The sequence below is a fragment of the Cynocephalus volans genome, chromosome 2, assembly GCF_027409185.1.
Source record: "Cynocephalus volans isolate mCynVol1 chromosome 2, mCynVol1.pri, whole genome shotgun sequence".
Taxonomy (NCBI): Eukaryota; Metazoa; Chordata; class Mammalia; order Dermoptera; family Cynocephalidae; genus Cynocephalus; species Cynocephalus volans.
This window is the reverse complement of record NC_084461.1, coordinates 221,505,337-221,577,425: the sequence shown is the minus strand read 5'-3', so window position 1 is coordinate 221,577,425 and position 72,089 is coordinate 221,505,337. Positions and strand designations below refer to the sequence as shown.

The following is a 72,089-nucleotide window of genomic DNA, read 5'->3' as shown; positions in this document are numbered from 1 at the left end:
AAGATCTCATCTCAATGCTCTGCACAAGCTTGAAGTGAAGGCTAAAGCAGAATTGTCAATGGCCTGTTTGAGTGCTGAAGCTGTGCCCCAATGTGCATACAGAGTACCTGGACAAAGACTGGGAGACTTATTGATTCTAGGCATTTAAGGGAATCTGGTCAATCAGGTGACTAACCTAACTGGGCAGAGATTTCAGTGGCCACACATGACAAAGAATATAGGCTTTATAGAATTAGTTTAGAAAAGTCACCAACAAACATAATAACAAAACAGTAACAATGGACAAGGAGAGGGTGGAGACTCTGATGTCCAGAGTTGCCACATTATATTATTTAAAATGTCTAGTTTTCAACAAAAATTATGAGTCAAAGAAACAAGAAATTATGGTTTATATAAAGGAAAAAACGCAATAGATATAAATTGTTCCTGAGGAAATGTAGATATTGGACTTACTTGACAAAGACTTTAAGTCATCTATTTTAAATATGTTCAAAGAACTAAAATTAACCATACCCAAAGAACTAAAAGAAAGCATGTGAACAATTTCTCACCATATAGACAATATCAATAAAGAAAAAAGTAAAAATGAAACAAAAGAACTTCTGGAGTTGAAAAGTACGATAACCGAAATAAGAAATTCACTAGAAGAGAACAAGAGCAGATTTAAGCTGGCAGGAGAAAGAATCAATGAATTTTATTGAAGACAGGTTAATTGAGATCATCCAGTCTGAGGAACAGAAAGGGGAAAAAATGATGAAAACTCAAAAGAGCCTCAGAGACCTGTGGGACATTATCAAGTGTAGCAACATATGCATAATGGGAGTCCCAGAAAGAGAAAAGAGGAACAGAAACAATAGCTGAAGAAATCATAGCCAAAATCTTCCCAAATTTGATGAAAGATGTGAATCTACACATCCAAAAAGTTAAACAAACTCCAAGTAGGATAAACTCAAAAAGATGCACTTCTACACACATCATAACCAAACTGTCAAAAGACAAATACAGAATCCTAAAAGCAGCAGGGCAAAAGCAATTCATCATGTACACTGGATCTCCAGTAAGATTAATAGATTATTTTGCATCAGAAATCATGGAGGCCAGAAGGCAGTAGAATGACATATATAAAGAGCTGAAGGATAGTCAAGCAAAACTATCTTTTAAATATTAAGGAGAAATTAAGACATTGCCAGATAAACAAAAACAGAAAATTCACTGCTACCAAACAATAAGTTCAGCTTTACAAAAAATACTAAAGGGAGTTCTTCAGGCTGAAATGAAAAGACACTGGACAGAAACATAAATCTACATGAAGAAATACAGAGCACTGATAAAGGTAACCATATATGTAAATGAAAGACAGTATAAATGCATTTTTTTGGTCTGTAACTCTTTTTTTTCAGCTACCTGATTTAAAAGATACTGTATAAAGAAAAAAATACAACTTTGTGTTGATGGGCACATGATACATAAAGATTTAATCAGTATGACAATGAATGCAGAAAAGAAGAGGGAGAGAAGAGAGTTATACGAATACAGAAGCAAAGTTTTTGTATGCTATTGAAATTAAGTTGGCATAGTCCAAACTTGATTATTAAAAATTAAGATGTTAATTGTAAATCTCAGGGCAACCATCAGGAAAAAAACTCAAGTAAATATAGCAAAAGAAATAACAAGGGAATTAAAACAGTCCACTAAAAATATCTATTAAACACAAAATAAGGCAGCAATAAAGGAACAGAGGAACAAAAAAGACAGAGGACATAGAACACAAATAAGAAAATGGCAGACATAAATCCTACTCTATCATTAATTACTTTAAAAGTAAATGAATTAAGCACTTCAGTTAAAAGGCAAAGACAACGAATAAAAGAATGAAAACATGGGGCTGGTTGGTTATCTCAGTTGGTTAGAGCATGGTGTTACAACATCAAGGTCAAAGGTTCAGTTCCCCATACTGGCCAGCTGCCAAAAATAAATAAATAAACAAACAAACAAACAAACAAATACATAAAGGATAAAGGTGAATTGTTTTACATTAAGAGACTTAAGAGACAAATAAGCATAATGCATGGCCCTTGATTAGATCCTGACTTTGAAAAACTGACTATTAAAAAAAAAAATCCAAGTATATGCTGTCTAATAAAGACACACTTTAGATTCAAGGACACAAATAGAAAGCAAAGGAATAGAAAAATTAATACCATGCAAACAGCCACCAAAAGAGAGCTGGAGAGGCTGTATCAATATCAAGACAAAATGGACATTAATACAAAAACTTTTAATACAGGCAAAGGTACACTATGGTGATAAAAGGGCCAGTCAATAAAAATATAACAATTATATATATGCCTGACAGCTCCCCAAAAGAAAATTCAACAATAACAGTCAAGAACTTCAATACCCCACTTTCGATAATGAGCAGAACACTAGAAGATCAATGGAAGATTAACAAGTAAATAGAAGGTTTGAACAACACTATAAACTAACTAGACTTCACAGACATCTATACAACACTCCACCCAACAATAGCAGAATACACATTCTTTCTTCTCAAGTGAACATGAAACATGTTCCTGCATAGACCATATGCTAGGTCACAAAACAAGCCTAAAGGATTTAAAAGGATTTAAATAATAAAAAGTATGTTCTCCAACCACAATGAAACTAAATTAGAAACCAAGAGAAAGAAATAAGAAAAATTCATCAGTATCTAAACACTGAAAACCCCTAAATAATGAGTCAAAGAAGATCTCACAAGGGAATTTAGGAAACATCTTGCAATAAATGAAAACAAACACATAACTCAGCAAAATTAAGGATAAGCAGCTAAAGAAGTGCTCAGAGGGAAATTTATAGCTATAACAGATATATTAAAAAAGATAACAGATCTCAAATTAATAGCCTAATCTTCCATCTTAAGAAGTTTAGAAAAAGAACAGACTAAACCAAAAGCAAGCAGAATAAAATAATGAAGATTAGAGTGGAAATACATAAAATAGAGAATAGAACAATAATAGAGAAAGATAGCTGGCTTTTTACAAAAATGAACAAGCTGATTCTAAAATTCATATGAAAATGCAAGGGATCGAGAATAGGTAAAATAATCTTAAAAAGAAGGAACAGAGCTGGAGGACTCATACTTCCTGATTTTGAACTTATTACAAAGCTATAGTTATTAAGACTGTGTGGTACTGGCATGAGGACAGATATATAGATCAATGGAACAAAATTAAAAGTGCAGAAATGAAACTACATAATTTTGGTCAACTGATTTCTGACAAGAGTGTCAGGCAATTCGATGTGGAAAGAAAAGTCTTTTTTATACACGGTGTTGGGATAACAAGAGGCAAAAGAAAGGAGTTGGACTCCTCCCTCAAAATATGAGAGTATTTCAAAAAGTTCATAGAAAGATTTGTATTATCTTTTAATTCTACTTTTCCATGAATTTAAATCTTCATGATTTAGGGTTAGGTAAATGGTTTCTCAGATATGACACCTAAAGCACGAGCAAGCAAAGAAAAAGTAGATAAACTGGACATCAACAAAATTAAAATTTTTGTGTCTCAAAAGATACTATGAAGAAAGTGAAAAGACAACCCACAGAATGGGAGAAAGTATTTGTTAATCATGTATCTGACAAGGGCCTAGTATCCTTATAAAGAACTCTTACAAAAGTCAACAACAAAAAGACAAATAACCCAATTAAAAAGTGGGCAAAGGACCTGAATAGAGATTTCTCAAAAGAAGATTAAACTAATGGCCAATTAGCACATGTAAAGATGTTTAACAGCATTAGTCATTGGGGAAAATCAAACCAAAACCACAATGAGATCCCATTTCATGCCCACTAGAAAAGCTACAATCACAAAGATGGACACTTCACAAGTGCTGGTGAGATGTAGAGAAATTAGAATCCTTATACACTGTTGGTTGGAATGCAAGCTGGTGCAGCCACTTTAGCAAACAGTTTGCTAGTTTGTCAAAAAGTTAAATTTAGAATTACTGCATGACCCAGCAACTCTACTCTCAGGTATATACCCAGAGAATTGAAACCATATGTTCATGCAAAGACTTGTACACAAATGAATAGGAGTATTATTCATAATGGCCATAAGGTGGAAACAACCCAAATGTCCATCAACTGATAATGGATAAACCAAATTTGGTATCTGGAATACAGTGTAGCCATAAAAAGGAATAAAGTATTGATACATGCTACAATAAGACTAAACCTTGAAAATATTATGCTAAGTAAAAGAAGCCATACACAAAATGCCACAGATTATATGATTCCATTTATATGTGAAAAATCTAGAACAGGCAAATCTATACAGACAAAAAGCCAATTAGTGGTTGCCTAGTGGAGTGACTGCTAATGGGTATGGGGTTTCTTTTGGGGGCGATGAAAATGTTGTGGAATTAGATAGGGATGATGGTTGGACAACTATATGAATATACTAAAAACCACTTTAAAAAGGTGAATTTTGTGGTATGTAAATTCTATCTCTTTTTTAAAATTTTATTTAAAAATCTTTTAAAAATAAAACAGTGAGGAATCTCCCTATGTAGTAATTTGGAAAGATCTCCCTATGTATTTCTACACCTTTCTTACACAAAAAGATAGAAGCACACAATATACCTTGTTCTTTACCTTAATTTTTACATGTAACAATATATACTGGAAATCTTTCTAAATATATATATAGGTAGATAGATAGATAGATAGATATGTATGCATATAAACAAATGTAGACATATATTCATACATTTATATAAAAATACATAAGGGGTAGAAATATATATTTATGTGTACACACAGATATATATAGGTAGGTAGGTAGATATAAAATTTTATTTACTATCTGCATTAAAAAATTTTAAAAATTCACATGCAAAAAATTTGTTCCCGGGGCCAGCCCATGGCTCACTCGGGAGAGTGTGGTGCTGATAACGCCAAGGCCATGGGTTCGGATCCCATATAGGGATGGCCGGTTAGCTCACTGGCTGAGCATGGTGCTAACAAAAAATTTGTTCCCTATAATTAGAAGGGGAGATTGTGGTGATAGGGACAAGCATGGGACTGAGAATTCACATTGTGTATCATTTATATTCTTTATATTGCATTGATATTTGAAATGTAAATGAAATAAATTATCCAATCCATATACATACAGAGAAATAGAAAAAAAAAGCATGATAGCTGGGTATAGAGTAATGGCTGGCACCACTATAGTGAGTGTAGTGCAGATGCTCTCCTCACAGAGTATTTAGAGAATGCTGTCTCTATCTGAAAACGTCAGCCCTAGATCCACAAACTGAAAGTTTAGGCTTTCAGATATTTGACCTGCCAGAACATTAGTTTTTCCTTTTCTAATCAGCAGCCTCTATATTAAAGTACAATTTAATAATTGATAAAAATGGAAATAAAAAATTAACATTAATTACAGACTAAAGATTTTGAAAGCCATAAGTGTTTTAAACACACTAATGCAAATAAATTTGAAAACTTAAAAGAAAAATGTACAATTTTTAAAATAAATGTGCATCCAAAATAGAACCATGGAGTTACTAGAAAACTAGGGGGGGGGGAAGTTATAAAGCATCTAAGATTAAATTAGTAATTAAAATCTAATGTTAAGGAATGTAGGAAAAACATGGGGCATAATGGACATTCAAAACTTAAAAAAATAAAAATTCTCTTAGCAAGTAAGGTGTAGGAAGGAGCTTACCTAAGAGGATAATGAATATGTACCATGTCTACTGAGAGCTTTCCAGTGTTTGCTAACACTTCCTGAGTTATCTCTGAAAATCAAGCACAAGGTAAGGATGTTGGTAAGACCAGAAAAAAGGGGTAAGAAAGGACAAGATGAAACTAAAGAAGAAAGAATTAAGGACTAATGGAATAAAATAGAATGCCCAGAAACAGATGTATGCAGACACAGCAATATATCCAATAACAGCTGTGGCATTAGAAATCAGAGGGGAAAAACATTAACAGCTGGGGTTGCTGCAACTGGCTTCATGTGGAAAAGGTAAAACTAGATTCCTACTATCTACAATGAGTTCCAGATTGATTTGAGACAAATGTTTTTCTAAAAAAAGTATTAACATTAATTAAACAAAAATAAAGAAAATTATCACTATATTGGGTTTAGGGAAGAATTTTAAAATAAGATCTAAAAGAAAAAAATCAAATGGAAAGATCAGCCTACATAAAAACATAGTACTCTTATAAAGCCAGAGGTACTATAGAAGTAACGTCAAGGGACAGACTTGGAGAAAATGTCCACGACAAATATAAAAGACAAAGAAAGAATTACTGTCCAAAATATATAAAGGATTGTTAAAAATTCATAATGGTAGAAAAATATGATTAAAAATAAGGTCATTCACTGAAAAGCCCATAAACTTATGATGTCCAAGCTCATTAGTAATCTAGAAATGCAAATTAAAATGACGGGTTTTTCTTAAAAGTTAGATTGGCAAGAAGTCTGAAGTCTGACAACATCACATGTTGGCACGGCAGCAGGGTGGTGGCAGCCTCACACACAGTGCCACAGGCAGGGTGGTGGCAGCCTCACGCACAGTGCCACAGGCAGGGTGGTGGCAGCTTCACGCACAGTGCCACAGGCAGGGTGGTGGCAGTCTCACACACAGTGCCACAGTGTGCTGAAGGAAATATTCATGCAGAACGGTCTATATGCATTCAGGGCCTTCTTCTGGATATTATGGGTCTTATCTCTGGACCAGCAAGAGTAGATGGTTTTAGTCCAATGTTTTTAGTCCCCTGAAAGACTCTTCTCTTTGGATTCTCCTTTGCTGTAAGAAAGGTCAGAGGCAAATCCACAGCTCAACTTGGATAACTCTGGGATGTCATAGCACCTGCTAATTTGTAGTTTCCCTTATGTGGATTTTTATCTGTTTCTATTTTTATATTTTAATTTCTGTTACTTTACAAATCTCACAAAGTCGATTGTAAAACAAAGTGGGAATAAAAATCTCACCTGTCGCTCTCAGAAAATGGAAGAGAACTGTAAAGTACATCTGGGGAAGGAAAGAGAATGAGCTCCTGTGCAACTCCCCCTGCCATGCAGAGACTCCCCTGCCTAGAAAGCTTCCCACAGCAGATGCACACAAGGCCCCTGAGGGGACAATGGCCCTTTAACCCTAAGAAGGGTGGGACAGACCCTGTGGAGGAGCACCCACATGACTCTGACAGGTCACCAAGAGCTTAGACACACAATTTTTCATTGGATGTAAACATTTCCTACTAAGTCATAAATAATTTATATTCCCCTCCCATTGACTAAAAAACAAATTTAAAACAACAGAGGGCCAATTAAGCAAATTAGAATACATAAAAGACAGTACCTTCATTAAAACTAACACTATAAAAAAATGCCCTTGCTGTATTGTTTCTCAGTGTTGCTAATGATAGTATTTGCCCCCTGAGTTAGAAAAGCCTTATTGACATTCCCAGAAAAGGGATGAGGTAGTTTCACTGTTTAACAGTTGCAGTTTCTCAAAAGGATTGTTTAATTAAAAAACTTGATGTGACAACTGTTAAGAGTGGACAGCAACGAGTTCTATTCTGAGAATACCACTAATAAATTCTGACTAAACAAGATACTTATCTTCTAGGCCCATTTTTTCACCCCTCTTTATAGAACAGTGTTACTTGATTCTATAACATCAGACTAGAAGGAGCAATGCTGCGTCGCTCCAGACTGCGTAGACAGTGAGTGGACAGTGAAGAGAAGGGGCTGATGATAGCAGAGGGACGATCTCCCTTTGGCGACTGGCGAGTCCTTCCCCTGGACTGTGTCCTCACAGCCTCCAGGGAAGCGCCCCCACCCATGCTGCCTGTCCCCAGCTCCTGCTGCCAGCCGCATCTCAGTCCTGAAAGCTGACCCACCACCAGACAGCGCTGTTGTTTCTGGATGTGCTGATGTCCGAGCTTGCTCCTTCTTACAGGAGAACCAAGAATTACTTCCAGGCAGCCCTAGGACATGCTCTTTCCCGGGCCGCTTCTGCTTCTGCTCTGAGGCTCTGATGAGAAGTCTCAGATCAGAGGGGTGACCTTCCAGATGGATTCTTGGGGACTGCTTCTCACCTCAAGAGCTGCTTTGTTCTAAGCAAGCTGAGACCTGGACCGAAGGTACAAAGTAAATTTAGTTGGAACCTTCAATCTGATCTTCATGGAACATACTTTCCCTGAAAATCAAGGGCTGGGCTATCCACAAAAGCAAAGGCCTCCAAGGAGGATGGCTGAACGCCAGACCTGGCTCATAAACTTCAACTGAGCGGCCTGACCCAGGGGCTCAGAAGAGTAGTCAAGAATCGCAGAAACACAAGGGCCAACAAATAAGGTTAATATTTCACAATTATTTCCTTGGATCCTAGGAAGATACATCAGCGCTCAATGCTATGAATAAGGATGCTGGGTTTTAGTCAAGGGAGTCTATTAAAAAGAACACGAGACTTGCAGAAATATAGATGGAAAACTAGATTTCCGCAGCTGCTGGCTGTGTGATCTGGGGTAAGTCACTGCATCTCTCTGAACCTCAGTTTCCTATTTCTTAACATGGATTAGTTAAACCTACCTGAAAGATGGCTGAGAGAACTCTAACGTAACAAAATGATAGAGAGAGCGCATATTAAATTTACAGCTCGGGACAACCCCACAAGTCACCACTCCAAGCAAAAAGCCAAACACTGAAAAATCAACTCTTCTTAGATCTGTAAGAAAAATGAGGTCACAGGGCAAACTACTGTCCCCCAAATTGGCAAGACAGCCAAATACAGAGAATCACAACTTACTAAAGCAGAAATCCAAGGGCAGAAATCTCTGTGGAAACCAGGTGCTGGTGTAGAAAAATCTGGGATCTCAATGTGGAGAACTCTGAGTGTTAAAAGCTCCTGGAGACCCAGTTATGGATGTTGCAGAAGGCTGGGGGGGGGCGGCATACTTTTGTGAGTTTTACCTCTAGGAGATCGACCAGGCTTTCATAGTGACCGTTAGAGAAAAATGCCTTCGTGGTACCAGCAGTGGGATAGGAAAAGGAACCATTTTTAAATATGCCAGAGCATTCTATCTTAACAAGAAACTATTTAAACAGAACTTAACCTATCGGGGTTTTATCAGAGCCTAACTGACCTGGAGGAAGGGAAACATCCAACTCCAGCCAGTTCTTGCCTTCCATGTGGGAGAACAGAAACACCCAGCTGTAGCCCACTCTGGCCAACACATACCACCTGAAAGGTGGAGTAAGAAGCACACGTGAGGCTTACAGTCCAGAGGCACAAGCTCACTAAGAGACTGAAAGCTAATCACAGGAGGGTAGAATGCTTCATCCGCCACATTACTAAAGATCCACTTACAATTGTTCCTTTTATGTGATACATCATGTCCAGCTATCAAGAAAAAATTACAAAGTTAGGAAAAGGCAAAAAACACAGTTTGAAGAGACAGAGCAAGTATCAGAACCAGACAAGAATATGGCAGGGATGATGGAATTATCAGACTGGAAATTTAAAACAACTATAATTAATATGCTAAGGGCCCTGATTGATAAAGTAGACAGCATGCAGAAACAAAACAAATGGGCAATGTAAGCTGAAAGGTGGAACTAAGAAAGAACCAAAAAGATGCTAGAAAACAAAAACACTGTAACAGGAATGAAGAATGTCTTTGATAGGCTTATTAGAAGACTGGACACAGCTGAGGAAAAAATCTCTGAGCGTGATGATATCTCAATAGAAACCTATAAAATTGAAAAGAAAAAAGGCTGATTAAAATTTTTAAAAAGGACGGGATATCTAAGTACTATTTGGTCTACCAGAGGAGAAGAAAGATGGGGGAAAATAGAAAAAAATATTAAAAACAAAAATTTCCCCCAGATTAATGTCAGATAGCAAACCACAGATCTAGAAAACTCAAAAATAGTATATATATATATATATATATTACACATAGGCATATCATAGTCAAACTACAGAAAGTCAAAAATAAAGAAAAAAAATCCTGCAAGAAGCCATGGGGGAAAAGTACCCTACCTACAAAGAGAAAAAATTAAAATTACATCAGAAATCTCCTCAGAAACCATGTAAGCAAGAGAATAGAGTGAAAATATTTAAAGTGTTGAGAGAGAGAGAAAAAAATACAACCCACCAATTTAGAATTCTGTACTCTGTGAAATTACTCTTCAAAAGTGAAATGGAAATAAGGTCTTTTTCAGACAAACAAAAATTGAGAGGATTTGTTGCCAATAGACCCATCTTGCAAGAAATGTTAACAGTTCCTTAAAAAGAAGAAAAAATGATATGTCAGAAACTTGGACCTTCATAAAGAAAGAAAGAACATGGAAGAATGAATACATGAAGGTAAAAGGAAAACTTTTATTTTTCATATTCTTAATTGAGCTAACAGACAACAGTTTATTCAAAATAATAGCAACATTGTATTTGATGATTGTAGTTTATGTATAAGTGAAATGAATGGCAATAATAACATAAGGGACAAAAGAGAGGAATTAGAAACATTTGGTTATTATAATACTCTCACTACCCATGAAGTGATATAGTGTTATTGAAAGTGGAATTGGGAGGAGTTTCAAGATGGCGGCGGCTGCAGCGGCTGGCGCGGAGTAGCTGAGGTGGAAAAGGTGGCCACTGGGCCTCAGGCAGCCGGGAAACTTGTGGACCTTCCTCTGGCCATCTCTTAAGGGAGGACTGCTGCTGCTGGCCGGTCGTGGGGGCTCAACGCCACTTTGCCCCCGGCAGGAGAGGCTGCCTCATTTACAGGCAACAGCTTTGAAGTGTGGAGCAGGAAAAGAACTGATTCTTAGCTGCAAAAGCGAGTCTTGAAACAGGGAACACGGCGCCAGGGCTGCTGTGGATGCAGCCAGGATCCCGGAGGCCGGGGCCACGCTGAAGGCGGCCAGCTGCCCTATTCAGGATTCGAGGTTTCAGGCCGGCATTAAAGAAGATTCCTGGGAGCGCCCAAGCGGCGCCGCGACTGAACAGCCCCGAGGCGGCAGCGCCGAGAACACGGAAGGCAACAAACCAGAGACAGAGCGAGCGCCCGACCTGGCACAGCACTGTGAGTGATCCCTGGCACAGCTCTGTTCGGGGGGTGGATGCCCACGCGGCTCCCGCCTGCACCACCAGGCCACTCACTGCCCCGGTGCTGCCTCCATTTTCCCAGGTGCGGGCAGCTCCGCCCTGCTCAGCCATCACTGAGCCCATTTGCTTGGCCTGGCGCGGGGCTTTCCGGAGCCTGCGGGCCGGCCTCCTCTCCCACTCCCTCCGCGGTTCTCTGGCGGGGCTGGAGGTGTGGGGCATCCCGACCAGTGTTGGGAGGGCTAGGAAGTACGGGCGGGCCAACTGTCACTCCACCACACCCTGGACTCCGGCCCCGGTAAACTTCCTGTTACTGGGAGGCAGATACCATCTCTGCGACCACCAGTTTGGAAAAAAGCCTAACGAATTTCTGGTTGGGAATAGTGTGGTAGGAGAGTTCCCAGGTCCGCTTGAACCTGCCGGAGAGCAGGCTGCAGGCGGGCACTAGACTCGGTTTATACCGGGGGGGATACAAAGGTGAACAAGACCCGAGAAAGATCTACACAGTGCTACAAAGGCACCCAGAGAGACCGGTCGTCTGTGCCTAGCAGAAACCTGGTAGACTTCCTGGGCGAGGCGGTGCTGAGCAGGGTCTTGAAGGCCCAGCTGATAGACGAGGGGTGCAGAAGACACACCCCAGCCCAGCACAGTGTGCACAGAGGGGGGAGACGTGCGGCCAGGGAGGCGGAGACTCGACAGAAACCACACACCCGGTGGGGTCGCCACTGCACGATCTAACAGCCTGGGCCAGAGCACACGGAACGGGGAGAAGTCCTGTACAGAAAGTGAAAGCTCAACAGAGATCACACACCCTGTGGTACGTGATCCACCAGCCCAGCAGAGTACAAGCTGACCAGAAAGGTGGATCCCCGGAGAAGCCCAAGACCCGAGGCAACCACACACACAAGACACTAGAGGCCAACTGAGCAGTCACGGCGGGAGCCATACCAAATTGGCAACCACAGCAACATCCTAGTTAGTCATTAGTCTCAAACCGGTGGACTGTGAAACCCCCTGCCACAATGAATAAACACCAAAAAAAAAGACACCAGAAATACAAAAAATCAAGAAAGTACACCACCAAAAGTTAATAAATCTCATACTCTAGATCCTATAGAACAAGAAGCCCTTGAAATAACTGACAAGGAATTTCAAGTGATAATTCTAAGGAAACTGAATGAGATACAAGAAAACTCACCTAGACATCATGATGAAATGAGGAAAAGTATACAGGATCTGAAAGAGGAAATATACAAGGAAATCAATGTCCTGAAAAAAAATGTAGCAGAACTTGCTGAACTGAAGAAGTTATTCAGCGAAATAAAAAACACAACGGAGAGTTTAACCAGCAGGCTTCTCGAAGTTGAAGAGAGAACCTCTGAACTTGAAGATGGGCTGTTTGAAATAACACAAGCAGACAAAAAGAAAGAAAAAAGAATCAAGGACATGGAAGAAAATCTGAGAGAGATATCAGACAACCTCAAGCGCTCAAATATCCGAGTCATGGGTATTCCAGAAGGGGAGGAAAATGGAGATTCCATTGAAAACATATTCAACAAAATAGTGGCAGAAAACTTCCCAGGTATAGGAAAAATCACAGATCTTCAGATCCAGGAAGCTCAACGATCTCCAAACGTATTCAACCCAAAAAGGCCTTCTCCAAGACATGTCATAGTCCAATTGGCAAAACTCAGAGACAAAGAGAGAATCTTAAAAGCTGCAAGAGAGAAGCGTCAAATCACCTATAAGGGAGCCCCAATCAGGCTAACATCAGACTTTTCATCACAAACCCTAAAAGCTAGAAAGGAATGGGATGATATTTTCAAAATACTAAAAGACAAAGATTGCCAGCCAAGAATACTCTACCCTGCAAGGCTATCCTTCTGAAATGAGGGGCAAATAGTATATTTCTCAGACAAACAAAAACTGCAGGAGTTCACTACCACACGACCACCCTTACAAGAAATCCTCAAGGGAGTACTGGGTTTGGTTCCTGAAAAATAACTACCACTGCCATAAAAACCTAAGAAAAATCTAAACCCGCTAGTACAATAAAAATGGCATTCATGAAGAGAAAACAAGCTAACAAAAACACTATCTACAACCTAAGGAACCAACAAACAAAGAAACCAAACAGTAAATCAGAAAGCAAGGAACAAAAGACACCTAAGACAACCAAACAACCAATAAAATGCTAGGAATAAATCAACACCTTTCAGTAACAACTCTTAATGTTAAAGGCTTAAATTCCCCAATTAAAAGACACAGACTGGCTGACTGGATCAAAAAGCAGGACCCAACTATATGCTGCCTACAAGAGACCCACCTCACCCATAAAGATTCACACAGACTAAGAGTGAAAGGATGGAAAAAGATTTACCATGCAAACAGAAAAGAAAAACGAGCTGGAGTGGCTATTCTTATATCTGACAAAATAGACTTTAAACTAAAAACCATAAAAAGAGACAATGAGGGACACTACTTAATGATAAAAGGACTGATCCATCAAGAAGACATAACAATCATAAATATGTACGCACCCAATGTTGGAGCAGCCAGATTTATAAAACAAACCCTATTAGACCTAAAGAAGGAAATAGACACTAATACCATAATAGCAGGGGACCTGAACACTCCACTGTCAATATTAGACAGATCATCTAGGCAAAGAATCAGTAGAGAAACACAAGATCTAAACAAGACTCTAGACCAATTGGAATTGGCAGATATCTACAGAACATTCCACCCAACAACCTCAGAATATTCATTCTTCTCATCAGCACATGGATCATTCTCCAGGATAGATCACATATTAGGTCACAAATCAAGTCTCTATAAATTCAAAAAAATTGGAATTATCCCATGTATCTTCTCAGACCACAATGGATTAAAACTAGAAATTAATAACAAACAAAACTCTGGAAACTATACAAACACATGGAAATTAAGCAGCATTCTACTTAATGACATATGGGTCCAAGAAGAAATCAAGCAGGAAATCAAAAAGTTTATTGAAACTAATGAAAACAATGATACATCATACCAAAACCTGTGGGATACTGCAAAAGCAGTATTGAGGGGAAAATTTATTGCATTAAATGCTCACTTCAGAAGAATAGAAAGATGGCAAGTGAACAACCTAACACTTCACCTTAAAGAACTAGAAAAACAAGAACAATCCAATCCTAAAGTTAGCAGACGGAAAGAAATCATTAAGATCAGAGCAGAACTGAATGAAATTGAAAACCAAAAAACAATTCAAAAGATCAACGAATCAAAAAGTTGGTTTTTTGAAAAGATAAATAAAATTGACAAACCATTAGCATGGCTAACAAAAAAAAGAAGAGAGAAGACTCAAATAACAAAAATTAGAAATGAAAAAGGCGATATTACAACTGATTCATCTGAAATACAAGGAATCATTCGAGACTACTATAAACAACTATATGCCAACAAATTTGAAAATCTGGAGGAAATGGATAAATTTCTGGACACACACAAGCTCCCAAAACTGAACCGTGAAGACGTAGAAAATTTGAACAGACCAATAACAATAAAGGAGATTGAAGCTGTTATCAGAAGGCTCCCAACAAAGAAAAGCCCAGGACCAGATGGATTCACAGCAGAATTTTTCCAAACATTCAAACAGGAATTGACACCGATTCTTTACAAACTATTCCAAAAGACTGAAACGGACGCTAATCTCCCAAACTCATTCTATGAAGCAAACATCATCCTGATACCAAAACCAGGTAAAGATATAACCAAAAAAGAAAACTACAGGCCGATATCCTTGATGAATATAGATGCAAAAATCCTCACTAAAATACTAGCAAACAGAATACAGCAACACATACGAAAAATTATTCATCACGATCAAGTGGGATTCATCCCAGGGATGCAAGGTTGGTTCAACATACGCAAATCAATAAATGTGATACACCATATTAATAAACTCAAACACAAGGACCATATGATCATCTCTATAGATGCTGAAAAAGCATTTGATAAAGTTCAGCACTCATTCATGACAAAGACCCTCTATAAGTTAGGTATAGAGGGAAAGTATCTCAACATAATTAAAGCCATATATGCCAAACCCACAGCCAATATCATCCTGAATGGGGAAAAGCTGAAAGCTTTTCCTTTAAGAACAGGAACTAGACAAGGATGCCCACTCTCACCACTCCTATTCAACATAGTGTTGGAAGTACTAGCCAGAGCAATCAGAGAAGAGAAGGAAATAAAGGGCATCCAGATTGGAAAAGAAGAAGTCAAACTGTCCCTGTTTGCAGATGACATGATCCTATATATCGAACAGCCTAAAACCTCTACAAAAAAACTGTTGGAATTGATAAATGATTTCAGCACAGTAGCAGGATACAAAATCAACACACAAAAATCAGTAGCATTTCTTTTCTCCAATAGTGAACATGCGGAAGGAGAAATCAAGAAAGCCTGCCCATTTACAATAGCCACCAAAAAAATAAAATACTTAGGAATTGAGTTAACCAAGGAGGTGAAAAATCTCTATAATGAGAACTACAAACCACTGCTGAGAGAAATTAGAGAGGATACAAGAAGATGGAAAGATATTCCATGCTCTTGGATTGGAAGAATCAACATAGTGAAAATGTCCATACTACCCAAAGTGATATACAAATTCAATGCAATCCCCATCAAAATTCCAAAGACATTTTTCTCAGAAATGGAAAAAACTATTCAGACATTTATATGGAACAATAAAAGACTACGAATAGCCAAAGCAATGCTCAGCAAAAAAAATAAAGCTGGAGGCATAACACTACCTGACTTTAAGCTATACTACAAAGCTATAATAACCAAAACAGTATGGTACTGGCATAAAAACAGACACACTGACCAATGGAATAGAATAGAGAATCCAGAAATCAACCCCCACACTTACTGCCATCTGATCTTTGACAAAGGCACCAAGCCTATTCACTGGGGAAGGGACTGCCTCTTCAGCAAGTGGTGCTGGGATAACTGGATATCGATATGCAGGAGAATGAAACTAGATCCATACCTCTCGCCGTATACTAAAATCAACTAAAAATGGATTAAGGATTTAAATATACACCCTGAGACAATAAAACTTCTTAAAGAAAACATAGGAGAAACACTTCAGGAAATAGGACTGGGCACAGACTTCATGAATATGACCCCAAAAGCACGGGCAACCAAAGGAAAAATAAACAAATGGGATTATATCAAACTAAAAAGCTTTTGCACAGCAAAAGAAACAATTAAAAGAGTTAAAAGACAACCAACAGAGTGGGAGAAAATATTTGCAAAATATACATCTGACAAAGGATTAATATCCAGAATATATAAGGAACTCAAACAACTTTACAAGAAGAAAACAAGCAACCCAATTAAAAAATGGGCAAAAGAGCTAAGTAGGCATTTCTCTAAGGAAGATATACAAATGGCCAACAGACATATGAAAAAATGCTCAACATCACTCAGCATCCGGGAAATGCAAATCAAAACCACATTGAGATACCATCTAACCCCAGTTAGGATGGCTAAAATCCAAAAGACTATGAACGATAAATGCTGGCGAGGCTGCGGAGAAAAAGGAACTCTCATACATTGTTGGTGGGACTGCAAAATGGTGCAGCCTCTATGGAAAATGGTATGGAGGTTCCTCAAACAATTGCAAATAGATCTACCATACGACCCAGCCATCCCACTGTTGGGAATATACCCAGAGGAATGGAAATCATCAAGTCGAAGGTATACCTGTTCCCCAATGTTCATCGCAGCACTCTTTACAATAGCCAAGAGTTGGAACCAGCCCAAATGCCCATCATCAGATGAGTGGATACGGAAAATGTGGTACATCTACACAATGGAATACTACTCAGCTATAAAAACGAATGAAATACTGCCATTTGCAACAACATGGATGGACCTTGAGAGAATTATATTAAGTGAAACAAGTCAGGCACAGAAAGAGAAATACCACATGTTCTCACTTATTGGAGGGAGCTAAAAATTAATATATAAATTCACACACACACATACACACACACACACACAAACCGGGGGGGGGGGGAGAAGATAGAACAACCACAATTATTTGAAGTTGATACAACAAGCAAACAGAAAGGACATTGTTGGGGGGGAGGGGGGAGGGAGAAGGGAGGGAGGTTTTGGTGATGGGGAGCAATAATCAGCTACAATGTATATCGACAAAATAAAATTTAAAAAAAAAAAAAAAAAAAAAAGAAAATAGTTTTTGACTTGCACTATACTGTAACATTATATGATAGGTTTCTATAGAAAATATATGACATCATTCGATGGAGTCAAAATAAATTTTTTTGTAACTTAAAAAAAAAAAAAAAGAAAGTGGAATTGCATTAGTTGTAATTGTATATTAGAAACTTTAGGGCAGCCACTATAAAAAGTAAAAAATATATATATATTCTAAGAAAGGAAACAAAAGGGTACCACATAAAATGCTCAATTAAAAACACAAAAAGCAGAAAAAGAATGGAGGAAAAAGTAGAAACAAAGAAGGTAACAAATAGAAAATAGTAACAAACATGGTAGATATTAAGCCAACTATACCAATAATCACTTTGAGCATCATGATCTAAATGCACCAATAAAAAGAGACTGTCAAAGTAGATCAAAAAGCAAGGCTGGGTCACCTATATGTTTTCTACAAGAAACCCACTTTAAGTATAAAGACACATACAAATTAAAAGTAAATAGATGGAGAAAGATATACAATGCTAACATGAATCAAAAGAAACTGGGGATAGCTGTATTAATTCCAAACACAGCAGACATCAAAGCAAGGAAAGTTATCAGGGATAAGGAGAGGCATTACATAATGATAAAGGGATCCATTCTCCAGGATGATGTAACAGTCCTTTATACATATGTGCCTAACAACAGAGCATCTAAACACATGAGGCAAAAACTTAGAACAGCAAGGAGAAATAGGTAAATCCACTATTATAGCTGGACACTTCAACATCCCTCTTTAAGAAATGTACAGATCCAGGGCTGGCCCAGTGGCTCACTCGGGAGAGTACTGCACTGGTAGCACTGAGGTTGTGGGTTTGGATCCTATATAGGGATGGCCAGTGTGCACACTGGCTGAGCATGGTGCAGACAACAAACACTGTGCCGAGGGTTGCGATCCCCTTACCAGTCAGGAAAAAAAAAAGAGAGAAATGTACAGATCCAGCAAGCAGAAAAACAGTAAGAACATAGTTGAACTCAACACCACCAACAATCAACTGGATATAATTGACATTTATAGACTACTTCATCCAACAAAAGCAAAATACATATTCTTCTGAGGCTTACATGGTACATTCACCAAGATAGACCACATAGGCCATAAAATACACCTGAACAAATTTTTTTAAAAAGTCATTCAATGTCTGCTCTCAGACCACAATGGAATTAAACTAGAAATTAAAAACAGAAATATAACTGGAAAATTCCAAAATATGTAAAGATTAAATAACACACTTCTAAATAACACAGGGGTCAAAAAATAATTCTCAAGGGAAATTTTAAAATATTTTGAACAAAGTGAAAAGAAAAACAGTACTTATCAAAATGTGTAGGTCTTCCCAAAAGTAGTAGGGGGGAAGAAAAAAGAAAGAAAAATGTCTGAGATCCAGTGAAAGCAGTGCTTAGAGGGAAATTTATAACAGTAAATGCATATGTTAGGAAAGATCTAAAATTAGTAATCTAAGCTGCTACCTTACAAAATTAGAAAAAGAAGAACAAATTAAATACTAAGCATAAGAAAAGAAACAATAAAAATTAGAGCAGAAATCAGTGAAATTAAAAATAGGAAATCAATAAAAAATATTAATGAAACCAAAATATGTTTCTTTGAAAATATTAATAAAATCAATAAACTTCTAGCTAGGCTAACTAAGAAAAAATGGGAGATGACATGAATTACTAATATTGGAAATGAAAGAGGGGACATCATTTAAAATTCCATGGGTATTGAAAGGATAGTAAATGAAGACTATAAACAACTCTATGCCCACAAATTTGATAATCTAGATGAAATGGACCGATTTTTTTGAAAGACAAAATTTGCCAAAATTTACACAAGAATATACAGACAATCCAAATAGGTCATATATGCTTTAAAAATTGAATCAATAATCAATAACCTTCCAAAACAGTAAGCACTAGGCCCCAATGGTGAATTCTACCAAACACTTAAGGAAAAAAAATACCAATTCTCTAAAATCTCTTTCAGAAGATAGAAGCAGAGAGAATACTTCCTAACTCACTTTATTTAGCAAGCATTGCCCTCATACCAATACCAGATAAAGGCATTACAAGAAAAGAAACTATAGACCAATATGTCTCATAAATACAGACGCAAAATTCCTCAACAAAATATTAGCAAATCAAATCCAACAATGTATGAAAACAATAATACATAACGACCAAGTGGGATTAACTCCAGGTATGCTAGGCTTGTTTAAAAATCAATTATGTAATCCAAGGCATTGACAGGTGAAAGAAGAAAAATCATACAACCATATCAACAAGTGCAGAAAAAGCATTTGATAAAATCCAACACTACCGTAGACTGGATGCCCTCCCAACCTCACTGAAGCTTAAATCCCCACTGTAACTGTTGAGGTTGGGAAATCCTATTATGGTAATTGAAAGGTGGGTCCTTGAAGAGGTCAGTAGATTGTAGGACCCATGCCAGAGTGAACAAGATTAATAATGGTGGTGAGGGGCATGGTTCTGAGGGATTTAAAAGGAGAGCACATAAGAGGTTAGTGTCTCTCTGCTCCACCATTTCCTGCCATGTGAGACCCCCTGGTCACTGTCAGTACCACCAGATGTGTTCCCTGGACTTTGGACAACCCAGCCTCTGAAACTGTAAGCAATGAATTTCATTTTCTTACAAATTACCAAGTTCTGTGTATTTTGTTATAAGCAAAAGAAAAAGGACTAATACAAACACCCATTCATGATATAAAAAAAAAAAAAGCTCTCAGTAAACTAGAAATAGAGGGGAAATTCCTCAACTTCATAAAAAAAATATATATCTACAGAAAACCTACAGCTAACAACATACTTAATGTTGAGAAACTAGAAGCTTTCCCACTAAGATCATGAACAAGGCAAGGGTGTTCCATCTCATTACAGCTTTTCAACTTTGTAGTGGAAGTCCTAGTTAATGCAATAAGACAAGAAAAGGAAATAAAATGTATACTGGTTGGGAAGAAAGAAATAAACTCTCTGTTAACAAATGACATCACTGTCTATGTAGAAAATCTTTAAAAATCAACCCCCCAAAACTCCTGAAATTAATAAGTGATTATAGTAAGATTACAGGATACAAGTTACTATACAAAAGTCAATTGCTTTCCTATATACCAGCAATAAAGTGGAATTTGAAATTTAAAACACAGTTCCATTTAGATTAGCACCCTCCAAAATGAAATACTTAAGTATAAATCTAAAAAAAGTATAATACCTATGTGAGAAAAACTACAAAACTGTAATAAAAAAAATCAAAGAAGAACTAAATAAATGAAGAGATATTCCATGTTGGTGGATAGGAAAAATCAATATTGTCACAATGTCAGTTCTTCCCAACTTGACCTTTAGATTCGAGGCAATTCCAATTAAAATCCCAACAGGTTATTTTCTGGATATTGACAAAATGATTCCAAAGTTCATTTGAAGAGGCAAATGACCCAGAATAGCCAACACAATACTGAAGAACAACAACAAATTCAAACGAATGACACTATCTGACTTCAAGACCTACTTTAAAATATTTAGTATTCAAGACAGTGTGGTATTGGTGAAAGAACAGACAAACAGATCAATAGAACAAAATAGAGAGTCCAGAAATAGACCCATATGAATATAGTCAATTGATCTTTGACAAGGGGGCAAAGTCAGTACAATGGAGCAAATAGTCTTTTCAGCTTTGCTGGAACAACTGGACATCTGTATAAATAAAATGAACCTAGACACACACCCTTCACAATAATTAACTCAAAATGAATTACACGCCTAAACATAAAATGAAAAAGTATAAAATTCCTAGAAGGTAACCCAGGAGAAGGCCTACATAGGTCTATATTACTTGGATTTACTATGACTTTTTAGATACCACATCAAAGACATGATCCATGAAAAAAAGAATTGATAAGCTAGATTTCATTAAAATTTAAAGTTTCTGCTATGAGAAAGACACTGTCAATAGAATAAAAAGACAGGATATAGACTGGGAGAAAATATTTGCAAAAGACATATCTGTTAAAGGACTATTTCCAAAATGTACAAAGAACTCTTAAAACTCAGCAGTTAAGAAAACAAACAACCCAATTTAAAAACTGGGCCAAAGACCTGAACAGACACCTCACTGAAGAAGAAATACAGATGCTAAATAAACATATGAAAAGATGATCCACACGTTATTAAGGAAATCTAAATTAAAGCAACTTACCCCTACACACCTATTAAAATGGCCAAAATTCAGGACACCAACAAAACCATATGCTGACAAGGATGTGGAGCAACAGAACTATCATTCACTGCAAAATGTACAGCCACTTATGAAGACAGCCTGGGAGTTTCTCACAAAACTAAACATACTCTTACCACACAACCCAGCAATCACACTCCTTGGTATTTACTCAAAGGAGTTGAAAACTTATGTGCACACAAAGACCTGTGCACAGATGTTTATAGCAACTTAATTCATAATTGTCAAGTCTTGGAAACAACCAAGATGCCCTTTAGTACATGAATGGATAGATAAACTGTGGTACATCCAGACAATGGGATATTATTCAGTGCCGAAAACAAATGAGGAATCAGGCCATGAAAAGACATGGAGGAGCCTTAAATGCAAATCACTAACTGAAAGAAGTCAATCTGAAAAGGCAACATTCTGTATGATTCCAACTATATGACATTCTGGAAAAGGCAGAGCTTCAGAGACAGAAAAAGGATCAGTGGTTGCAAGGGACTGAGAAAGGGGGTGAATAAGCAGAGCACAGAGGGTTTTTAGGTCAGTGAAAATATTCTGTATTATATTATGATGGTGGATCCATGTCATTATACATTTAACACATAGCATGTCCAGCACCAAGAGTGAACCCTGATGTAAACTAACTATAGACTTTGGGTGATAATGATGTATCAATACAGGTTCGTCAATTGTAACAAATGTACCACTCTGGGGCAAGATCTTGAATTGCTTTATAAACAGATGCAATAGTTTTTTAAAAAACAAGGGTCATGTACTCTATTATTTTTTAAATTAAAGTTTTATATTCTAACAATTACAATTAACGAAGAAAATAGTAATAAACTAAAGCACAATGCCTCCATTCCTATATTTTCTGGGCTGGCTTTTTCCCAATGATGTTTACTCCTTTCTCTGGGTGTCCTTTTGCCATTTTTCAAAGAGTAACAATGAATGTTTCAGGCCATTCAGTGTTCTTTAGGTGAAATATGAGCTCTCTTGGCACAGGGCCAATCCTGGGCTAATGTTTTAGGTGCCAATGAATAAGAACACAGATTCTTAATTTTAAGGACACAGTGAAGGTCCAAGAAGATACAGCAAATTGACCAAGGTCATATGCAGTGTTTTTCATGGAGCCCCATTCCAAAGTGACCATTTCTCCACTCCCTCCTAGACAAAAGGTTGGTGCAAGTATCACATGCAGACATTAATTTCATGTCTGTTACCAATTCAAAACTTCATCTGTGACCCCTTTAGTCCCCCTGGCTCATTAATCCTTTCTAGATTTCTTCTCTACATCCTGGAAGGTGATCTAGGTCTACACAGGTGCAGTGATGTCCTCACTTGAGGCCTGAGCGAGAGGAACCTGGTTAGGAACTCTGCACATTTCCCCCACATCCTGGAAGCCTTGGGCCTGTCTCAGTTGCAAAGTCCTCAGACTCTGTTCAGGATTATAATCCAGTCATTCCTGGGGCGGGGGTGAAGAGGATGGGAGGGGTTACTGTCTCATTTAAAAGTGAAGATGTATACAGATGGTCCCCAACTCACAATGGCTTTACTCATAATTTTTCAACTTTACAATGGTGCAAAAGTGATACGCATTCAGTAGAAACTACCCTTTGGATACCCATATGACCATTCTTTCACTTTCAGTATTCAATAAAACATGAAATATTCAACACCTTATTATAAAATAGGCTTTGTGTTAAGATGACTGTGCCCAACTACAGGCAATGTAAATGTTCAGAGCACATTTAAGTCATGCTAGGCTAAGCTATGATGTTCGGTAGGTTAGGTTAGCAGATACACTTTTTAATGAGATTTTCAAATTATGATGGGTGTACAGTGATGTAACCTCAATGTAAGTTGAGGAGCATCAGGAATTTTGTTTACTGTTACACCATCTGTTTTCTAAAATGTATATGTGAATAACTTGACAAGCACATTTTATCAGACGTTTAAAGTCTGCTTATATGTGTGAATGAAAAAGGACTTCTTCCACGATCAATTTCAAAATAACACCTGAAAAGGTGGTGGTGAGAAGCGTCAGGGTTTTGTTTTTGTTTCTGTTATTTGTGGGGTTTTTTGGCATCTGGGGATCCAAACCCTTGATGTTGGTGTTATCTGCACTACACTCTCCCAAGTGAGCTGACTGTCCAGCCCAGAAGCTGCAGGTTTACCCATGAAATGGATGAAATAAGAACCAAACAATAATAACCCCTGGCTCTCTAGCAGTCTCCCTCACTCACTGTGCATGCAGATTTTTTTTTTAGTAAATGGCAAAAACATTATTTTTAAAAAGTGAGGCAGATTTGATAGCAACTGCCTCGGTCTGCAGAGCAGGCACTAGCCAGTCATCCCCTCCGTATATCTGAAAATGAGTCATCTCAATGATCTGTTCCCCTTGTAAAAACTAAACACGCTCCAGTGCAGGACCGGAACCTCCGACTGGGTCATTCAGCATTCCCACCCAGAGAAGGGTGAAGACACCATGTAGACTTCAGGGCCTCCCACAAACACTTGCTCCTAAAAGGGAGTTAAAACATACTTTTAATGGAGATGAGGCCTGAAAAGTCCCTAGGCAGACAAGGCCAGTTAAGCCTTGAAAATAACCTTAACCTTGCCTAGACTGCAAACATAAGTGAAACTTAATTTGGGCCACTTCTTGTAAATGCTTGCTTTATTTAAAGAAAAACACAACTTCAGCTCAACCAATCAGAAGCAGCCAACTAACTTATAGTTACATAACTAGGGCCTTTCCAATGGAATAGAACAGATAAGGCAACTTTATAACTTTAACCAATCAAATATTTTCTTTCTTTTACTTCCACACTGACTTTATAAAAGCCTGTCCCTTAACGCTTCTTCAATGGAGCCCAAAACCTGTTTTAGTCTGGTGCTTCCTCATTCATGAATCACTGCTTGCTCAAATAAGCAAGTCAAACACTTCACTGTGTCTCAGTTTTTCTTGTAATGGAAGTATATAAGGAATAGTTGGATCAATGTGCATGATGAAGCCAGTCTCTGGGATACAGAAACAGCAATGTTCCATATATAAAAATATTCTTACCTGCTAATGTTCTTATTTATATCTTGCATCATTCTAAAAAAAAAAGTTGGGTGGTCACCCATAGAATGTAAAGAATATTCACCAACAGCATAAATATGTTTCAGAAAAGACAAAAATGCTATTTCATATGAACTCTCTGAAGACAATGATACAATATGCAGACACTTATATTTGCATAATGTATTTGAATACACTCCATACAAACATGTACACAACAGACATTTGTGTACAAGTATTTGAGTACTTGTTTTCATTTCTCTTGGGTATATTCTGAAGAGTAAAATTGTTGAGTAATATGGTAACACTGTTTAACATTGTAAAGCTGAATAATATTTCATTGTATGAATAGATCACATTTTGTTTATCCATTCATCCATCAATGGGAATTTGGGTTGCTTCTACCTTTTGGCTACTGTGAATAATGCTGGTAAAACATGCGTGTAAAAACATCACTACAAGATGATGCTTTTAATTCTTTGGGCTGAGGGCTGGCTGGTTAATTCAGTTGGTTAGAGCACAGCCTTGTAACACCAAGGTCAAGGGTTCAGATCCCTGTACTGGCCACCTGCAAAAAACAAGAGAAACTAATTCTTTGTGTTTATACTAAGAAGTAGAATTGTTGAATTATATGGCAACTTGATTTTGTATTTTTTGAGCAACCACCATAACAGCTGCACCATTTTACATTCCATTAGTGGTGAAGAAGGTGTTCAACTCCACATCCTCAAGAACACATTTTCTTTTCTTTTTTTCCCCACCCTTCCTTCCTTTTTCTTTCTTTCCTGAATATTCATCTTTATTAGTTTTATCCTGAATGCACATACATGATGTTCTGGGGCAGAGACAGATTTGTTATTTATTACCTCTTAGTAAATAATAAGAGATCCTTTGTCCTCATGCTTTTACATATCCCGGCAATGAGAATCAATAGCAATTTTTCCTACAAAAGTAGACAGGTATCCCATGGGTAAGGGGCGAGGAAAAAGTATCATTCTCTGCTTGTAAGGAGTTAGGAGGCAGCTGACCCCTGCACCACCGGAAAAGTTCTCCTGGGAAAAGTATGGGCCTTGTGAATTCACATCTTCGTTATATAAACAAAATCCGTCTACTGGCCAGAAAGCTAAATATTTCTCAGTTTTTATGTCATAGAAATATCTTCACATTCTGTGGCTTCATCCTTTTTGACACAGGGAAATAATCCTCCAGGCTCCTCCTCTGAAGGGCTTAATGTAGAAACCTAGTCTAGGCTGTAACCATTTGGCTCTCTCAGGAAGGTAAGAGAAGGTGTTGTTTTTATTGTTTTTTACCCTATTCAGATCAAAGCAATCCATTAGACAAATATCTAAGGATCTAGTTCTTATGGTTTGTGAAGAGTCTCAGGAGACTAATGTTTTTGCACTAGCACTGAGGAATCTAGGGATTCCTCATTGTTTCTATATAGAAACAAATTCAGATTGCTTCAGCACAATGTTCAGTTTGTACATCAGCCTTTGCTTTGTAAGCATACACCTAAAACAGTATCTGCAGGGTTTGATTGATCTGGCCCTCTTCTCCCCTGCTGCCTCCAAGCAACTCCATCCAAAGGGCACAGCTGCGGCTTCTGCCGGCTCCTGCTCCATTCTCTCAGCAGCTCAAGCCTTAAAGCAGCCATGGCCCAAAACGCTCAGAGCAGTTTTTTCTTTCTCTCATGGTTTCTCCCACCTTCATGAACTCAGTAGGTCTCTCCTCCTCTTCCTCTGAGCTCTTAGCGGCCCTAGCTTGGCTGATGTTACATTTTTATAGCCGTAAATTGGATGATTTGTGGGACAAAGTGACCCACATTGTTTTGATTATTGTAGCTTTGTAACAAGTTTTGAAATTAGGAAGTGTGAGATCTCCAATGTAGTTCTTTTTTAAATATTGTTTTGGCTATTTGGGATCCCTTGAGAATCCATATGAATTTTAGGATATATTTTTCTATTACTACAAAAAGGCCCTTGGAATTTTGGGAGGAATTGCATTAAATCTGTAGATTGCTTTGGTTAGTATTTACCTCTTGACAATATCAAATCTTCCAACCCATGTACATGAGATGGTTTGTATTTTCATTTATTGCTCTTTAATATCTTTCGGCAATGTTTTGTAGTTTTTGGTATACAAGTCGTTTGCTTCTAATTAATTCCTAATAATTTTACTCTTTGAAGCTATTGTATATGGAAGGTTTTAATTCCCTTTTAGGATTGCTCATTGTTAGTGTACAGAAACACAACTGTTTTTGCATGTTGACTTTGTAGTCTACTTTGCTAAATTCACTTATTAGTTCTAACACTTTTTTTAGTGTGTGAAACCATTAGGGTTTTCTACATATAAGATCATATCACCTGTGAATGCAGATAATTTTATTTCTCTCTTTCCAATTTGGATGCCTTTTATTTATTTTTCTTGCCTAATTGCTCAGGCTAGAACTTCCAGTACTATGTTAAATATAAGCTTTCAGATTTTACTATGGAATATGATGTCAGCTGTGGGTCTTTCATATATAGCTTTTATTAGTTTCCCTTCATGTCTGTGTTGATTTATCACGCATTGTGCATTTTCATGCAAGGATGTTAAACTTTGTCAAATGCTTTCTCTGCATTGAGATGATCATGTGTTTTTTCTCTTTGTTCTATTAATGTGTTACATTAATTGATTTTCAAATGTTGAGCCATCCTTCTACCCCAGGAACAAATCCTGCTTGGTCATGTGCATAATCCCTTTAATATGCTGCTGAATGCAGTTTGGTAGTATTTTGTTGAAGAGTTTTGCATTAATGTTTATTAGAGATATTCATGTATAGTTTTCTTGTAGTATCTTTGTCTGGCTTTAACATCAGGGTAATGCTAACCTTACAGAATGATGAAAGTGTTTTCTCCATCTTCAATTTTTCTGAAACTCTGAGAAAGACTGATGTTATCTGTTCTTTAAATGTTTGGTAGAATTCACCAAGGAAGCCATCAGGTCTAGGGCCTTTGTCAACTTTTTCATTACTGGCTCCATCTCCTTACTAGTTATGTATGTTGTAGAGCTAGGGCTAGGGTCTAGTGCTCACAGACCCCTCAAGCCCATTCACAAACCCTTCACACGCAGGTCTATGAGCTAGGTAACTGGCAAAAAGGTTCATGGAGCCTTGGTTGAAGAAGGAATAGTCTTTATTCAGCACACACGTCTAGGAGCTAGGCAGTACCAAGAGAAACTAAAAAACTCAAGTGCTACTGGCAAAGTCCAAAGAAAAAACTGAGCAGGTGCCAGCAGAGTAAACATGCTCTATTTTTAGATGCAAGCTCTGCTGCCCAGCTCTGCTTCACAAACTGAAGAACACACAATAGCAACAAAACTAAAAAGATACATTGGTGCACATGCACACTAACTCCTCCCACACACAGCTTGTTTAGAATAAATGTGCTGCTCAACCCCCAAACAGACCTGAGCCGAGGGAGCCTGACTAAACTATTCTGTTCCCCACATATGTACTCAGATTTTCTGCTTATTCATGAGACAGTCTTGGTAGGTTTTGTTTCTGTACATTTGACCATTTCATCCATGTTATCCAATTTGTTGGAATACACTTGTTCTTAGTATTTTTTTTTTTTTTTTTTTTAACTGGTAAGGTGATTGCAACCCTCGGCACAGTGTGGTCTGCACCACGCTCAGCCAGTGAGTGCACTGGTCATCCCTATACAGGATCCGAACCTGCAGCCTCAGCGCTCCAGCACCGCACTGTCCCGAGTGAGCCATGGGGCTGGCCCATTCTTAGTACTTTCTTATAATACTTTTATTTCTGGAGTATCAGTAGTTATGTCCCCGTCTTCATTTCTGATTTTAGCAATTTTTCTTTTCTTTTCTTAGTCTATTTAGCTAAGGGTTTGTCAATTTTGTTGATCTTTTCAAACAACCAACTCGACTTCATTGATCTTATTTTGTTATTCTCTATTTTGTTGTTTCTGCTCTAACGTTTATTATTTTCTTCCTTGTTACCTTTAGGTTTAGTTAGCTCTTCTTTTTCTACTTCCTTAAGTTGTAAAGTTAGGTCACTGATTTAAGATCTTTCCTCTTTTTTAATGTAAGCATCTACAGCTATAAATATCCCCCTTAGCACTGCTTTTCCTGCATCCCATAGTTTGGTATGTTGTTTTTGTTTTCACTCATCTCTAAGTATTTTCCAATTTTCCTTGTGCTTTTTTCTTTGACCCACTGATTGTTTAAAAGTGCTGATTAAATAATTTCCACCAATTTGTAAATTTTCCATGTTTTCTTTCATTGTTAGTTCTAACTTCATCCTGTTGTGGTTGGAGAAGATACTTTGTATGATAGCTATCTCTCAAAATCTGTTGAGACTTAATGGGATACTGAAATTTCCAACTATTACAGTAGAACTGCCTACTTCTCCCTTCAATTCTGTCAGTTACAGATACAAATACGTTGATATTCTCATGAAGTGCATAAAGGTTTATCTCCTTCTTCTTGGACTGAACCTTTTATGAACATACAGTGTCTTTCTTTGTTTTGTGATCTTTTCTGATTTAAGGTCTATTTTGTCCAATATTAATAGTTACCCCTGCTCTCTTTTTACTATTTGCATGAAATGTCTTTTTTCATTCTTTCACTTTTAACCTATTTGTGTCTTGGGAGCTAACCTGGGTCTTTTGTAGACAGTATAGAGCTGGATCATGTATGTTTGTTTTTAATCAATTCTGCCAATCTCTGTATTGATTGGAAAGTTTAGTCAATTTACATTTAAAATAATTACTGATAACAAGGGACTTGCTTCTGTCATTGTACTGTTTTCTATATGCCTTACAGCTTTTTTGTCCCTCATTTCCTGCATTATTGGTTTTTTTTAGTTGATTTTTTTTTTTTTTGTATTAGTGGGGTTTTTTTTTGTTGTTGTTTTTGTTTTGGCATATTTCTATAGCTATCTTCTTTATTGTTACATTTAACAACCTAAAGTCTTAACATTCTAATTTGAATTCACACTTGGTATCAGTAATATACAAAAACTCTGCTCCTATATAGTTGTCTCCACCCCTTTTTGTTATTCACGTCACAATATTTCTTCTTTGTATAATGTGTCCAAAAACAGACTAATAATTATTCCTTATGTATGTCTCTTAAATCATGACAAAAACAAAAAGTGGAATTACAAACCAAAATCACAATAATGCTAATTTTTATTATTGCTCATGTATTTGCATTTACCAGAGATCTTTATTTCTTTTACAACATCAAGTTTCTGTCTAGTGTCCTTTCATTTCAACCTGAAGGACTCTCCTTACCGTTTCTTGCAGGGGAAGTCTAGTGATAACACTCTCTCAGCTTTTACTTATCCAGGAATGTCTTAATTTTGCCCTCATTTTTTTTTTTTTTTTGTCTTTTTTGTGACCAGCACTCAGCCAGTGAGTGCACCGGCCATTCCTATATAGGATCCGAACCCGCGGCGGGAGCGTCGCCGCGCTCCCAGCGCCGCACTCTCCCTAGTGCGCCACGGGCTCGGCCCTTGCCCTCATTTTTGAAGGAGTTTTGCTGGATGTAAGATTCTTTGTTGTTTTCTTCCTTCAGCACTTTGCATGTATCAATTCACTCCCTCCAAAGTCTCTCATGTGAAATCTGTGGGTAACCTCATAGCCCATCCACTGCCTATTCCCAGTCCTACCCTTACTCCCTCTTCCACCCACTCCTCCATCCTGAAGCAACAGACCCTGGGACACAGCCTATCCTCAACGGCCTTCACCTAAGTCCAGGGGAGGCTTGAAAACACACACATCATGGAACCAAGCAAGCAGCCTCTGGAAAAATTTTGGACCCCACTCGCCATTATCTAATCTCACTTCCTTTTCTCTCTGACAGCCAAATTCCACACAAGTCCCCTCTAACCAATTCCAAACCCAAAGTGCATAAACTTTCCTTTCAATTCTCTGTCCAGAACTAGGTCTCCAAGGGATAAAGGCTGGAGCCTCAGGAATCAGCTCCCTGAGGAGGCTGGAAACAAAAACATATGCAGAGCAAGGGTCCAGCACGTTCTTCTCCCAGTGTCATCAGAGGCCCAATTCATCATATTTCTGAATTCAGTGTCCCATTAGCCTCTGCAGCCCCTCCTTTAGGTATCATTCCCAACACTGTAATAAGTTGGTGCTGTCCCAAAGAATCTCTTCTCCTTGGAGCCCTTGCACTTTCACAACCCTAGAAGACATGGTTTAGAAGTGGTCTTCAATAACAGCCTATGTCTATACAGACAGAAAGCTATCACAAACTATATCAATTTCATTTTTGAACATCAATAAGACATTTAAATAAGGCTGAAAACAAAAACCAACAATTAAGAAATGTCATATCCATGACTATCAGGGTTTTCCTCACTAAATAGGATACAATGAAGATCTTTATTGGTAAATATATCTTAATAATATAAAATGCCTCCATTATATTCATAATGATATGTCAAGATGCTTACTAGTTCAAAGAAAAAATATCTAGAAATAAATATGCAGGCTCTGTGAAGGAAACTACAGAACTTTACTGAATAACAGTTTAAAAGACATGAATAGTATGAGGTACAAATCATTTTCCTGCACAAAAAAGTAAAGCTTATTATGGCACAACATTCCAAATAAATTCTCAATAGTTTTGTATCTTCACATTTTTGATTCTGTTGCTAATCTAAATATTTCAGTTCTGAGTCTGAAAAAAATATATAAACACTTAAGATCACGTAAGAATGTAGTGTGACAATGGTGGCTGGGTTAGGGTTCTCCAAAGAAACAGAACCAGTAAAGTGCATATGCATACAGAAAGAAATTTATTATAAAGAACTGATTCACATGATTATGGAGGCTGGCAAGTCTCAAGATCTGCAGGTTGAGTCAGCAAGCTAGCGATCCAGGAGAACTGATGGTGGTGTTCCAGTCTGAAAGCCAGCAGGCTTGGAGACCCAGGAAGAGCCAGCATTTCAATTCAAGTCCAGAGGCAGGAAACAGCTGAAACCCCAGTCTCAAGGCCATCAGTGGGAACTCTTTTTACTCAAGAGAGGGTTGGCTGTTTTGTCCTATTCAGGCCTTCAACCAATTGGATGAGGCCCACCCACCTTATCTGCTTTTACTAAGTCTTCCAATTTAAATGTTAATTTCAGGCAAAAACCCCTTACAGAAACACTCAGAATAATGTTTGACCAAACATCTGGGCACCCCATGGCCCAGCCAAGCTGACACATAAAATTAACTATCACAGTGGCATTTCAAAGAAGTGGAGAAAAATGGTCCTACTTAATGAAGTGCTGGGGTAACTAGTTCTCTCTCTAGATAGCATGTTAAGTGTATATGTTCATCTCACATATTATAACGAATACATTTCACATGGATTCCTAACTGAAATATAAAATTTAAGCTATGTTTAAAAATAAGCAGTTCATAATTTTAATGTTGAGAATGCATGACATCACTTGCAGAAACAAAAATTATTTAAAAGTTTAAAGCTATGAAGTTTGAAAACTTCAAAAAGAAATCCTTCCACAACCTTTAGAGTATACTCCAAAAAATGAGAAAGGCTATCATGTTAACATGGAATAACATAATGAAAAGACCAATTATTTATATTCTTATTGTTGCTCTAAGAATGTAAAATATATACTTAGATTCTTATAAAGCACATAACCAAGAAAACATTGCAATAATCTTTTATTGCAATAATCTCAATTCAAATTGGGCTAATTATGTGAGCCAATATTTTAAGAAACAAACTGAAAACAAGTAATCAAATATTTTTAAGTAGCTCAATGTCTCTAGAAAATTAAGAAATTAAAATGTTTAAGAATAGCATCCACTGCAGTAGTGGATCTGAAGAACCCACATGTTCGAACTTTGAATAGGATGTGAAATTCATACAGACTTTCTGGAGTAAATTTCATCAGAACTAAAAATGAACTTACCTTTTAATCCAGAAAGTACACTTTTACAAGTGAATTTTAAGAAGAAAACTTGGACAAATGTAGAAAGATGTACAATCAAAGGTGTTCCTCCACAGTGCTGTTTGTAATAGTAAAATACAGGAAACCATCTAAGTGAGCATCGACAGGGTGTAGGTAAAATGGATGGTGTTTATCCATGAAATGGAATTCTGAGCAGTTATTAAAGATGATCAGGTGCGGGCAGAAAAACTAACATGGAAAAATATTAATCACATATTGTGAAATGAAAAGTGGAATTTGCAATATATGTATTATCCTATCACTGGGTAAGTGTGTGTGTATCCTAAAAGAACACTGACATTAAGTCAAACCAAACCAAATACTCCAGATAAAATCACAACTTACCTACAGGTAACAGAGAGCAGTATTATTCTTTCCCACTAGTTTTCTCATGAAAGAACACGTTTTCGGAGAGTGGAAGCCTCTCACTTCTGTGGTATATTAAAGTCACATCAGTGATTTTAAGTTTTTTTTCCTGAGTGTTATTTTCTCATCATTCCCTACTAAACTAACTGCATGGTTCTTCACAGTTAAAGTTCTTCAAAGCCTCCCACAGTATCTGACTGTTCTTAGAAGTTACTGATGTCCAGATGTGTTTTTCATCACTATCACTTCACATAACCAGTTTGAAAACTTTAAGTTAACATTTTTACAGAAATTTTAAAATGTTTTTAACTGTAATAACACAGAATATCTGTACAAATCACCAAGTCATCTGAAAAAAAGCCACTAAAACCCATAAATAGCAGTTCATGCACAGGACATTAAAAATGGTTTATTTCTCTTTAGTAACAATTACAACACAGCTTGCAAACTCCTGGCCATGCCAGCTTTAAGACAATCTGATTTCAGGCAGCACAAATTGATTTAGAAATTTTATCACCTATACTTCTGCATGTAATATAGTACTTTATTAATATTTTGATCATATTTCTGAGTTGTAAAACTCAAATCCCCATAAAACTCTAATATGTTATAAATCCTCTGTGGGTACGTACAGAGTCCAAGTTACTTTACAGTAATGAACATATGGGGGTGAGGTGGGGTGAAAACTCATCTATCAAATTCCAAAGAACATTTATTCTCCCAGGGTGGGCAGCTGATATGGAAATCAGCACAGGAGCACCCAGCCCTGGGAAGGCTAAAAAAAATCCCACTACTTCATGGCACCAGTCATGGCTGCCAAGCTTCTCCAGGGTCTTTTTCTATCTTAAGGGATATGAACAGAAACCCACAAGAGCAGGACATGCTCTCATTAGGGGCATGAATTCAAGGAATTCCGAACTTCTCTCAATCTCTGAGAAAACTTGGCCTTCCCTTGGGAGATTGGTAAAGTAAGAATTTTTGACCTCTGTGTTACCAGAAGCAAGCTTGCAGGTGGGACAACTACCCCCATCTTGTAGATGAGGAAACCCAGAGAGGACTGACCACCCCTAAGTATGGACTCCAGACATGGGTGAGCATATTAGTCATCACTTCTCACCTCCTGAACTATCTGAGGGGACTTTGCTCTTAAAGAGTAGTGTCTTAGACATCAATTCCTCTCTGTATAAGAGAAGCCTGGGGATGCAAGGTCTCAGAGAAGGGGCAGGCTGGGAAAAGGGAGGTGGAATCCCTCAGATAAAGAGGAGGTTGAGATTGTGTAGTGTTCAGTCACTGAGTGGCAGATGAAGATTCAGTGGAAATACAGGAATTGGAACAGGTAAGTCTTCTTCAGAATGAGAGATGCAGGGGAGGGGTTCAGGGCAGTCACAGCTGCATTCTCTGGGGGCATAGGCAGGGCAGCGGTTGAGAGCATCAAGGATACCCATGGGCTGAACCTTCCCAGAAACTACGGCTATACCCTTCCCGGATGGGGCGCTCCAGACAAGGGGAGGACAAGTTCAAGACAGAAAATAGGACCAATTCTAAAAACAGGCTCTTGGGACTTAATCTGAAAACAATTTCCAGGCACTAGGAGTGATTACTTAGTCATTTCAGAAAGCACAAACCTATGACCCAGCAGTTCCCATCCTCGTTTTACACACTAGTGCACTGGGGGATAACCCACTTGGTTTGGTTGTGCCATCAGTTTAGTATATGGGAACAGGTATTTCTTTTAATAGAATGTAGCACAACACAAAAGAAAATAAAGGACATTACAGGTAATTAGGGTGAGTGTTGTTTCATGAAACAGAATCTTACATAAACTTGTTGGTTACACATGCATACGTATGAGGGTACTTCAAAAAGTTCATGGAAAGATTCATATTATCCTTCAATTCTATTTTTCCACAAACTTTTTGAAGTACCCTTGTATTAGACACACACTCACACACTCTTCCTCCCAATATCCACATGCTCCTCCTGCAATGCAGCCTTCTCAGTGAGTTCTTTCCTCTCTACCCTAACATCAAACCATCCCTCTGACAACTTTTCCTATTTTTAGTTTTCTTTGTAACACTTACACCATCAACTCCTTTGCAAATGTACCTTTCTTTCTCGTGTCAAGGGCTGACTTTCAAGACGTCGCAGCACAAATGTATTTTCTTGATATAACTGCTGGCAGCAACAAGGATACATGCCATCTGATCTATTATGACCTCCCAATAAAAATATTCTAGGATGGGTTCTCACTGGCCTATATTGGAACAAATAATCATTCATGGATCAACACAAATGTAGGGCCAGGTTGGCATCTGGGGTAAATGCCAACCCTGTAATCACAAGGACAGGTTATATTACATATATAAGAACACAGAAAAGTTGCATTGAGCAGACAAAAGCAATAGTCGCAACATATTATATTTAAGTACACAGCAAAAATGCCATATCAAATCAACAAGAAAAAGTGTGAATTAACCAAAAAGTTCAAGGACAACTGGCAATTTATTTAAAAGAACATTGAGCTGCTTACCTCACACTACATATAATAGTAACACCACAGAGAGAAAGATGAGTATGAATAATGCATTTTAACAAAATGCTTGCCTCATACACATCAAAGGAGAGATATATCTGCCACAGTGCTTGGTTCCAAAGGGAATTTACTTATGCTGATACAAAACCACAACAAAGCACAAATGTTTAACTTTCCACTGTAGAGTAACTTTATTTCTAATACTGAGCCTTTTACATAGGAATTTACAAAAATGAAAAACACTGTGCGTGCTGCTTATTCTTCATTTTCCCCACCCAGACTCTCCCCATCCTTCCCTGTGCTCACCTGGGCTCACCTGCAAATGCATCTGGTTGGGTTTTCCAAAAGGAGGCACCAGCAATTTGGTGCCATGATTTTGATAGTGACAGTATCTCCTACAAGGTGGTCCCTCCTCCACAAGAGCCCCTTGCGGAATGGTAATAGCTTCCTGATGATGCCACTCCGCAGGCATTTCAACACCACTTGTTTCTGGCCCACACCAATGTAACAAGTCTTCACTAAAATCTTTTTATTTGGAGAATTCTGTTTTCCATCAAAAAGAACCATGCTGACAAAAACAGCCATCCCTATTTCAACTTGTAAAAAAAAATAATTCCTCCCTCAAATCACCATATAGAACATTAACACATAGGTACACGTTCCTATGTGTCAGCTGGAATGCCATCAGCTCTAAGTATCACACAGCCCTAAGAATAAACAAGAAACTATTATCACAGGTAATACAAAGTCCCAGTAGAGAGCAGGTAAAGCATAGAACAGCTCAGTGACGTCACCTCTGAACTGGCTTTTCCCACTTCATACATCTTTAGGCTACTGCCCTTCAGGGCCACAAACTGTAAGCCAGTATCACATACAGACACGAAAAAGTCCAGCTGAACAGGGCACTCTCTTCTCATGTCTCTCACATCTTCTCATGTCATGACAATATTTTGTCACAGAGATCTTTCCCAGAAGTACCGCAGAGTATTTCCCAAACATCTCACTGCTCACATTCATCTCAACAAAATTATTAGAATGGAATTTCCATAATTACCTTTGACTAATTTGGAGTCATCCCCTAAATCACCTGGACGAAGGAAGGATAAAAAGAAAAAATTTTGGTCAGCAAGGAAGAAGTAGGGAATAGCTGTTGGGTTGGCAGTGTCTCTTAGAACTGCTTACCAATCTGTTCCAAGGAAGCACAGGAAACAGGACAAAGGAGGCAGAGATACAATATGATAGTCTATAATACTAAATACAAATACATAGTTCCTGGGTTACACAGAACTAGGGCTACATATCTTATGCCTAAGTAGGTAACAAAATGAAATACCAAAACAATGAAAAGGGCATTTCATTACATACCACCACATTTTATTTTTAGAGTGCAGCAATTCTGCTTATACCTTATGTTAACATTTGCAAAATGTATGTAAATATCATTCTTACTAACAGCATTTACATTACTGACTGACCCAGAGGTAGCTGATAAACCTCAGAAAAATACTACTTGACTTCTTTATTGAAGTGCTAGTTCAGTAATAAAGGCCGTACTCACACATACATGCCAGCAAACAGAGGAAAGGTAGGTGATGTGGTTCTTCGTGAAATATTTCTCTTAAAACATATACGGGCCATGCTATAAAGAGATTCCAGTACTATTTAGAACAGGACTAATTCAGAGGTAGTTAAAAACCTCACAAAAAACATTTTTTGGCTTCTTTATGGAAGAGGCAGTTCAGCAACAATGGCCACAGTCATTTATTAATGTCAGGAAATAGAAAAAAGAGTATGTGATTTGTACTTCAAATTTGTCAAATGTATTTTCATATATCCATAGTGATGTGCTGGTATATATTTGATAACAGGTTCTCTGAGAGAGTAAAAACCCTGATTTGTAGATCATGCCAATTTCCAAGGTGTAATTGCCACTAAGTCCAAGCTACCAACATGATGGCACTAAATGTACAGTTGGCCAGAGATTTGCAGCAGCACACGATTATACTCGTGTAGTATTTTCACCACACAGATTCAACAATATAAAAAACCTCAGCAACAAAGATAATAGTGAAATACGGCAAAATAATTAGGGAGTATTTATTACCTTTGTTTTTAATATAATTTAATTGTAAATTTATAGTTTTAAATAATGACTGTGTTTAGCAACTGGCTCACAAAATTCTTGAAAATTTAACAATCAGCAGCACTTTTAAGTCATAGAAAGTGATACTAACATATCACTATGTGTGTAAGTATGTGTGTACAAATATATTTACACATATACATATATACCCATGCACACACATACGTCGACACACATACAAAATTATTTCAAGATATAAAGACACTGGTGGTATTTAGTGTGGAAAATATTTATACCATAATAATTACTAAACTAAGGGTTCTCCTCACAACCATGTTGGGCTCCAATATACAAATCAAGCATACCCCAAATTCCCGTTACATTAACATTCTCACATAAGATCTACAAACATCAGGGACACCTCACATATATGTTTAACGGTGCTGCCATTCAACATTTTTTAAGCTTCAGATCTCACTGTGAATATGGTATACATGAATATTGTCCACTATAATTACAATAAAATTTTGGTATCACATCTAGAATATGACACTAAATAAGTACTAAAGATTTTTACTGCATTACTTAAATGAACAGATTCCCCCTCAGTACAGATTTTCTAATGAAAAGTTTTAATTTTTCTTGAAAGCTACCATTTTCTAGTAATTTGTGGCATTCTTTGGCTTTCTCTAATCTCACTTTTTCAAACTGTACAACAAATCTGACAGGTGTATGAAGGCTTCTGAACATTCAGGATGTTGAAAGAGCTTTCATCCTTGTGTGAATTCTCTGATGTTTAGTAAGTACTGATCTCTGACTAAAGGTCTTCCCACATGCAGTACACTCGTATGGTTTCTCTCCTGTGTGAGTTCTCTGATGTTTAGTGAGAGCTGATTTTTCACAGAAGGTTTTCCCACATTCATTACATTTATAGGGTTTCTCCCCTGTGTGAGTTCTCTGATGTACAATGAGGTTTGACTTCACACAGAAGGATTTTCCACATTCATTGCATATAAAAGGCTTTTCCCCTGTGTGCGTTCTCTGATGGACAGTTAGGGCTGACCTATGGCAGAAGGATTTTCCACATGCATTACATTCATAAGGTTTCTCCCCTGTGTGTGTTCTCTGATGTTCAGTGAGGTTTGACTTCACACAGAATGTTTTTCCACATTGCTTACATTCATACGGCTTTTCTCCTGTATGTGTTCGCTGATGGTTGGTAAGGTGTGGTTTCTGGCAAAAGGCTTTTCCACATTCAGTACACTCATAGGGCTTCTCTCCTGTGTGTGTCCTTTGATGTTGAGTGAGGTTTGACTTCTCCCAGAAGGTTTTCCCACATTCACCACATACAAACGTCTTTTCTCCTGGGTGAGCTCTCCGAAGTTGGGTGACATGTGACTTCTTACTGAAATTATTCCCATTTTCATTGTACTCATAGGGTTTTTCCCCCATGTGTGCTATCTGATGCTTAAAGAGAGTTGACTTTTCCCAAGTTTTGTCACTCACTTTATATGCATGGGGAATCTTTCTTGAGTAAGCTCCCTGATGGATAATGAAAGTCGAATTGTCACAGATTTCCCCATATTCATTATATTCGTCGTAAGGACCGTCCCCTGTAAAAGCTCTCTGATGTCCAAATTTTAAACCCATATAGAAGGACTTTCCACAAATGCTGCATTCATATGGCTCCATTTCCAAATGAGTTCTCTGAGGTACATTTGGCTTTAAACTTTCAATGAAGGTTCCTCCACATTCATTATATTTAGAGAGTGTCTCTCCTATCTGAGATCTCTTATCTGTAAAAAAGGCTGCCTCCTTATGGAAGTCATGTCCATCTTCATTATACTCAAGAGGCTGGTCAAAAATTGGCTGAGTGAGATCCTGGTAATGACTAAGAATATTCCTTTTTTGACCATATTTGTAAGATTTCTCTCCAATAGGAATTTTCTCATGCCTAATGTCAAGGAGCAATTTCTCATATACATTAAACTCACCAGGTTTCTTTCCAGAATAGTTCTTTTTACTAATAATTAAGCCTGAAATATTTGCCAAATTCATTTCACATGAGTCACATATTTTATAGGGAAAATTTCTTGAAGAAACAGGGTCTGTGACCAAATTGAAAGTTTTCCTTACTCTGCTGCCACTTTCTACATTTACTGTCTTGTTGTTGTTGAATATAAGCTGCCAAAAATGTTCATCTTGACTCTCCTGGCTGCTCTCTAACAGATCATCAACTTTCCATTTCCTTTCTAGAAATGAAAAAAATACCCACATCTTATGAATCTTAATACACGTCTGATGGAATTGTAATTTTACACAAACTTCCTATTATACAGTCAAGTCTTCTGTTCTAGGTTCAGTCTCCTGGTGTGAATGGATACACATATTTCCTTTACCTCCTAGTTTGAGTGGAAAACACAAAATACGCTGTGGTGGAAACAAGGAGACTGGCAGTGACAGTACTTTATAAAGCATAACTGCAAAACTGGACAGAAAAAGATGGAACAAAATTCAAAACACAGGGAACTAGACTGGCTGATTCAGAAACAGGGAAACTTGGAGAGAACAGAGTGAATCCAACAGAGACAATGAAAGCTGAATAAAGTGACAGTGAAGATTAATAGACAAGAGGTTTCAGAGGATGAATTACGTTTGGTGGAAACTGGGCTAAAATTCCCACCAGAGTAAATGTTTCTTTTCTATTCTAGGCATCAACACCAAATTAAAGCTCTGGAACACCAACTTCTTAAGCTTCAAAAGAACAGTCCTATAGCCCAGGATCTAGCTTTTTCTTTAATTTCATGACAAAGAATAATTTTTTTTTAATGGTGTAGGAAAAGCATGCAAGAGGTGAAATAAACTCAAGACATGATGAATAGAGGATGGAGTTTCTGAGAGTTGTTCATTCAAAGAGCAGAAAATTCACAGTCTATGGGATGACTTCAGTACGGGAGTTTTTTAGAAAACTTTACAACTCTTGGCTATACTTCACTGTTGCTACTCAATGTAATAATGTTAATCACATGTTTTTAAAATAATCTATGACATCCCTGAGCATACTGCCCAAAGAACAGATACTTATTATCCTGGCAAAAACAAATTAAATCAAAACAAATAAACAAAACTTTACACTAATTTATTCACATTAAGTGTTCAAACCAACATTCTGCAAGTCCATTAAAAATATCACTTTACAACTCTAGCTGGGAAGTAGACTCTCCTAAATTGCTCATTCCCAACAACATGCCTTTCTCTCAGCTAAAGCATTCTAGCCTCAGCTTCTCCTTGGAACCTGGACATCTTTCAGTGAAATGCTTCTTTAATTTAAAAAAAACAAACAAAAAAAGTAATAAAAGAACCAAAGCCAAAAAATCTCTACAACATCCCTACCATGTTAAGGCTCCACTTACTCCATCCTTTAGAAGTCCCTGTCCATATAGTTCATTGTAACAAAATAAATCCCTTGCTCAATGCTACAGCCTCTGTTGTGATCAGAGTCTGGCTCTTGGCAAGCCTTGTTTTCTCCGCCCCCACTGAGGAGATGGCGCATTAATGATTCTTAAAAAGTAAGGTGTATATGAATTATTTCCAACTTGTACCTGATCGGCTGTAATACACAAGGACAAAACATAGGAATGTGTTTTTAAGAACAGTCCTATAGAAGGCTTTCAGAGTAGATGAAAAAGAATGATCTCTCCTAAACTTGGCTCTATTAGTAATCAACAAAGTAATTACCAAATAGGAAAGTAAGAGAGACCATTCTCTTTGGGAGAACAAAATCTCAACACGGAAAGAAACCCTAAGCAACAGCCATTTGCTGTTTCAGGTCTGAGTTTTTGGCATACAGCCACTGGTGGGTTGGGGTCACAAAATATGGACTATTTAATTTACAGTAAAAAATTGAACTCTAACATAAAACAGGTGAAATAATAACAAGCCATTACCATGTACCATGCAAGGTCAAAACACTTTACATATACAATATTAATTAAATATCTGAAAAAAGGCAAAGCAAACAAGAATGAAAGTTTTAGATAAATAAGAGAACATTTATAAACAAAACTTAAGAAGTAGAATTGTAATAGTCAATGAAAGCAGACTTTAATTTCATTTATTAATAAGGAGCAGCTATGGGTTACTCTGTAAGGCTACTGAAAAATAAACTGGATGCTTTAGGTAAAAAAAAAAAAAAATTAGGAGTTAGATCAAGTCAAGAATGAGAAAACAGAGACATAGCTTTGCTTCTGATTGATATCAATGAAAAGTAGAACATGAAGAGGTGTAGAAGATGGCTTTGAAAGGAAATAACAAAGGAGTATAAAGAGACCAGTAAGAGATGGTAACAAGTTTAGCAGAGTGACCCATGGTTGCCATTTACAGTACCAGTAAGAGATGGTAACAAGTTTAGCAGAGTGACCCATGGTTGCCATTTACAGTAGCAGTAGGATGGTAGATTATACCTTATTTAACTCCTGGGAAAAAGACTGGTTTTCGTGTAGCTCAGATTGTTCCTCCTCAATCTCCTCTAACGGATGAATTTAATGCTTTCTAAAAGTGGTATTGTCTTAGGACTACTCTCACCTATATACAACCACATTCTAGAAAAGGGGCTTGCAAAGTATGACTACTAGGCAATGACCCTCGAGCTAAGAATGTTTCTTCTACTTTTTTTTTTCTTTTTTGGTTTGAACTGACTTTATTGTTTTTTAAATGTGAATTTTATAAAGCACTTTACAATTAATGTTACATTTTTTAAGGGAAAAAGAGAAGAGTCAGTAGAGAGAAGGGAGGAGGAAGGAGAAAAGAAAGCAGAGAAGTAGGGGGAACAATAAGAACAGCCACTGAGCACACATGTGGCCCCTAAGCCTGAAATATTCTCTATCCGGTCTTTCACAAAAAAGCCTGTAGACTTCTGCTCTAGAAGATCTCATCTAGCCCCATGCCTTTATCACATCTAAAGTTGATCCCTTTCAGATGGACACTTCTGGTTCTGGCCTCAACCATGTACTCCATGCTTACGTATATCCAATCTCCTAGTCAACAGAGAGACTAGATTCTAACAGTCATCTCCAACTTTTCAAGTCCAAAATTAAACCTATAATATCTCCCCTATACTGTCTCCTGCCTAATTTTTTCTATCTCAGTAAACAGCACCCTAATTTATCCACTCACTTGAGACAATTATTGGAGTCATGCTTGACTTCTCTCTCTCTCGTGATCTTTATTCAATCCAACGGCAAATCCTCTTATTCCCATTTTCAAGGTATTTGTACAAACCTACCACTTCGCAGCACCTCAAAACAGTCACAATCACTCTCTCTCTTCTGCAATATACAATGGTCTCCTAACCAGTATCCATTCCTTGCTCATGAGCACCCATCAACTACCCACAACATGTTCACAACACAGAAGCCAGAGAGATCCTTTTAACTGTAAATCAGTTAATCTGATAACTTAATCTGACCTACATTTACTCAAAACAAACTAAGGGTTTCTCACATCAGTCAAAAATAAATTAATATATCTACCACAGCCCATGCTACTACTTATGACATCATGTCCTATCAGCCTCCCCCATGTCCACTAGCTTCCAGCCACACTGATCTCCTTGACATTGTTCAAACACTCTAAGAAAATGCCTGAAAGATTCAGCACCTGATATTCCCTCCACCTGGAATACTCTGCATCCACATAGCTCACATTCTCAGTTTACGTTGCAACTCTAGTGTGGACCTCACCAAAAAGGTTTTCTCTAAGCTCTTTGCCGAATAGCATATAACATCATTCTCCACCCTTCTTGCCCATGTGAACTCCTCACAGTACTTCCACCATGCAAAATAGTGTGCTGTGCATGCGTTTGCGCATGCCCTATAGTTTGGATATGTTTGTCCCCACCAAAACTCATGTTAAAATTTGATTCCCAATGTGGCAATACTGGGAGGTGGGGCCTAGTGGGGGGTGTTCATGCCATGGGGGCAGATCCCTCATGAATAGATCAATGCTCTCCCTGGAGAGTGAGCTCTTGCAGGAATGGGTTAGTTCCCACAAGAGCAGGTTGTTAAAGAGTCTGCCTCCCTCAGTTTCTCTCTTTTGCTTCCTCTCTCGCCATGCAATCTCATTGCACAATCAGCTGCCTTTACATTTTCTGTCATGAATGGAAGCAGCCAGAGACCCTCACCAGATACAACTGCCCCAGAATTGTGTATTCTACTATAACAACACAAAAATGGTCAAGGACGGTATGAATGTTTTTTCTCCGTTGTTGTAATATACACTCTATGATACCAGGGACATTATTGTTAATTACTTAAAAGATAACTGGGTCATAATGAGTGTTCATTATATATTTATTAAATGAATATAGGAAAGTATTGCATGAATACATGCCAGGTAACAAAAGGTGCTCAAAAACAATAGAGGGAGGATGAACAATTTTAAAAGATAAAGAGAAACTAACCAAGAAAAAAATAATTTAAGGTGAAGCCAACTGGGTTTGGATTATGGATATGGATAAATCACTCTAAAATATCAAAGAAAAAAAAGAAAAGCATTTATGAGTGAGAGTGACATATGGAAGAGTGATTAAGGTAACTGAGACATGGGCCAAAGTCTTTGGTCATTTCCAAAGGTCTGGGGCTAAAAATAGAAATTTCTGAAAAATATTTCAAAGGTGACAAACCCAAAACCAAATGACTTAAGACCTAATTTTCTCTGGCTTTCATCTGTCTGCAAACTCACTAACTCACCTGGATGGCATTGGCTTGAGAATCCCTTTTCTAATATCCAGGGCTCTTCTCCTTGCTCTATCTTGAAGATCACTTCTGGCTTAGTAATGCAATTCCCTGTTAAGAGAAAATAACACAGGACTGCAGCTTGGCTTCAGGGACTCTGAAAAAACGATGGGGAATAAAGATACAGCTTCAGGAGCTGCTCAGAGAAGGTGCCCAAGTGAACCAATCCATGAAGAGGTAAGAACACATTCTTTATGATGACCAAAAGGGATCAGTCACCTTAGAGCCAAGCTTCAAATCAGGAGACTACATGATTCAACAACTATGAAATGTATGTATTGGCAGCCACACAGAAAAAAATCCTTACCTACTGAGATAAGGTTACTGTAATTTTCCAGGATCACATCTCTGTACAGTTTCTTCTGAGCAGGGTCCAGCAGATACCACTCTTCCTGGGTGAAGTCCACACATACATCCTTGAATGACACTTGTTCCTGTAACAGTACATTCCTTTCTATGTGAGGTAGTCAGAACTAGATGATATAGAAAAGACTTTAAAAAACTAATTTCTTTAGAGTTTACCAAAAAATGACACATAGAATACCTCCTTCTGTGCTATACTAGGTAGAATAATACAAAATATCTTGTATGAATTGAGTTTCCACTAAGGACCTCCAACTGAATTAGTTGCTGTGAATACTACTGATGAAAACAAACATAGTTCCCGGTCTCAAAGTGCTTATGACCAAATATGGGGACACACACATTAACATTTATTAAATTGGACAATGCAGGAGCTAGCAGTGTATACAAAGTAGACTGGAGTTACAGAGGAAGATCGCTTACATTATCAAGTTAACTTTCATCGAGGAAGTAAAACTTTCAATTGTGAAAATAAATAATGGGATTGAAATGAATATGGTGCAGGCCCCAACCAAGCTCAGCCTATGATTTACTAAAGTGATCACCATTAAGTATAATGCATAAATGCCCACCAAAGAAAAGGATGAATCCTCTCTGCTTGAAGAGATCATCTTCTACAGCCTCTCCCAATTTTTTGGTTTTTAAACACAATTTTGGCACCTAGTAAAAAATTTCATGGTATATGAAGAAACAGGAACCAAGAAAAAAAAAGACAAAAGCAGATCCGGAGGTGACCCAGAGTCTGAAATTAACAAACAAGAACTTCAAAATGAATTATAATATGTTCAATAAAACAGAGGAAAATATGAACAAAATAAATAAGAAGATAGAAGAAGTTCAACAGATATATCTGTACATTATATGTGTTGTACAGAAAAAGAATTAATAGGGCATACCTGAGACTGCTATCCTTTGAAAGGCCTGCTACAAGGGATCATCCTGGCTGGCATCTGGGAACTTGGATTTCAGGAGGTTTTTCACCTTATCATTCCCAGATAAGAATGGCTCGCTGAGCCTGAACTGTTTGTGTAAACAATATGGTTCACGCTGAATGTGTGGCATTACTTCTGGGAGTCTAGAATTTTGCTACATGCAAGGCAGAGGATACCTATGTGACCAGCCCATGATAAAAACTCTGGGTACCAAGTGTCTACTGAGCTTCCCTGGTATACATTTAACTTGTGTTGTCACATGTCATTGCTAGAGAACTTAAATGTGTTGTGAGACTCAATGGAGAGAAGACTCAGAATCTTGCTGATTTTGCTTTGTTTCTTTTTACTGTGATAAATCATAGCCATAAGCATGATTATATGTGGAGTCATCCTAGGGGATCATTGAATCTGAGGATCATCTTGGGGAACTATGATACATATATAGACAAACACATACATACATATGTAAAATGGGCATTCTAGAGTTGAAAAATGCAATATCTGAAATCAAGAGCTCATTAGAAGGGTTCAAAATCATATTAGAGAAAGAAGACACAATCTGAAACATGTACATATCTTAAAAAGGACCATTAAAATACATAAGGCAAAAACTGATAGAACTGAAAGGAGAAACAGACAAATCTACATCACAGTTGGAGATTTCAATACCCCTTTATCACTATTGCTAGATCATGCAGGCAGAAAATCAGTAAGTTTATAGTTGACCTAAATAGCACTATCAATCAAATTGATCTAACTGACTTATAGAATACTCCATCCAAAACAATAAAATACACATTCTATTATTCTATCCAAGCTCACATGGAACATTCACCAACACAGACCATATGCTGGGCCATAAAACACACTTAACAAACTTAAAGCAATAGATATTATACTAAATATGTTCTCAGAATCAATATGCAGGAGATAGCTGGAAAATCCCTCAAATACTTGAAAGCTAATCAACATACTTATAAATAACCTGTATGTGAAAGAAGCGTCAAAAGAAATTTTTAAATATTTTAAATATAATAAAAACAAAAATTACACTTGTCAAAACTTGTGGGATGCAGAGAAAGTAGTGCATAGAGAGAAATTTATAGTACTGAATGCATAACTTGCTCTGCAAAAGACGCTTTTACAAAAATGAAAAGAAAAGCCACAGACTGGGAGAAAATATTTGCAAACATATCTAGTAAAGGAGTAACATCCAAAATATACAAAAGAACATTTAAAACTCAATAGTGAGAAAACAAATGACCCACCTGAAAAATGGGTAAAAGACCTGAATAGACATGTCACCAAAGATATACAGACAGCAAATAAACAAATGCGCACTCAACATTATTTGTCTTTAGGGAAACAAAAATGAGACACCATGACACACTTATTAGAATGGTTAAATCCAAAACAATGACAATACCAATTTCAGGTTCAGATGTACAATAGAAATTCTGCTTCACAGTTGGTGGGAATGTAAAATGACACAGCACCCCTGGAAGACAGTTGAGCAGTTTCTTACAAAGTTAAACACTCTTGCCATACAATCTACAAATTTCACACCCTAAGTATTTGCCCAATTGATTTGAACACTTATATCCACATAAAAATCTGCACAAGAATGTTTCATGCAGCTTAATTTATAATCACCAAATACTGGAAGGTACCCAGATTCCATGGGTTAACAACTCTGAAATCACTTATACACATATGCTAGAAATGAACAATTAAGTGACAACATACAACAAATACACCAGTATCTACAAGAATAGTAAGGAAAGGTGACTAAATAGACAATTGCAGCCTTCAAAAATTAAAACAGAGGCTGGCCAGTTAGCTCCGTTGGTTAGAGCATGGTGCTGATAACACCAAGGTCAAGGGTTTGATCCTCGTATTGAATAGACACCAAAAAAAAAAAGAAAGAAAAAATTAAAACAGGAAACCCTGGGGAAGAGGAAGAATATGATTTCCAGAATTACCACATTATAATATTCAAATGTCCAATTTTCAACAAAAAATTATAAGGTATAGAAAGACTCAAGAACATGTGGCCCAACTTAAAGGAAAAAATCCCTGAAGAAGCCCAGACACTGGACTTACTAGACAAAGTTTAAACAAACTGTCTTAACTATGCTCAAAAGGTAAAGAAAATCATGGACAAAGAACTAGAGGAAATGAGAAAAACAATGTATGAACTGAGTTAGAAATTTTAAAAAGAAACCAAGTAGAAACTCTAGAGCTGAAAAGTCAAATGACTGAAATAAAAAGTTCACTAGAGGGTTCAACAGCCCATTTGAACAGGAAGCAGAAAAAATCTTGAACTGGAAGATAGAACAACTGAAGTAATCCAGATAATGAGGAGTAGAACATCCAAATAATAAGGAGCAGAACAGAAAAGAAAAAGAAGAAAAGTGAATAGAGCCTAAGGGACTTGTGGGACACCTTCAAATGGACTATCATACATACTACAGGAATACCACAAAGAAAAGAAAGGGGCAGAAAGATTATTCAAACTAATGAAGGCCAAAAATTTCCTAAATTTTATGAAAGACATGAATCTTACATCCAAGAAGTTCAACAAACTCCAAGTGAGAAAAACTCACAGATTCACTGAGGTACATTAAAATCAAACTGTCAAGAAACAAATAAAAACAGTCAATTTTAAAGACATCATGGAAGCCAGAATGAAGTGGCATTGATACAGGAAGTGCTCAGTCCCCCTGGGATTGGGTTTCCAGACTACTCCCCTGGGTCTCAAATCACTCCCCTAGAGAGCACCTAGAATATTTTTAAGTGTATTTGGTACATGTGATGGAATTTGAGCAATGAGCATGCTCCAAAGAGATCAACTAAGCATGTTCAAGAATATGTTACGTAACTGGGAACCACTCCCTTAGTTGAATATTCATTAGATAGCATGAATATGTATAGACAGCCAAACTACAAAAATTGAATCCAGGAGGAAGGCAGGGTTTGCTCACTAACCTGGAGCCAGCCCACACTTCACCTGAGGTGTGTATTTCTTACTTTTTGTATCAAACTTGCCTTTAGCAGGCTGTGTTCACTCTTGAGCCAGCCCAGATTTTGTCTGTGAAGTCTGTATTTCTTATTCTGTGTATTAAAACTGTTTCCAATTTCTATAGTGGCTCTGCTCTTGAATTTTTTCCTGTAAGTGGAGTAAAAAACCTGGTAGAAAATGAGGTGGGTTGAGGCCAGCTACTGGGCCTCACCAGACCCTCTCCCCTGGTATCAGGAAAACATATTTAAAGTGTTGTAATGCGGGAAAAAACTCCCTGCCAGCCAAGAACTATAAAACTGGCAAATCTATCCTTCAAAAATGAAGGAGAAATTAAGACGTTCCAGATAAACAAAAGCTGAGAGTTCATTATCACAAGTCATACTCTACAGGAAATGCTAAACTAAATCCTTCGGGTGGAAATGAAAAGACCCTAGACAGTAACTTGAAGCTGTATGACAAAATAAAGATTGCTGGTAAAGGTAACTATATATAAATACAAAAGCTAGCATTTTGTATTTTGGGGTTTGTAACACCAGTTTTTATTTCATAAATGAATTTATGACAAATGCATAAACAGTAATTATAAATCTATGTTACTGGGCACACGATGTATAAAGATGTAATCTGTGACAAAAGCAACTTTAGGGTGAGAATGGAGCTGTACAGGAGCAGGGTTTTCATATGGTATTGGGCCAAAGCTGGTATCAATTCAAACTAGATTGTTATAAACATAGGATGTTAATTTTAATCTCCATGGTAATCACTAACAAACTAAAAATACATACACAAAAGGAAATGAGAAGTAAATCAAAACAGTATACTACAAAAAAATCAACTAAACAAAACAGGAACAGAAGAAATGAAGGACAAAACCCCCCCAAATCAGAAAAAAACAGCAAATGGCAGAAGTCTTTCATTGTCAGAAATGACTTTAATTGTACATGGATTAAATTCTTCCAATAAAAAGGCAGAGATTGGTACTGTGGAATTTTTAAAAAATATAAAAAATATGAAGTCACATTCACAGAGCTCAGTGAATCTCAAATAAGAGTAAATGAAAGCTACTAAGAAACAAAGATAAAATCTTAAAATTAGCCATATTAAAAAGAGACTGTGGACATCTCAACAGAAACAACAGAAACAGAAAAAAACCCGTTAAGAAATGACACTTCAATGTGATGGCAAAAAAACAAAACAAAACAAAACAAAACTGAAAACATATAATTCTATATATAATAAAAGTAAAAGTTAAATGAGATGTTTTCAGAAAATCATAAATAGTATTTACAACCAACAGATATACAATATAAGAAAGACTAAAGAGTTTTCAGGCAGAGGAAAAATGAACCAAAATGGAAAGATGCAAAGGCAGGAAGGAATGAAGAGCCTAGAAAGGGTAACCATGTAGAATTATAATGCACAAGAATAGTAAGTCAGAGGGATGAAAGGGGATAAATGGAGTTAACATGTTTCAAGGTTCTAGTTTTAGGTAACAGAAGGAATAGTTTGTATTTTATTGTAATAAGCCAAAAATGCTTGTTTTAACTTCTAGTATAACCACAAAAGAACATCACAACACACCCAACAGAACTGCTAAAATAAAAAAGTGTTGAGATGGAAGTGTGGAATAAGAATATTCATGCACTGCTGCTGGCAAAGTAAACTGGTACAACCGTTTTGGAAATCTATTTGGCAGTAACTACCAAAGCTGAATGCCTATGTATAATCTAGCAACTCTTAGGTGAATACTCAACAGAAATGTATATTTCCAAAAGTCATATTCAAGAATTCTAGAAACTACCCATATAACCACTGATAGTAGCAGATAAGTAAATATTATTTTCATCCCACTGAATACTATACAGCAATGAGAATGATGACCTATAATTACACAAAACAATATGGATGAATCTCACATAAATCAAACAAACGTAATGTTGAGCAACAGCAGCCAGATAAAAAGGTACACAGCACATTATTACATTTATATAAAATTCAAAACCAGCCAACACTAATCAGAACAGTGTGTACTCCTCAGGAGAGTAAATAGAAGGGTACACACAAAGCTTCTGGGTTCCTAGCATTGTTGTTTCTTCTTCTGTGTACTGGTTATGTTGGAAAACTTTAAAACTAAAAATTTTGTTTAGCTTGTGCTCATGCAATGCCTCTGTAACTAAATGTGCTTATCTACCAGGGACCCCATAAGTCAGCCCAGTTAATAATCAACTACCTGCATTACTCACTTCTGTAATCTTGCTTGCATGCTTAAGTCATGTGAATTCAGAGAAGCTGAAACCAGCAGCTGCCTGCTTAAGATATATGTTTAGAAACTCAAACTTAAAGGGCCTACCTATAAAAGGCCCCACAAAACCTGTGTTCAGGGTCCAGAATTTCAGAGCACTAGCTTGTCTGGGCCTGCTAGCATAATAAACTTCTGACTCTCCAACTCTGAGTGTCTGCCACTTCCTTGCCGAATCCGATTCCATAACAGTTACACATGTGTATTCAGCCTGGGAATATTCATCAAGTGCACGCTTATGGTTTATGCATGTTTCTGTACATATGTTTGACAAAGACAGGAAAAAAACAAAGTGCTTTTGTTACTCTCTCTTCTCACTCAACACAACACTTCTGACAACAGCTATGAAGCATGTATATTTCCCCACACACCAAGCAACTCTCCAGCAGACACCAGTTGGATGTCCTCTAATTCAATTCAATTCAATTCTGACACTATCTACCTGGAGGCCTCACAGGTTGAGACTGGTCCCACAAGCCTGCCCCTGACTACTGATGCCAACTGCAAGTTCTAGGTTGTGACGCATACTTCTAACTGACCGGCTATAAATCAGAGGTTCCCCCTCCTCAAGTTTCATTAATTTGCTATAGCAGCTCGTAGAACTCAGGGGAACACTTTACTTACATTTAACTATTTATTATAAAGGATATTACAAAGGAAACAGATGAAGAAATGCAAAGGGCAAGGTATGGGGGAAGGGACTTGGAGCTTCCATGTCTTCCTTGGGCATGCCACCCTCCAGGAACCTCCATGTGTTCAGCTATCCAGAAACTCTCCCAACCCAGTCCTTCAGGGTTTTCATGAAGACTTCATTACACAGGCATGACTGATTAAATCACTGGTCATTGATCAACTCAACCTTCTGCCCCTCTCCCGTCCCAGAGGTTGGGGGGTGGTGCTGAAAGTCCTAAACCTCTAATTTAATTATGCTTTGGTCTTCCTGGTGACCTGACTTATACTGAAGCTAGATAGAGGCCCCCAGCCACCAGTAATCTCATTAGCACACAAAGGACACTCATCACTCTGGAGACTCCAAGGGTTTTAGGAGCTTGGGTGGGGCAGGGAAGTAGAGCAAATACATATTTCACAATATTACAATGTTACACTTTAAAAGTTTTTAAAAATATATTTCAAAACTCTGCCACTGAAAAGATCTAGAAACAAAGACAAATGCAATATCAATCAATCAGTAAGCCACCTCTAGTTCCCAGACTGTGGTCTGTAAACATTTTCTACTGAAAGGAACCCAGGTCTGTTGCAGAAATGGATAATTCCAGGTCTGGGGCAGTAAATGTTCTACATGAGCCTGCAATATCTTGTCAAACTAGACAACAAGTAGCTATCAAAGACTACTAGAGTCACATCAATAAAAATTCAGAAATCAATCTAAAGAGAGGTCTACTAGCCCCAAAGGGGAAACTTTAAACATCAATAAAAATAATTACTACAATAGACTGAAATACATCAAATAATATAATATCCATGAATTCAGGATACCAAAATAACCCTGTCCACCTTCAAAGGAACCAACTCACTTCAAAAATTGTTAAATAAAAGAATCAAGCATTTATACTTTTTCTCCTATACTAACTATACTTTAGGATAACCAAATAGTTGATGGAGGAAGATCCTCTTAATAGAAGTATTGCAGCTAATAAACAAAAGAGGAATTATAGAATTAGAACATCACCATTTTGCAATCCCTAATTAATTAATGAATCTAGACAATAATCATACTACAGGACAAATATGTCCCCCAAAAGTTCATGTATTGGAAACTTAATCCCCATTGTAATGGTGTTAAGAAAGTGGGAAATCGGATTATGGTATTTGAAAGGTGAGGCCTTTGAGAGTTGACTGGACTGTGAGGACTGTGCCCCTGTGTACTGCTGGCTCTACAAGGAGAACATATGGGAAAGCTCTTGCCATTCCTCCCATGTGATAACCCACATTACCATAAGACCCTATAGAGTTCCCACACAGAAGTCCCTCACCAGATGTGTACCCCTGGACCATGGACTTCCCAGCCTCCAAAGCTGTAAGCAATAAATTCTATTTCTTTATAAATTACCCAGTCTCATGTATTGTTATAAGCAACAGAAACAGACTAATACACATCATCCACGGCTTTCAAACATTACAAAAGGAAAATAAGATGTTATATGGCTCCTGACAGAAGTACACAGCACAACGCAAGATGAATTCTTACCAAAACCTGCGCCCCAATCAGGATTAAGCCTCTAGGTCCAACTGTTTACAGAAAATGTATGGATCACAGGAACAGGTCAACCACCATCACAGTGACACAAGCAAAACTAATATCTTTAACAAATAAACTGCAAGTAAAAAAAAAATATGGAGAAGAAACATACAGCTGACAGAACGTTAAAAGACAGACATTTCAACCATAACTGAATTCTTATTCAAAAAAATGCAACAACTGGAGAATTTTTTTTTAAATGTGAAAACTGGAGAATTTTAAACACTGATAATATATTAAAGAACTACTGTCAAATTTTTGTGATACTTGTATTGCGGTGGTTTTCTTTTTTTTTTAGTGTCTTGAATCAATCTTTTCTCCATGTGTTTATATTTCATCGATTTGATCATTAGGCTCCTATTCTGTTTGTATTTAATTTTAGGGTTTGCTTTTTTCATCTTTTTAATTTTTATTTTTTGAACATGTGGAGCATTTATATGGTTCAAGAGTCAAAACTATATACAAAGATATACTGTCCAATAAAAGGGTCTGGACGCAGTAACACAGAACAGGCACTGAAGATACCTAGCACTCAGAGCATGACTCCTAAATAAAAATTCTCAACACATACATACATACATACATACATACATACATACATACATACATACATACATACATAAAAGTTCTCTGTAAAAAGAAGCAGCACTCCATGGAGAAATGACACATTCCATGTCTGGGGCTGGGAGATACAAGGTAAGCCTGTACATCTCTGTTCTGACAGCAAAAACGTGCTCAAAGACTAATGCGGTTAGAGAGGAACCACCTGGAAGGAGCTCTACTCACTAAAGAGTGACAATATGAGCATCAAGAAGAATAATGATGAATAAGACCAAAACAAAAATCAGTGAATCTGGAGTGATATCAGAGGAAAAGGGTGTGTGCGAGAGTGGGGGTGGGCGGGGAGGGAGGGGCACGGCTCTTCTTTACAGAAGAAAGCCAGCTAATAAATACAGAAGGAATAAAAAAATGTGAAAATCATAGTTTTGCAACCCTCAACACAATAGTTGGTTCAGACAAGTATTATCAATGGATGCTAAAGACACTGGGTGAGTGAAAGGTTGTTAGGAACAATACATCTCAAACGGAAACACAATATCACCTTGATGGTATTCCAGCCAATAATCTACACTTGGGATAAAAACTGCATGTAGCTAACTAAATGCATATATAACTATATGTACAAATGAATGCATGTAAAATTGGGGAAATTTGAATTCAACTTTTTTATGGATTTCAACTTATCCCATTTAGTTGTAGAATATTTAATATAATATATATTGAAATTTTAAAATATTGTTATATAATTCTCCCAATTTTTCATCTGCATTTTATACTTGTATCATGGAATCTTGCATTATATATGTATACAACATATGTATACAATTTTTATAAGGTAAAGTAAAAATTTTCTGCTATTGAAAAATCAGTACCCAAATAAGAAAATTGAGACATGAAGCATCGAGAAAAATTTTAATTTTCTTGTATCAAAGCAGGTATTTTATCCTGAATTGCTGGTAATAGCCTAATGATTTTGTTCTGGTTTCCCTGATTTTAAGATGTGTTTTTAGTTTCTTGTTGAGCTTGTTGCTTTCTTTATGACTCTGTCTTGAGGGAGAAAAATTCATTCCAAGTAGAAAATTGTAATTTTTAAAATAAAAGAATCAAACACAAAATGTGTATATTGTTTCTGCTTGGAATTTACACTTTTGGATATTTTCAAATAATTTTATCATTTGGTGAAGTGACAGAGTACACTCTCTACACTGCAGGTTAAAGATGAATAACCCAAGAGCCCAAGATAGGACAAAAGATACACAGATGATTAGATTGAGAGAAAGATAGACACTGTGAAATTGGAAAAGAATTTATGTAAATGTGACTCAGGTACTTTGCAACTTGTATTGACCTTTTCTACTATTGGACATAAAACAAAACCTGAAGAAATAGAAGTAAGCCATGTTAACAAAGGTCAAGTATTCGAAACTGAAAATATATATTTAAAGTAGTGTTGTTCTATAGCCTAGTTCTAGACTGTTGATATTAGGGGATGGGAGAGAACAGTCTGGATTGTTAAAAAAAAAAAAAAACTTAAATTCATAAAGAAGAATGAATGTTCAAAAATAGTCAAGAAAATCTTACAAAACAATGAAAAATTTTATGGAAAGAGACAAATAGATCAGTAGGACAAAAGACAAGCCCCAGAAATGGATCCAAGAATATCTAAAGCATTAATATGTGATAAAAATACAATTTCAATTTAATGCAAAAAGTATGCTACATCATAATAAATGGCTTGAAATATTTAAATGGTTTCTGGAAAAAAACTCATCTAGAACCACACCATATGCCATGTAGAAATACATTTGAGAGTTCTACTTTTAATAATGAGAGATTTGGTCATTACGACCAACCTCCCCCTGGCCTGCTTGCCCCCACTTACACACACTAAGAACAACTAGAAAAAAAAGTTTTAAAAATGTTTTCACATCTCTTTGAAGGGATCAAGATCTAACAAAACAGTGAAGAATTTCAGTGTTAAGATTTGGAAGGAGATTTAGAGAGTCTAACATTCGGGACACCTATTGATTCCAGATGAAGTGCTAAGAGGCTGAGAAGAACTGCTGATAGACTCATGTGACTAGGGAAACAAACTGGAGTTCAGAGCCTAATAAATTTGGTTTGGGACACAAAGAGTTAAAATGTGACTGAGATACATTCCAACCCTAGGAATATATTGTACAGAAGTCACTCAGGATGGATGCCACTCCTTAGCTGGCTGCCAGAAAAATGTTAAATCCTCTCTGAAAGAAGATACATCCAAAGCCTCAAAGTCCTGCCCTGAACCAACATAAACCGGGCATCAAACAAAGAATACTACCGAAAATAAGGAGAAATCACATACAACGGAAAGAGACTACAGGGGATCTGGTTGATGGAGCTATATAACATTAAACGCAGGCAAAGAATTAGGGAAAAAATTGATATTCTGGAATTGAATACTCAAGAACAAAGATTAAAAACTCAATAGGAAAAATAACTTAATGGATACAGACACAAATACTACAACAAAATTGATACAGCTGAAGAATTAACATCTTGAAAGATAGGTCAAGATGTAGGCAAGAAGAAAAAGACAGAAAAGAATAAGATACATAGGGAACTGAGAGATCTAATATATATAACTGGAATCCCAGAAGGGAAGTATAGAGAGCATGTTTGGGAAAAAAAGGCTGAGAATTTTCCCAAACTAACAAAAGGCATCACACCTCAGAATCAAAAGTCCTCAGAAATACAGGATAAATTCAGAGAAAACCAAACCAAGCTATATCAAGTAACAACTGCTGAAAACCAAAAGAAAAGAAAATCTCATAAGCCAGAGGAAAAAAGACTGACTGCCTTCAAGGGGGAAGAAGATTTAAAATTGACTTCCCTAGATAAAAACAACAAAGAACCAGAAAACATCAGATTACCTTTAAAGTGCTAAAAGGGAAAAAAAAGAAGCTCTCAATCCAGAATTCTGCATTTAGTGAAAATATTGTTAAAAATGAAGAATATAGACATCTTTGAAAAAAAATGCTAAGAGAATCTGTCACCAAAAGACCTGTACAACAATATATAATAAAAGCAGTTCTTTGGGCTGAAGGTAAATGATCATAATTAAAATATAAAACTGCTAGAAGGAAGAGACAGCACAGGAAAGGGCAAACATTTAAGTAAATATAAAGGCCTATGGACTGCCTAACGCCACAATACTAAAGACGTTTTGTGGGGTTTAGAACACAGAGAGAAGAAAACACATGATAACAACAGTATACAGGGTAGGAGATGGTGAATAAAATTATACTGTTATAATTTGTTAAATTCTTGCTTATCAAGGTAAACTTCAAATGGACTAAAGATTTAAACATAAAATGCATAAAATTACTAGAATACCTACACAGATAATCATGAAGTAGGGACTTTCTGACCTTGCTTCCAAATGCTATAAAGTCCAAAGCCATAAGACAAAAGACTGATAAACTAGACAACAAGAGTAACCAAATATTTCTGCATGGGGAATGAATACCATGAGCACTTATCAAAAGACAAATGATATGCCAGAAAATAATGGTTTGCAATTCGTATAACAAACAAGCGTTATTATCTCTACTATATAAAAAGCAAACTAGAGAGTGGGCTGGGGGGAGAAACCTAAAAGAAAAATGGGCAAAAACTTTTTTTCTGGACAGTGCCCAGAAAAATAAATACAAGACACTCCTAGACACATGGAAAGATATTTTAACCTTACTCATAGTGAAGAAAACTGCAGATGCAAACTATATGGCATACCACTTTTTACTTATCTGTTGTCCCAAAATCCAAAAGTTGAACCACATATTCTATGGGAGAAGTTATGAAGAAACAAACACTCTCATGCATTCCCAATGGAAATATAAAATGAAACTCTCTCTAGGACAGCCAGTCCCACTAAGCCAATCAATTCTGGGAATTCATCTAATTGATAAACCTATGCTTACAAAATTACATAAGCACAAGGGTATTCATCAGAACATGGTTTGTAAGAGAAAAAGGTTGAAAGTAGTTTAATAAACTTGGACATCTATTCCTGAATTACCACGCATTGTGTGATAAAGAAGCAATCCATGTTCTGTTACAGAAATCTCTGGGACATGCAAAAAAGAAGAATAAAAAATAGTGTATAGGCTTGCTATCAAAGGGTGGTTCCCTAAGCAGCAGAAATGGCTTCAGCTGGGAGCTCATTAGAATTGAGGGCTCCATCCGTATCTACTAAATCAGAATCTGCATGTTAACAAGACGCCAGGAATGTACAGGTGCATTTCAGTTTGAGAAGCCCGAAGGATAGTGCATTCCCTTTTGAATGAAGGGAAGGGGGTGTATAAAGAATGCACACATAATTTCTCTAAACTAGATAAACAAACACTGGAAGGATATACAAACTAGAAAAAAAATCCACAGCGGCCAAACATACTCTTCAGGTTGTCTGGCACTGTCCCTATATATGCGAGTTGTCCCAGCATAATTACCTATAGAATCTCTTTCACATCCAATGAAATCATCTTGATTCTGAGGATAAATAAATGTCACCCTACATAGAGGAAGCAGCAGGAATGCAGAGGAAAGGAGTGTGAATTTTTACTTACATCTTTTGTTATCACTTACTTTTTAAAACATGTTAATATATTACTAACTCAAAAACATTTTATTAAGAAAAAAACAAAAGCCAAAAAAAGCCCCACATGAAACCAGTCAGGAAGAACAAACGGAGAAGAGCGGTGTGCCAAGGATGGAAACCCATGACTAAGCAATCTTTGGGGCAAAAGGAGAAGACAGCTTCATGAGGCACAGAGAGGAAATCAGAGTTAGGAAAGGAGAGCTCGAGGTGTGGTGTCACAGAAAACGACACAGGCACCTTTCAAAACAGAGAGTGGTTAATAGTATCAAATGGGGCAGAACTACTAAGTAAGGCAAAGACAAAAATATCCATTGGCCTTGACTACGATTTGGTGGCCTTTTCCAGAACTGACTGAGGTGAGTGGTGGTGATCGGGCAATGCTGCATTCATCAGGTTGAAATAAAAATGAAAAATGCAGAAACATTAAGCTAGAACTATTGTTGGAGTGAGCAGGACTGAAGACATGTTGGGACTTAAAACCACATGGGCTCTAAAATATTTTTAAAAGACACACTTTTTTCTCTTGGCGTGCATTCTTCTGAGTTCCATCTTTTATTCTGAACCTTGGTTATGGGGCAAGATAACATTATTTACATGAATGTAAAGTTGTTTTCCAGCCAGCCTGAAGCTTCATGCTTGCATGTCCCACCCAGACCCTGAGAAAAGGACAGGAGCAGAAAGCAGATGGAGCCTTGCTGAGACCTTGCACCTGAGACCTTGCATGAAGCCCTCGCTGCTCACATGCCTTTCCCTCCTGCTTTCCATTTCCCATGTTCCATTCCCTCATCCCCTGCTTTAAAAACTCCTGAATAAAACTGACTCTTTGAGATGGCTTTAGCCTGGCCATTCTCCTTCAGGTTTACCAGAGATGGGTTAGCTGAACATCTCTCCTCAGGTTACTGGTATTCCTGAACAAAAGCTACTTCCATTTTCACCACCATTTGAGTTTTGGGTTGTTTTTTTTGTCTGGGGGCAGGCAGCCAGACCTGAGTTTGGTAACAATTTTGGCAAGTCAAGCTAGGAGCTGAGTGGCCCCTGTAACAATTTTGACAAGCCAAGCCAGGAGTTGAGTGGCCTTTGCAACACTGCAACTCAACCTAGAAATACAAATTCAGTAAAACTAAAATTCCTGCATCCAATTTCATCAACTGCCCCACTTTGGATTTGTTACTACCTTTATTTCCCTTAATGTAAATTTTTGCCTATTTCTACTTTTCCATTTTAAAAACATGAATCCTTAACAAGTTCAGAAAACCTACTTTAAAACAAACTGGGAATAAAGAAACAAACTCACCTGGAATTTGTTCATTTTCCGCTCTTAGTGGAGGAGGGAGAGCTGAAGAAGGAAGGAAGAAGGATGTCAGGAGAGACTCAGCCTGCCTTGCAGTTCCTGAATTCACCTGCCTATCCAGCTCCACACAGGAGATACTTACGTGTCCATGTGTGGCTCCAATATATGTTGAACTTAGACATGATACTTTTCACTGAGTGAATGTAAACATTTGTTTCTTACTGATTTATTACCAATTTAGGTTCTGTGACACAGAAAAATTAAAAACATGAAAAGATGAGTTTAACAAATAGCAGTAATCTAAAGGAAGAAACAGTATGGATTTGTCAAAACTAATGTTGTGGGGGGAGAAAATCCTCAGGCCATTTTATTCATCTATTTACCTGCTAACACCATTAAACCCCTTCAGGTCAGATAATCCAAGAAACCTCTAAAAAACGGATGAGGTGTTTAAGGCAAGATAAATGTTTAAAAATTGTCTGTTCTAGCTGTTTACAATTTATCAAAAGGATCTTTCCATAAGAAACTTACTTTGATCTAACAGTGGTAAAATGGACGGCACTAGCTAGGGAACCTGCAGACCTGACTTCTAACCTTACAAGTCCATGATCTGAACCAGTCACCTTCTCAGATTCAACTTTTTTCCCCCATCTTTCAAAGTAAGGTCAAAACAACCCAAAAAGGACCTGCCTGCATTGCCATCCTCTGGGTCTACAAGGCCAGGAACCTCAGCATCTCTCTAGATGCCACCCTTGGATGGGACACTGAGAGTAGCTCGCCTCGGTCAAGAGTGAATGGGATATGAGGGGTAAAAGGGATGTTTAGGGGTGATGACGGCATTTTCTTAACTGTGGCTGGTAGGCCTTTCGCCCCCGACCATGCCTTAACTCTCCACGGAGGTGACATGCCCTGTGTGGCTGCGTGCCCGTCCCCTTCAGCTCCAGCTCACCTCTCTCTTCTTAAACCTGTCCCAGAATTTCCACCGGCACACAGCCTTCGATGGCTTCAGGATACTGTGTCATGATTATATACAATAAACAACAAATGAACACATAACAAATAACAATAACTTTGGATATGGGGAATGACAGAGCCAGGAAAAGGAAAAAGCCTAAACTAGGCCAGCCCCTTCCCTCTCCCACTTCACGACCACGGAGGCCCAGGCGAGCGGCCCAAGCTCCGCAGCAAGGGCGTCCCAGAGTACTGTGTGCTATATGCACAGCAAATAAATACCGGAGCAGCTAAAAAAAGATCAAAGTGCCCCAAACGGCCCCAAATGGCATTTTACAAAGAAGAAAGCCGAGTCTCCCTTCGGCTATTTCCTCCGAGTAATTCATTCACACCAGACCTGGCGCCATCATTCCACCCTCGCAGTGCCCCGCCCAGGAGCACCGGAAACGCACATGCGCACATCACGACATCATGGCCACGTCACACACGTTGAGCGCGCTACAACCTCCGCAGCCCTGCGCCCTCCCCTGGCCCAGTGTACAGACCACGCACGCGCACGCCCCACCCACGGCCAAGCGCCGGCACCGCCCGCTTGGCGCAGGAGCCGCACACTTGCGGGGCTCGCGTTGCCAAGCTCGGCCGGTCCCCTTCTCCTGACAGAAATGTCCATCCCGCCATCCCTTCAGCACCGTAGGCGCCGCGGATGCTGGGGCCCCGCCGCGGGGTCAGGGGGCTCCTCCCCACCGCCAGGCGCCGGCTGCCTGCCCGCCCGCCCGCCGAGCCGCGCGGGGTGCCTCCCACAACCCTCACCCGCTGCTCCCCGCAGCGTGGACCTGAGGCCGGGAACGACGAGCCGGAGGGGAAGGCGGCTGCCCATGCGCGGAGGGGAGGGGGAGCGGCGCGGCGCCGGGCTGGGCGGGGCTGTACCCTCCGGGCGGAGCCCCCACGCCTCGGAAGCGTCCGCGTTTGTAAATGAGGCTAGTGGGGGGCCCTAGCGAGCAACGTTTTTTGTGAGAATTGAAGGCGTTTCTATTGCAGAAGACCTTAGAACGGTGTCTGGAGCATAAATAGTTCCTCACATTCCTCAGGATTCGCTTTCCAGTATCCCATGCTAACGCCTCTAGAAACCTGGGGGAGAGTTTCTGCCTTGTTTATTTTTGTTACATCCCCCCCCTTTTCTTTTTATTTTATTTTTCTGCCTTGTTTAGTGTGTTGAGAAATTGTATCTCAGTTACTCACTCCTGCCTGGAGCCGCGATCCTGCCAGTTCCCCAGAAGTTGCGGATCAAACCAGTGTGCCTTTCAAGAGTGAAGAAAAGATGTGCTTGGATTTCATTTAGGAACGTGGACGATAGGTTCATCTGAAATTCTAGAAATTAAGATAACATCTCTGACCAGCCTGATTATTCTCCGGAATGAGGAAAGAGACAAGCCAGCAATTTAGTGTTAAACAATAATAACAACAACAAAAAAGTCGTTTATATGTAAGAAATGTTTATATACAAAACTTGAAGAAAGCACACTCTCATTTGCAGACCCGACCATACTTTATTTACCCGGAACAAAACAATCATTTTTTTAATGCGCACATCCTCTTGACATTTTTGGTACACTATGATCATATGAGCATATTATTTTATGACTAACTTCTCATTTAAAAAATTTTCATAACCTTTTTTGGTCAATGTCATTTTTTAAACCTTATTTTTTTAATAATTTCAGATTTATAGAAGAATGGTGAAGATAGTTCCCATATACCTTTCACCCAGATTCCACTAATGGTAGCATTTTATATAACCATGGTACATTTATCAAAACTATGAAAGTAACATGGATACAATACTAATTACTAAGCTACAGAGTATATTCAGATTTCACCAGTTTTTCCACTAATGTCCTTTTTCTGTTCCAACTCAGGATTCCGTATTATATTTAGTCATCATGTCTTCTTAGTCTCAGCCAATTTGTAACAATCATACCTTGTTATTCATGACCTTGAGATATTTGAAGAATAGTAGTCACATATTTTGAAGAATGTGAGTTTGTCCACTGTAGTCTCTCGATATTGATACAAGAGGAGAGGGTCTGGGGAGGTCACATAGCCAACCTCAACCGACCCTGTTCTATACCAGGTTCTTGACTCTGCCACAGGAAAGAATTCAAGAGCAGAGTTGGAGTAGAAAGCAAAAACAGGCTTAATGTAAAGGATAAGAAATGCAGACTTCACAGGGAAAAATGCAGGCTGGCTCCAGAGAGTGAGCAGCAGTCACAGCAAGGTTAATACAAAAGTGAGAAATACACACTTCACAAACAGAAGTGCAGGCTGGCTGGAGAGAATGACCGCAGCCTGCTAAAGGCAGGTTTAATACAAAAAGCAAGAAATACACACCTCAGGCGAAGTGCAGGCTGGCTCCAGAAACAGCAGCAGCCCTACCTTCTTCTTGGATTCTACCTTTTATAGTTGGCTGTTCTATACATATTCGTGCTATCTAATTAATATTCAACTTAGGGAACAGTTTCCAGTAATGTAACAGGTTATGTTATATAGCCTTACACATGCTCAGCCGGTCTCTTTGGAGCATGCTCATTGCTCAAACTCCAACAGACTCCGAAAATTACTTGAAATATATTTGGTGCTCTCTGGTTCCCCTAGTGGAAGGTCATTCAAGGACAAACTCCTTTTTACTGAGCATGATTGGTCGCTGGAATTCTATAAATCTGCCTCCTGCAGTCTCAATATCCTATGTTAGTGCTGAAAATAGGTGCAACAAGCAATAGCTCAGGACTCAAAGGAGAGGCTTGAGTCCTAGGGGAGTGGTTTGAGACCTGAGGGATGTCCTGAAACCCAAACCCAGAGAAACTGAGCACCTCCTATCTCAATTTAACTAAGGTTGTGAATTTTAGGAAGAATGCCACAGAGGGGATGTGCCCTTCACACTGTGTGTTATCAGGGGTGCGTGATACCAACATGACTTTTTCCTGGTTATAGTGACCCTGATTACTTTGTTAAGGAAGTGTCTCACAGGTTTCTCTACTATTTTTCCCTTTCCAGTCTAGAAGTAGGTCACTAAGTCCAGCCCACTCTTAAGGGGAGAGGAAATAAAGCTCCACTTAAAATCTGTTATATTTTTAAACTGCCACACTGATAAGTAAATTTAGAGAGAGAACCTTCAGGACTAGCAGATACCCTGTTTCTAGTTAGAGTTCTGTCTACTAATTTTAGCCTTCACTGGTGGATCTTGCCTGCAACAGTTATTACTGTGGTGTTCTAAATGGTGATTTCCTGTTTCACTTGTTCCTTCTATATTTATTAATTGGGATTCTTCTGTAAGGGAATTTTTTTTAAATTTCTCACATTTATTTATTCAATCATTTATATCAATATGGACTCTCAACCATTGTTATTCAACTCCTGCTTTCTCCTCCAATCTCAGGCATCCACCAATCTGTTTGTTTTATAATTTTACCTTTGTCAGAATGACAAATAAATAGAATTATATAATATAGAGCTTCTGGGTTTGGCTTCCCTCCTTAGCAAAACTCATTTAAGATTCATTCGTGTTGTTGCTCCTTTCTTTAGGTCAGCTTCACCCCTCGCCCTTTTCATTTTCATCCTATACTGTTATGCTATGTTGCTCAAATTGTTCCAGCTTTGGACATTGAGAGCTATCATAGGTTTAGCTTTTAGATCCCTTAAACATCTCCCTATCACTTTTTTTAAAGCACTTCCTTACTTTCTGACACCACAAGATGCTCCAAATTCATCTTGCATTTTCCCTGCACTAGCCCTAGAATCAGCCATTTTTCCAAGGATCCCTGGTAACTTTTATTAGAGAAATCAAGATCTGGGCTCTAGATGTGCTCACTACTCCTGGGGTATAACTATTTCTATACCCTCTCATCAAACAGAGCTAAGAAATAAACGTATTTTTACTAACCCTTGTTAGTAACCTATATTACTGTATCTATATTTCTGTATCTAGCTATCTGTATGTATTGAGTTCACACTTATATCTTTACTGTAACCCAGGGTTCATTCTAGCCTTCCTGCCCACTCCTTGCTTGTTTTTAACTTCTTACTTAGACACTGAGATATCTGGATATATGATATATTTACTTATTTTTTTAGCCCTGATATATCTATAACGTAGTTTCAAAATTGGTAACTCCTGTGAGAATTTACCAATAAGCTACTGTGTTTGTGTAGTTCCTTTTGTTCTCAGTCTTAGAGTATCCCCTTTAGCCTCTGAATGTTACTGAAAATCAACTGACATTCAGATTAATTAGGATAAAAAGAGTGACAAATTTTATTTTAACATGCACAGCGTGGGGGAATCTCAGAATGATTGCCCAATAAACCAGTAAAGTACAGAGTTTATAAACCATTCTCCACAGGGTAAGGAGAGATGGGGGATGTATGAGTAAATGATTTATAGAGTGACTTGATGGACCTAAAGTACATACTACGGTCTGTGACGAAAGTCTTGCCCAGGTGTATTGACAGACTTCAGTCTTTCTTCCTGTGATATGATTTAAATTAATAAAGACTCAGGAAAGAGACCAGAGGTAATTGTCTTCTTTTTTTGGCATGTTCAGACTTTAGACAGATAAGGGAACAGCTTCATCCTGTGCTTTCGAGAGTGAGAGAGGATTGAGGGATTGCAGCAGGGGCGGTCAGAGAGATCTTGGGGCTGCTTCTTTATTCCAGCATGTCAAAGAGCCATATTTTGGGGTAACAGCCTCTGAGCCCCAGCACACTCAAAGCATTGTTTTACAAAGTTATTTATGTCAGCTCCTGTCCCCCTACCCTTTTCATTCAGATTATGTGGTACATACTGTGGAGAAAATAGAATAATTTAGTCAGGCTCCCTCCACATTTCTTGTAAACAAGTTGTGTGGGTGGAGTTAGTGCACACATGCACCAATGTATCTTTTTAGTTATGGCTATTGTGTGTTCTTCACTTTGTGAAGGAGGCTGGCCAGCAGAGAGCTCACGTCTGAAAATAGAGCATGTTTACTCTGCTGGCAGCTGCTCAATTTCAGTTTTTACTTTGGACTTTGCTGGTAGCAGTTGAGTTTCTGAGTTTCTCTGTGGACTGCTTAGCTCATAGTGTTGTGTGTGGTGAATAAAGACTATTCCTTCTTCAACCAAGGCTCCAAGGACCGTTTTGTCCAGTTACCTAGCTCATAGATCTGCGTGTGAAGGGTTTGTGAACGGGCTGGAAGGGTCTGTGAGCTCCAGACCCCAGCTCTAGCTCGACAGTTGGTGTAGTTGGCAGGATTACACCACACATACACTTGTAGAGTAGAGGCATTTGTCACAGTCTGCATTCCATTCACACTGCTTTGATCTTTTTATTTGAATAGAGTGAAGTTCACTCTTGGTGGTGTACAGTTCTGTGAATATTGGTGAATGCACAGTCTAGTGTCCATCACATAGAAATTCCCTTGGTGACCCACTGTTACTCAACTTCTTCCTTCCCCAGCCCCTGGCATTCACTGATCTGTTCTCTGTCCCATAATTTCACCATTTTCAGAATCTCAAATAACTGGAATAATATGCAGCTTTAGGTTTTGGCTTCTTTGACTCAGCAAAAGTCATTTAAGATTTATGAATATTGTGGTGTGAGACTTTAGTTCACTCATTTTCATTGCTGAGTGGTATGCCATTTGTAGATGTTCCACAGTTTGTTCACCCGTTGAGTACATCTGAATTATTATCTGTTTTGGTGATTATGAATAAAAATGCTGTAGACATTTGTGCTGAAGTTTTTGTGTTGGTGTAAGTTTTCAATTCACTTGGGTAAATTCATAGGAGTAGGATTACTGGGTTATATGGTAAGTATATGTTCAAATTTGTAAGAAATTGTAGAACTGTTTTCCAAAGTGTCTTTACTTATTTTGCATTCCCACCAGCAAAGAATGGAAGTTCCTGTTGACCAACACCCACGGCCCTATTTTGTGTTTTCAGGGGGGTTTTTTTGTTTTGTTTTCCCATTGTAATAGGACTGTGAAGATCAGTATAGTGGTTTTAATTTGCATTCCTCTGATGACAAATGTTGCTTTGCATCTTTTCACATGTTTGTACATGCCCATCATATATCTTCTCTGGTAGAGTGTATGTTCAGATCTTTTCCCCATTTTAAAATTGGATTGCTGGGCTGACCCCATGGCGCACTCAGGAGAGTGTGGCACTGGGAGTGCAGTGGTGCTCCTGCAGCGCGTTGGGCTCCTATATAGGGATGGCCAGTGCGCTCGCTGGCTGAGCTCGGTGCAGACGACACCAAGCCAAGGGTTGCAATCCCCTTACCGATCACAAAAAAAAGACAAAAAAAAAGAATTGGATTGCTTCCATTCTTGTGGTCATGTTTTGAAATTTTTCATATAGTCTATATTTAAGTGCTTTGCCAGAAATATGATTTGCAAAGATTTTCTACCAGTGTGGCTTGTCTTTATACTCCTTTTTTTTAAACAGTATCTTTTCACAGAACAAAAACTTTCTATTCTAATGAAGTTCAATTTTTAAATTTTTTCTTTTTGAATTATGATATTGATGTAAAATTTAAAATTTTTTTTGCCTAACCCAAAGTCACAAAGATTTTCTTCTACATATTTATCTATAAGTTTTAGAATTTTAAGTTTACTTAAGTCTATAATCCATAGACCTGTAAGTCAACATTCTTTTTTGTTTGTTCTGTTTTTTGCACATGCATTTTTTTTTTTTTTTTTGGCATCGGGTCCTCAGGGTCTTGCTATGTAGCCCAGGCTGGAGCGCAGTGGTTATTCATAGGCGTGATCCCACTGCTAATTTGCATGGGAGTTGTGACCTGCTCAGTTTCCAACCTGGGCCTGTTTACCCCTCTTAAGGGAACCTGGTGGTCCCCACTCTGTGGATTTCACCACACTGGTGCTGAATTTAGTGCAGATACCCCATCTGCATAGCACACTACAGCCCAGAAATCCTAGGTACAAACGATCCACCAGCCATGTAGTGGGGAATACAGGCGTGCGCCACCGCCCTGGGCTGCATATGCATGTTTAAATGTTTCAGTCCCATTTGTTGAAAAAGACTATCCTTTCTCCACTGAATTGGCTTTACACCTTTGTTAATAGCCAATGGAGGTATTTGTGTGGGTTTATTTTTGTACTCTCTATTCCATTCCATTGGTATATACATCTATCCTTTCACCAATACCACCCTGTCTTTACTGCTATAGGTAAATAGTAAGCCCTAAAATTGGGTAGTATAAAACCATCAACTTTGTGCTTCTACAAAAATTCAAAAAAAAAAAAAAACACACCAAAAACGTTTCTATGGAAGTTCAAAATTGTTTTGTCTATTCTAGCTCTTCTGCGTTTCTATATTAATTTGAGAATAAGCATATCAATACCTATACTTACATTTCCTCGGATTTTGACTGTAATAACATTGAATCTATAGATTAAATTGGGAAGGACTAATGTCTTAATAAGATTGAGTGTTATGTGTATATCGATTTATTTAGATTTTTAAAAATTTCTTTCTTCGATGTTATAGCTTTCACCATACAGATCTCTTCAAGGTCCTACTTTCAATACTTTTGAATACATAGCCAGAAATGAGATTACTGGATCATATGGAAATTATATTTTTACTATTTTGAGGAACTGCCATAGTATTTTCTGTAGTGCCAGCACTATTTTACATTTCCACCAATAGTGCACATGGGTTCCAATTTCTTCATATCCTCTCCAGCAATTGTTATTTTCTGGGTTTTATCAAAATAAACCATAGCAACGTACTAAGGGCTGTGAAGTGATATACCTACTTCTTATTGTGGTTTTCATTTTCATTTCCTTAATAATTAATGATGTTGAGCATCTTTTCATGTGCTTGTTAGTTATTTGTATATATTCAGAGAAATGTCTATTCAGGGAATTTTCCCATTTTAAAAATTGGGGTTTTTTGTTGTTATTGAATTGTAGGAGTTCTTTATATATTCTGGGTATTACCCCCTTATCAGACATATGGTTTGCAAATATTTTTTCTGTAGATTGCCTTTTTACTCTATTGACTGTATTCTTTGACACACAGAAAATTTTAAGTTTAATGAAGTTGTATTTGTCTATTTTCTGGTGTCATATCCAAGAAATCATTGCCAAATCCAATGTCACCAAGCTTCCCCCTATCTTTCCTTCTTGGAGTTTTATAGCTTTACTTCTTATGTTTAGGTGTTTAACACATTTTGAGTTAATTTTTGTATACACTGTAAGATAAGGGTCTGCCTTCATCCTTGTACATGGATATTCAATTTTCCCAACACCGTTTGTTGAAGAGACTTTTTTTTCCCATTGAATGGTCTCAACATCCTTCTCAAAGACCATTACATCATATATGTAAACATTTATTTCTGGGTTTTTCTATTCGGTTCTGTGATTTATATGTCTGCCTTTATGCCAGTATCACTGTTTTGATTACTATAGCTTTGTAATATACTTTGATGTCAGCAAGTATGAGACCTTCAAATTTGTTCTCTTTCAAGATTGTTCTTATCTGGGGATCTTAGGATTCCATATGAATTTTAGGGTTGATTTTTTAAAATTATTTCTGTAAAAAATACCTTTGGGGTTTTGATAAGGATTGCATTAAATTTATAGATCTCTTTGGGTAGTATTGATATCTTAACAGTATTAAATATTCCAATCCATGAATGTAATATGTTTTTTCCATTTATTTGTATCTTCTTTAATTTCTTTCACCAATGTTTTGTAGTTTTCAGTTTAAAAGTTTTGCCTCCTTGGTTAATATTATTCTTAAGTATTTTATTTTATTTTATGTTTTGATGCTATTATAAGTGGAATTTTCTTAATTTACCATCCAGCTTATTCTTTGTTAATGTATAGAAACACAACCAAGTATTGTATGTTGACATTATATCCTGAAACCTTCTTGAATTTGATTATTTGTTCTAATAGTTTTTTGTGTGTGTTTGTGTGTAGAGTCTTTATGATTTTCTACATATAAAATGTCATCTGAAACAAGGACAATTTTACTCCTTCCCTTCCAATTTGGATACCTTTTATTTTATTTTTTTGCTTAATTGCTAAGTCTAGGACTTCCAGTACAGTGTTGAATAGAAGTGGTGAGAACAGCCCTCCTTTCCATGATCTTAAAGAAAAAACTGTCAGCCTTTCATTACTGAATACGTTATTCACTGTTGGCTTTTCATATATGGCCTTCATTATGTTGGGGTAGTTTCTTTTTGTCTCTAGTTTGCTGAGTGGTTTTTTTAATCATGAAAGAATGTTTGCATTTTTTCAAATGCTTTGTCTACATTGTTTGAGATGATCATGGGATTTTTGTCCTCGATTCTGCTAATGAGGTGTGTTACACTGACTTTCCTATGTGAAGCCAACATTGCATTTCAGGAATATGTCCCATTGGTCATGGTGTATAATCCTTTTAAGGTGCTGTTCAATTGGTTTAATAGTATTTTGTTAAGGATCTTTGCATCAATATCCATTAGGGATTTTGGTCTGTAGTTTTCTTTCCATGTGGTTGTTTTTTTTTTTAACCTGGATTTGATATAGGATAAAGTTGGCATCATAGAAGGAGTTTAAAAGTTTTGTTTACTTTTCAATTTTTTGGCAGAGTTTGAGGAGGATTGGTATTAATTCTTCTCTAAATGTGTTGGTAGAATTCTCCAGTGAAGTAATTTAGTCCTGGGCCTTTCTTTGTTGGGGGATTTTTTATTATTGATTTAATCTTCATACAAGTCATAGGTCTGTACACATTTTCTATTTCTTCATGATTCAGTCTTGGTAGGTCATGTGTTTCTAGGAATTTATCTATTACTTCTAGGTTATTCAATTGTTGGCATACAATTATTTAAGGATAATCTCTTTTAATCTCCCCTCCTCCAGCATCAGTTGTAATGTTCCCGTCTTTCATTTCTAATTTTAGTTATTTGAGGTTCTCTCTCTTTTGCTCTCTTTTTATCAATCTAGCTAAGGGTTTGTCAGTTTTGTTGATCTTTTAAAAAAAAACACAACTTTTATTTTTGTTGATTTTTTCCTTTTTTTTCTCTCTATTTCATTTCTTTCTTAGCCTATCGGTTGTTTAAGAGTGTGTTTTTTATTTTTCACATATTTATGGATTTTTCAGTTTTCCTTCTGCTATTAATTTGTCGCTTTATTCACTGTGACCCCAAAACATAGTTGGTATGATTTTAAACTGTTTAGATTTTTCAAGACTTGTTTTATGGACTAACATGTGGTCTATCCTAGAGAACGTACTCAATGCACTTGAGAGGAACATGTATTCTGTTGTTAGATGGAATGTTCTGAATATGTCTCTTAAATCTGATTGGTCTATATTTTTGTTAAAGTTCTCTAATTTCTTATTGATCTTCTGTCTGGTTGTTCTATCCATTTTGAAAGTGACAGTTTTGAAGTCTCCTACTATTTTCATAAACACATATACATATATATGTTTATTTATTTTCGTATACATATATATATACTTATTTATTTATTTGAGGGATCTTCAAATGTTCATGGATCTTATCTTTTAAGTCCATTTTTTTCACAAACTTCTTGAAGTATCCTCATGTGTATGTGTGTGTGTGTGTATCTGTTATATCTTCCTGGTGAATTCACCCTTTTATCATTATATAATGTCCTTTTTTATATTTTATGACAGTTTTTGACTTAAAGTTTATTTTTTACTGTTTATTAGTATGGCTACCCCTGCTCTCTTTTTGTTACCATTTGTGTGGAAAATCTTTTTCCTTCATTTCACATTCAGCTTATGTGCGTCCTTAGATCTGATGTGATTCTTTTGTAGATAGCATATTATTGGATCTTGGGTTTTTTAAATATACGTTTAGCCAACCTACACTTTTGATTAGGGAGTTTAATTCATCTGATAGGAGAGGACTTACTATTGCCAATTAGTTAATCTTTGTATCTATATAGAATTTTTGTTCCTCACTTACACTCTTCCTTCCTTTCTTTGTGGTTTATTGATTTTTTTTAATGTCATGCTTTGATCCACTTTTCATTCTATTTTGTGTATATTATGTTTATTCTGTAGATACTTTCTTTGTAGTTTCTATGGGGTTACATAAAACATCTTGAGGTTATTACACTCCATTTTAAATTGATAACAACTTAACTTTAAACACATACACAAACGCCATTCATGTACACTTCCACCCCCTTTAAGTTATTGATGTCACAAATTACATTTCCATATTTGGTGTACACATTAACATTGATTCATAGTTATTTTTATGGTTGTGTCTATTAATTATATAAAAGAATTAAA

The 72,089-nt window shown here is 37.4% G+C and overlaps 1 protein-coding gene across 1 annotated transcript; it reads right to left on the bottom strand.

The window, feature by feature from the left end:
* Positions 1–37,799: 37,799 nt before the first annotated feature.
* Positions 37,800–61,632, bottom strand: LOC134370204 (zinc finger protein 248-like). The gene is given in 8 exon segments (XM_063087246.1): positions 37,800–38,445; positions 38,448–39,925; positions 44,423–44,518; positions 44,775–44,901; positions 59,835–59,876; positions 59,974–60,075; positions 60,781–60,844; positions 61,593–61,632. Coding segments are annotated over 5 exon segments (1,785 nt in total). The 5' UTR covers positions 59,850–59,876; positions 59,974–60,075; positions 60,781–60,844; positions 61,593–61,632; the 3' UTR covers positions 37,800–38,376.
* Positions 61,633–72,089: the final 10,457 nt, after the last annotated feature.